At 38.0% G+C, this 72089-nt stretch overlaps 3 protein-coding genes across 4 annotated transcripts; 2 read left to right on the top strand and 1 right to left on the bottom strand.

Annotated features, from left to right (window-relative positions):
- The first annotated feature begins 15410 nt into the window (after positions 1-15410).
- LOC107816008 (protein EARLY RESPONSIVE TO DEHYDRATION 15) lies at positions 15411-17459 on the top strand. 2 transcript variants are annotated; one of them, XM_016641670.2, is made up of 3 exons: positions 15411-15576; positions 16554-16930; positions 17052-17459. In XM_016641670.2, exons 2-3 carry the CDS (start codon positions 16579-16581, stop codon positions 17189-17191), a joined length of 492 nt encoding a protein of 163 aa, XP_016497156.1. In that variant the 5' UTR covers positions 15411-15576; positions 16554-16578; the 3' UTR covers positions 17192-17459. The 2 variants fall into 2 exon arrangements, with proteins under 2 accessions (XP_016497156.1, XP_075104083.1); XM_075247982.1 differs by lacking the exon at positions 15411-15576 and adding an exon at positions 15598-15678.
- Positions 17460-47432: 29973 nt separating this feature from the next.
- LOC142178398 (uncharacterized) lies at positions 47433-47795 on the bottom strand. Its single transcript, XM_075247738.1, has one exon. The coding sequence runs from the start codon at positions 47793-47795 to the stop codon at positions 47433-47435; it is 363 nt and encodes a 120-aa protein (XP_075103839.1).
- A 14892-nt stretch (positions 47796-62687) lies between these two features.
- Positions 62688-63209, top strand: LOC142178397 (uncharacterized). The gene has a single exon (XM_075247737.1). The coding sequence runs from the start codon at positions 62688-62690 to the stop codon at positions 63207-63209; it is 522 nt and encodes a 173-aa protein (XP_075103838.1).
- The last annotated feature ends 8880 nt before the right edge of the window (positions 63210-72089 follow it).

Here is a 72089-nt window from a genome sequence, read left to right as displayed (position 1 = left end):
ACATCCCGCCCTGCAGGGACCAAATCGATGCGATCGGGAATGTTGAATTTTGCCCCGAGCTCTGCTAGATCAGCCTCTTTCATCGCCGACTCAGAGGCCTCGGGCTCGTCTTCAGGTGCTTTGAGAAGTGAGACCAAAATTTCTCACCACGAGGAATTATTTCTTCCATCATAGGAAAGTTCTCATCTTCAATGGCAACAGAGACGCCATCAGCTTGAGGAGGCATAATCACCGCCAATGGGACAACGTTATTTCCCTCATCGGAACTAGAGTACACATTAGCCATAGTTCAGACAAAAGAAAGGATATCCAAGTGAAGAAGGGTTACAAGCAAAAGGAGTCACTGGAAACAGGAAAGAAGAAACACAACAATGGAGTAAGGAGAAGGAAGCACAAGGATTCGATGTGAAAAACGCGTAAAGAACGAATGAATGCCCTCACATCCCTATTTATAAGAATTTGGGCGTCAAAACCTAGAAATTATACCATCATTACTCAGCACAGGAATCGAAACGGCAGTCCCAATGGACAGACACACGGGAAACAATGCAAAGCATCGGGAAAATGTGCCATGATAACGTAACCCTAAAAGTTGCGGCTAACGAAAGGCCACATCACCAGCTCGTCTCAAACATAGCTACCTGACCCACTCGTCCAGTCTTCTCGACCACAACAAACAGAATACGCTCATCAAGGTCATCTGAGGCCGACCCCAATAAGCGGAGGGACTAACTGTATAGGTCAAAATCTACCCCAGAATATTTAGGGCAAGGTAATATTGAGAAAAGAGTCAGTCGAGGTCGACCAGGAAACAACGAGACTCGTGGTCGAGGTGTCAACAATGGTCGAAGTCGAGCACCACAGAAAGAGCTGCAACAACTAGTTTTTAGAAGAGAATATCAAAGAGAATATTCTAGTAGATATTCTCTGCACTTGTACTATTAGGGTTTGTTAGGGATATATCCCATATAAATAGGAAAAAAGACAATGAATGAGGATATGGGACATCCATTTGATAAGAGGAGACTTTTGATATAAGATTCTCTCTCTTGTAAAGATATAAACATCACCTTTTCATCAAGATTCTTGTTCATATTATTTCATACTTTTTCATCAGATTCGAGAATAACTCGAACATTCTAGGATTTATCTGTCACTCATTATTGTCAGGAGGAACAATCATCTAGTTCATCCTTTATTTGATGAATTACTTCTCCTATTTAAATGTCATTTATTGTTATTTATTGCTAGTTATTTCTCCATTATTGCTCTTATTCTTAGGAATATTTAGTGCATGTTATCAATCCACCACCAGATCTATTTAATGTCAACCACATTTTCGGAACTCACATCTAGAGATATTATTATTAACTAAGTTTAACCCATCATTATATAAATATAATTGTTTAGCCGAAAGTTACGTTTTTGGTCAAACAAAGACAACAACCATTCCCTTAGCGACAGGGGCGGCTCTAAGGCTTTGGGCAGTGAGGTCGTTGCCTTAGGCCCCCAAAATTTGAAGGCCCCAAATTATTTATCATTATTATTATTATTATTATTATTATTATTATTATTATTATTATTATTATTATTATTATTATTATTATTATTATATACTACTACAATTTATACGAACAATTAGTATAAAGAAATTTTTTACAGTATATTTGTTTGTTACTTGATTGAGTTTAATTTATACAATAAAATTTATAAATTATGATAATTTTCTTCCCTCATTAATTAGTATATTTGCTTCACTCTCCAATTTTAATTTTATTCTTTTTATATACAAAATTAAGTTATAAATATCGATAACATAATGAGTTTCTTTTACAATGTTCTCTGAAACTGTATGAACACAAATGCATTCATGCACCGATTTTCTTTTAGTATAATTCAACATATTTTATTAGGTTATTTATAATTTATTTTAGATATTCACCAATAAGTTCTACTTAATAGAATGAACTACAATTATCGCTTAAATTGATCAGAAGGAGTAAATATTTTTCACATCGTCAATGCTCAAAACTTAAGCTATTACGTTATGTACGTTTTTTTTTCTTCTTCTTGTTTCTAATGATAGCCAAATCAAAATTTTCATTTTAAGTTCTGTACCTCAACATCTGATAGTCCACCACTTTATTTTTTGTGCTCTTCTTCCTTTTTTGTTAAATTCATTTTTTTTGTCTTAAATAATTAATTTGTTATTTAAAAATAAATTTTGTTGTCAGTGTAAATATTTTATAAAATAAATTTAAGAGTATCTCGATATGGTTTCGTCTTAGGCCATGAGATCCATTGAGCTGCTCCTGTTTAGCGATGAGAGACACTTCAGCCTGAAAGAGAATAAGAGAACATGATTTGGGTAAACTTACAAGTTGGTCAAATTAGCTTATAAATACTTTCTTTTTTTAATTGACTTATCTATGACATGTTTGGTACCAGCGAAAAGATATGCGTTGGTCACCTGCACGTATGACTTTTCGGCTTATTAACATTTTTAGTTTGATAAATTATCTTACTATTTTATTCCTAATATCTTTTCAAAGTTTCAAAATACTCTTCTCAAAATGTAAGTCCTAACTTCCTTCCTATTCCGTTTTTATCTTTCATTCTTTTCCTTTTACATCATTTTATAATTTTTTTTGTGTAATTTTAAGGAGATACCAATCATTTTAATAGAGAAATTGCTTACATTACTTTTAACAAATTAAATTGCTTACATTACTTTTAACAAATTCATTAACCGTTTAATATCAGTTTTAGTACTCACCCAGAAACATAAGTGTTTATTTATAAAGTTAATTTCAGCACCAAATAGTGATTTTCAGCACTTTGCTTATCAGCTACTACCAAATTCCAACCAGCTAACCCAAACGCGCAATCCTCAATGCCCATCCAAATGTCTTTTCTTGCCTTTAATTCTAGAAATTTTTACCTTCCTATACTAGGTATAAAACTTTATTACCCTCCCTAATCAAGTTTTAACTTAATTACATAGCCATATACAATTTACTAATTATATACAAATTAGTTTTAAATGAGTATCCCTTTATATTAGGAATTGAATAAGGAATTTGTTATTTCCCATCCATGTTCTCTCCCTCTCATGCGCTCTCTCTGTCTTTGTCGCTCTCTGTCTCTCTATCTCACATTCTCTGTTCTTTCCCTAATTTTTCTTCCTCTAATGTTCTCTACTTTTTATCCTTTCATGTTGTATATATTTTTAATGGAGTTTATCAATGGATTTCAATTGTTTTACTATAGAGTTTTAATTTAGCAATTTTCTTTCATGTTGCACAATTGGTGTTCAAATTGAAATTGTCAATCAATAAATTTGAAGATGTTTGACTCTCCACCATTGACAGCCATTAAAAAGCTTTGAATTTGAATTTGAATTTGAATTTTCAAAAACCATTATTTGTTTGAATTGGGTGTTGTTGCAAATAATTGAAAATATTGTTTGAAATTTATATCTCAATTTTCAAGGTGTTTGGTGAAGATTAAACTTGATTTTGGCCGAATTTTATATTGAAGAAGAAGAAGAAGAAGGAGCAGGAGAATATGTTAAAGTTATATATATTTTTATTTGAATGTTGTATGAAAGTTGAAAAATAATTGTATAATGTATAAATCGTTGTAAGGAATTTATATTTAAGTTATAAGTACTATCTATTTACATAAAGTTGTTGATATGTATCAAAATTGTATTAAGAGAGAAAGTTTTGATTGAAATTTCAGAAAGTTAGAAGAACACACCACATACAAAATATATACAAATCATATACAAAAGACATATTGTATAAAATTTGTATGAAAATTGTATTTAAGTTGTATGATATTGTAGTTGTATTTAACTGGATAAAAATAATGTATGAAAGTTGTAAATAAATTATAAATAATAGTGGAATATATATAAATTATAGGCAATACTTATTTAGGGCGGGTTATATATAAAATTATGACAATTATGGTAAATAAGTTTCAAATATTGTATAGGAAGGAAAAAATTCCTTAATTCTACATAACAAGACTGTTTCTTGAGCTAAGCCTACTGGCCCAACTGATTCTTTGGACTTGGGTTTTTGGCCCATTTGCTAACTTGCGGATTGGTCCAGGATATTCTAATTTCTAATGGTTGAACAAACTATAGTCTTTTAGGTACAAGAGGACTTTTCTCCCCTTCAGAATCCAGAACTTAAATTCTTTTTTCCTTCACTTACCTAGAAAATATTGGGTTATACCAGTGCATTATATATTCTTAATATAACATGATTGTTTACCCAAAAAACGGATAGAGTTAAATTTATACGTAGTTCTAAGGATACGTAGTATGATTTGATATAAGGCGAGAAAATTAGATTAACGTAGAAATGAGCAATAAAACGATAGATACAACCTTCGCAAATTGAGCAAACCTTGAGCCTTATGAGATTGATTTCTCTTTAGCCAATAATAATGAAATTTGGAGAGACAAAGAGAAATAAATGAAAGCCAACAGTATATTGCTTATGAGTGTATTTCCCTCCCTATCAATAACTTAGTCTCTTCTATTTATAGGAGGAAATCTCCCATTTTTGGCATTATTCTATAGAAAAGCATGGGCCTTTTTTATTGTTGGCCACCTTCTCCATTAATACCGTGATTTATGCTATAATAATCAGCTAGTGGCAAAAGTTATGGATCCTTGTCGGCCGAGCTGGCGGAGCTTTCTCCGAAGCCATTAAGAACAAGACTGGCTATGCCTTCGACAAACTCGAAGGCAGGTCTGATGGTCTTGATGACTGGCTTCGATAGCACTTTTGATTCCGATCTCGGCCGATCATGTCGGATCTCTGAACTTCGATATCGGGATCGGTTTCACTCGTGACTTCGATTCTCATTCAATCGTTATTCCAGAAGCTTGGTCAAGCCTCGAGCTCGGTCGAGCATCGAGCTCGGTTTTACCTGTATACAGATAGTCCCCTCATTTTTTGGAGAGTAAATAACAAGAAATGATATGAGACCTCGATCTTTACTTTCAAATCTACTTTACTCTTATCTTCCAATCCCTCATCTTCTTCAAAGCTTGTATTTCCTGTTTCTTCGCCTAAGAGCTTGAGTGAATCTCAAAGTGAAGAAGACCCCGAGGGCAGAGATGCTACTCCCGAAGATGAAGGTGATCAGGCCCTTGGGATTTTAAACAAGTTTGTATTTCTGTTGGGGCCGTTTCGGCCATTGTAAAGAACTGTCATCGGGTCGTGCAGCTCTTGTAAAAAGCTTTTGATGAATATATATATAATTTTTTCCCTTCCATGGCTTCTGAATCTGTTGTCTTTTTGTTGATTTATACAAAGGTCAAAGCGCCTTAGCATAAAATTATGAAGTTTCATTCGAAGGTCCAAGGTTGAGATGGTAAGGATTGATAGTAAGTACTGCCTTCGACCACTTCTGATCGGTAATCCTTGAGTGAATGTTCGAACTCGAATTAAGGTAGCCCTTATGCTTAATATGTAGTCCTAGATTCAGGGTAATAATTTGATCTTGAATCGAGGCGGCCCTTGGGATTGATAGATAGTCTCCGGGTGAGAATGGTTGCTCGAACTCGAGTCAGGGTAGCCCTTAGGCTTTATAGTCGAGTGAGAATTTGCTCGAACTCGAAATAATAGTAGCCCTTAGGCTTAATGGTCGAGTGAGGACTTGCTCGAACTCGAAATAAGGTAGACCTTAGGCTAAATGGTCGAGTGAGGACTTGCTCGAACTCGAAATAAGGTAGCCATTAGGCTTTAAGGTCGAGTGAGGACTTGCACTAACTCGAGATAAGGTAGCCCATGGGCTTTGTAGTCGAGTGAGAATGAATTCTCGAGCTCGAAGTAATGGTAGCCCTTAGGCACGATAGATAGCCCCCGAGTGAGAATGGTTGCTCGAACTCGAGTCAGGGTAGCCCTTAGGCTTTATAGTCGAGTGAGAATTTGCTCGAACTCGAAATAAGAGTAGCCCTTGGGCTTAATGGTCGAGTGAGGACTTGCTCGAACTCGAAATAAGGTAGCCCTTAAGCTTAATGATCAAGTGAAGACTTGCTCGAACTCGAGATAAGGCAGCCCTTCAGCTTTACGGTCGAGTGAGGACTTGCTCGAACTCGAAATAAGGTAGCCCTTAGGCTTTAAGGTCGAGTGAGGATTTGCTCGAACTCGAAATAAGGTAGCTCTTAGGCTTAATGGTCGAGTGAGGATTTGCTCGAACTCGAAATAAGAGTAGCCCTTAAGCTTAATGGTCGAGTGAGGACTTGCTCGAACTCGAAATAAGGTAGCCCTTAGGCTTTAAGGTCGAGTGAGGACTTGCTCGAACTCGAGATAAAGGTAGCCCTTGGGCTTTGTAGTCGAGTGAGGACTTGCTCGAACTCGAGATAAGGTAGCCCTTGGGCTTTGTAGTCGAGTGAGAATGATTTCTCAAACTCGAAGTAATGGTAGCCCTTGGGCTTGATAGATAGTCCCCGAGTGAGAATAGTTGCTCGAACTCGAGTCAGGGTAGTCCTTAGGATTTATGGTCGAGTGAGGACTTGCTCGAACTCGAAATAAGGTAGCCCTTAGGATTTAAGGTCGAGTGAGGATTTGCTCGAACTTGGAGTAATGTAGCCCTTAGGCTTAATGGTCGAGTGAGTGTTTGCTCGAACTCGAGGTAATGTATCCTTTAGGCTTAATTGTCGAGTGAGTGTTTGCTCGAACTCAAAGTAATGTAGCCCTTAGGCTTAATGGTCAAGTGAGTGTTTTCTCGAACTCGAAGTAATGTAGTCCTTAGGCTTAATATATCCATAGAAATCAGATGCAATAAATTCTTGGAGGGACCTCTTTTCATTCTTGTGTGAAATAATCTTACATGTGTACATGTTTTATGCTTAAGGCTTGATCAATCTACGCGGGCACAGTTCATTTGACTGTTTGGCCCATACAATAATATTGTCTTCTCAAGGACCTTTTAACGTAAATCTTTTTCTTTGTTGCATGCGTGATATCCGAGGGCGACGCCCCCCAGTATTCGAGGTTGGCCAGATAGAGAAGCCTCGGTTACTGATGATGTAACATTTAATACCGAACCGCTATTCTAAGTTACCTACAATTGTTAGTTTTGAAGTATCAAAAAGAGAAACGAATGGGGATTGTACCTCAACAGTAGTATCACTTTTTAGGTGAGTTACGTTCCAAGTCTCGGTGCTTCTTTAGGCCTGATGGGCCTGTCGAAGTCATTTTTGGTCATGACCCCTGATTATTTTGACCTTGATCATTTCTTCTTTCGTTTCTCACATGGTTCCGACCGGGTTCGCTGCTCCTCCGATCTTCATTATATGGCCGATATCGATCCCTGCTTGACCCTGGCCTGCGATCGGTGTCTCTCTTGGTTCTTTTGAGGTTCCTGGATGGATAAATAGACTCCGAAGGGACTCCGAATTGACCATCTTCGCCTCTGATTTTCGATTGATACCGATTGTGCACATCGGCCCATATAGTAGCAGGGTATTTTATTAAGTTTTGCTTCAATTGTTGTGAAGCCATCAAGCTTCATTTGTTCAGTCCTTGAGTGAAAGCTTGTATAGCCCAATCGTCCGTGACCGGTGGTAGATCCATTTGTTCGTTTTGGAAACGAGATACGAACTCTCTTAGCATCTCGTTATCTTTTTGCCTTACCTTGAAAAGGTCCGACTTCCTGGTCTAGACCTTCATGGCTCCGGCATGTGCTTTTACGAAAAAATTTGCAAGTATAGGGAAAGAATCGATAGAGTTAGGCGGTAAGTTATGATACCATATCATTGCTCCCTTTGACAGGGTTTCACCAAATTTTTTCAATAATACAGATTCGATCTCGTCATCTTCTAGATCGTTCCCTTTGATGGCACATGAGTAAGAGGTGACGTGTTCGTTGGGGTCGGTCGTTCCGTTGTATTTAGGAATTTCGGGCATGCGGAACTTCTTGGGGATCAATTTTGGAGCCACGCTCGGGGAGAAAGACTTATGCATGAACTTTTTGGAATCCACGCCCTTCAATATCGGCGGTGCCCCCGGGATCTGATCAACCCTAGAGTTATAAGTTTTCACATTTTGGTCATTTGCTTCGATCTTCCTTTCTCCTGATTCTTTTCGTTTTCTCAGTTCCTCGAGCATCTTAATAATTTCGGGATTAGTCCCCGATTCTTGTTCATTCGATATCACTATAGCTGGCCCCGTTTTGTGGGTGACTTCTTGGGGTGGACTGGGCTCGAGCCTGGTCGGTGCGTGGGTTTGGCTTTACAATTGGGCTATTGCTGCTTGTTGAGCTTGCAACATTTCGAAAATCATACGCAAGCTTATTCTGTTTTCCTCAGCATTTTGGGTATTTTGAGCTGCAGATCGAGTTCCACCTTGAATGTTATTTTCAGGGTCGGAACGTTGGTTTGCCTCAATGGTCATATGTGAATTAACGTCTATTGGCTCTTCGACCCGAGCTCCAACGAGATTGACAAGTGGTCTTTCGCCCCCGGGCGTTAAGTTATTATTTTTATCTTGAAGGCCAGTTTCGTTGTCGATAGGTAGGGCCATTAATTGAGAATTCGTCATTTTTCAGCCTGAAATCAAAGACATTTCCAAGAGTAAGTGTAAAATAGTGTGTTTCATAGAGATTCGTACCAAATAACCACTATTATCCTTAGCCCCACGGTGGGCGCCAAACTGTTTACCAAAAAACGAATAGAGTTAAATTTATACGTAGTTCTAAAGATACGTATTATGATTTGATACAAAGGTGAAAAAATTAGATTAACGTAAAAATGAGCAATAAAAAGATAGATACAACCTTCGCAAATTGAGCAAACCTTGAGCCTTATGAGATTGATTTCTCTTTAGCCAATAATAATGAAATTTGGAGAGACAAAGAGAAATGAATGAAAGCTAACAATATATTGCTTATGAGTGTATTGTCCTCCCTATCAATAACTTAGTCTCTTCTATTTATAGGGGGAAATCTCCCATTTTTGGCATTATTCTATAGAAAAGCATGGGCCTTTCTGACCGTTGGCCACCTTCTCCACTAATACCGTGATTTATGCTATAATAATCAGCTAGTGGCAAAAGTTATGGACCCTTGTCGGCCGAGCTGGCGGAGCTTTCTCCGAGGCCATTAAGAACGGGACTTGTTTCGCCTTCGACAAACTCGAAGGCAGGTTTGATGGTCTTGATGACCGGCTTCGATAGCACTTTTGATTCCGATCTTAGCTGATCATGTCGGATCTCTGAACTTCGATATCGGGATCGGTTTCACTCGTGACTTCGATTCTCATTCAATCGTCGTTCCAGTAGCTTGGTCAAGCCTCGAGCTCGATTTTACCCGTATATAGTGATATTATCTGTTTTGGATAAACTCGCACAGATCATATAAATGAGAAGCAAATGTTCCTTCTTTATTTTATTTTAATTTTTTTTTTGTGCTGTCATCGTTGAAGCTAAAATGAGATCTTTTGCTCATTGCTTTTTCCAAAAAAAAAAAAAAAACTGTCCATGTTTCTGATCGGAATAACACATCGGTTGTGTTGATAGAATAATAGGATTTGAATAAGTAGTATTATGAATGTATGATCTTGACAATATGTACTATCAAGACAATATACTTTTTATTTCTGGTCCGATATTCCGTACTCGTTTTGAACCACGATTAATTTAAATTATTTTGAGTTGCATAACCACTAAAGAAGAAGTGTTTCCTAAGATAATTTTTTTTGTTGCTTTCCTAAGATAAGACATTTAATTAAGGATAAATGGAATCTTGTGCCATCACTACATTTAAGGCACTATTCTTGCTCAAGATTCCTAACATGTGATCATACTAAGCCTTTAGTTTCTTGATCTTTTTTCAATACAACAATTTCTTTGTAGGCGTTTGGACATAAGAATTGTAAAATTCGAAAAAATGATGAAAACAATTTTCACGTGAAAATGATATTTGAAATTTAAAATTGTGTTTGGATATAAATTTTGGTTTGAGTTGCTTTTTAAGTTTTGTGAGTGATTTGAGTGAAAAAATTTTGAAAAATAATTTTTTACAGTTTTTCAAATTTTCGAAAATTTTCAAAATATATTTTCAAGTGAAAATTAGAAACTTTATGAACAAACGTTGATTTCGAAAAAAAGCAAAATCTTTTTGGAAAAATCTTCAACCAAATTTTATGTCCACACGGGCCCTTAATTGTGCTATTTTTTAAAAGATAAAAAGATAGCATGTACGGCCTCATGCTTTTCTTTATAATTTTCAATAATGGAACAACCTATATTATAATTATAATTATAAATGGAACCAACAAACTAGTCATTCCTTTTGGAATTCCTGTGAATGGATTTGGCTGGTATTTTATGCCGACCTACTCAGCCATGTGCACGACGCGAATTATAAGGGATTGAGTTGAGCAGTGGGTCCCATTGAACCATTCATTTGAATACATCATCATAACTACTCCAACCACTTTCCAGCGTTTGATCAAAACAATCTCATCTATCAGCCGTTGATCATAAAACAATATGGCTACACAATTATGAAAAAGCTCAATCACATTAACATGTCCAAGAAAATGGTCCCCACAAGCGGTTCATTATCAAGTCAATTATGAACACCTGTACACGCTTTTTTATCACTTTACCGGCTGCTTTTTTGTCTGCTGCCTCTAGCCGGTATATACACCGTCACCGGCATATGAAAAAACCGGGTCCAATTGTGAACCGGTGCTTGTCATGAAATGCGGTATGGTATTCCAAATTGTAACGTGACAGGTCTAATTGGAGCGTGATACGTTGTTTAGTTAGTGATCGTTGTAGTATCATTAAGGGACGAATTTGAGATATGTTGGCTAAACTACTCGTTTAGAAATAAATTCTATGATATTCCCGTAAGTTTTAAGTATGGTTGACTCAAGTTCCTTATTCTCATGTTCCGAGTTGTTCCCAATAAATTTGATTGTTTCGCCCAGATAAACTAAAAATAGCCGGTGAATGTATAATATATGCATAATTTATGTATTACATGAGTATAATTGTATATAATCAATATATAATCTGTGTATATGGCTAGAAAAAGTAAACAATTAATATGACCGGCTATTTGTGTAAAAATCCCAATAAAAAATTCACTGATCTGAACTAAGAGCCTGTTTGGATTGGATTAAATAAAGTGGCTTTTCAGCAGAAATAACTTTTAAGTCAAAAACCAATAAATTGGGGTTGCTCAACTTATTGCTTTTGACTCATTTAAAACAGTTTTAAACTTATTTTAAATACTTTTAACTTTGACAAATACTGAAAAAAAAATCTAAAAAGAGCTTAAAAACTAATTTGACTAGCTTGCCAATCCAAACACCCTCTAATTTGGGATAGAGGTTTAATTATTCAAACTCAAGATATTACAATTTAAATCAGGATGTTTTTAACTGAATAAGTTTTTTTAAAATAAGTTATTTGATTATTTTATTGGAGTAATATTCTGATAAAATAAGGCGTGCTTAAGAATATTTATAATGTACTACTACATTACCAATAAGGACATGCAACAAATGCTTAAGACGAGAATCCTTACCTTAAATAAATTGACATGAGGTTTTCTTGCTCTTTAATCTTTATTTTTATTTGTTCCCTTGTCATGTTGGAGATCTTATGTTAATCTTCTTTGTCTTCTTCTGTTACAGTCTAATAAATTTTTATTTAGATAAACCCCTATCAATTATGCTGAATTAAGCATTTTCATCAGTTTCTTGATATATTTTGAGATAAATACCAAATCTTTTCAGTTTATTTGATAGTCTTGATTTGAGATTAGTAAACAAATAACGTCAAACAATTTATCATTACTATACCACTAGTTATACACAAAATTTGTCACGATATATAAAAATATGACTCTTCTAGTAAAAGAAATTTAAAATATGTAACAAGAAAATGTTGAGATGTGCACAATTTCAAGAGTCTAAGATTATATTGGGCTTATTCTTCCTTCTAAACTGTCCATTATTCTCATTGTGAAGTTTAATGAATGATATTTTCGTAAATTGAATAAATTAGTATCATTTTCTTCACAATTTTTCTCGATTTTATTTCGATGAATTAATCTTTTATGTATAAGGAAAGAGTTCCTAAATATTTTTATAATTTGAGATTTTAGCTTTCTTAGATAGATATTTCGTTGTTACACTGTTTAATTAATATCAGCCTAAAAATTATTTGGGTAGGAGATAAGGCGCGGCATATGGACAAGTTCAAACTATGGTATTCTATGAGGGTAGGGGCAGGAACGAGATAGATATCTTGGTTGATAAAGACCTCCGTGAACTAGTGGTGGAGGTTAGGAGGGTGAATGACAAGTTGATATCTATTAAACTAGTTGCTGGAGGTTTTACTTTGAACATAATCAGTGCGTACGCACCCAAGCAGACTTGGATGAGGAAGTCAAGAGGAGTTTTTGGGAGGATTTGGATTAGATGGTGCGTGGTATCCCGCATACCGACAAGCTTTTCATAGGAGGAGATTTCAACGGCCACATTGGAGCGACGTCTAGGGGGTATGATGATGTGCATGGTGGCTTTGGTTTTAGAGATAGAAACGGAGGAGGAACGTCTCTGTTGGACTTTGCTAGAGCATTTGATTTGGTGATAGCAAACTCGAGTTTCCCAAAGAAGAGAGAGCACTTGGTCACCTTCCGGAGTTCGGTGGCCGAGACTCAAATTGATTATTTACTCTGCAGGAAGTTCGATAAAGGTCTTTGCACGGATTGTAAGGTCATCCCCACTGAGTACCTCTTGGCCCTTCATAAGCTCCTGGTCATGGACCTTGAGATTACGAGGAAGAGCGCGACGTATAACTAACATAGGATCAAGTGAGGAGCCTTGACAGAATCTAAAGTGTAGGAGTTCAGGGTCAAGCTGTTGACTATGGGGGCTTGGAGGAGTAGTGGGGATGCAAGCTCTATGTGGACTACGATAGCACAGTGCATTAGGAAAGCAGCGAGAGAGGTATTAGAGGTCTCAAAGAGTTATTCTGGTGGTCACAAGGGAGACTGGTAGTGGAATAGAGAGGTGCAAGGAAACGTAAAAACCAAGAAAGCAACGTATCTGAAGCTAGTGGAAAGTGTAGATGAGGAAGAGAAGATGGCGAATAGGGAGAATTATAAGTTGGCTAAGAAAGAGGCAAAACTAGCAGTTACGACGGACAAGACTGCAGCTTTTAGTCATTTGTATGAGGAACTCGAGGGCCAAGGTGGGGATAAAATATTTTTCAGGTTAGCCAAGGCACGAGAAAGAAAGGCGCGTGACTTGAACCAAGTAAAATGCATCAAGGACGAAGAAGGTAGAGTTTTGTTGGATGAGGGACTTATTCGTCGGAGATGGTAGACCTACTTCCATAGTCTCTTGAACGAGGAGGGGTACATGAGCATTGTACTCGGTGATTTGGAACTCTCTGGGAGTTGTTGTGACTTTGGGTATTATAAGCGGATTAGAGTTGATGAAGTTGATGGGGGCTATGCATAAGATGAGCAGGAGCAAAGCGACCGGGCCTGATGAAATTCCGGTGGAGTTTTGGAAGAGTGCGTGCAAGGCAGGAGGCTTGGAGTGGCTCATTAGGTTATTTAATGTCATTTTTAGAAAGAAGAAGATGCCCGAAGAGTGGAGGTGGAGCACGATGGTTCATGTATACATGAACAAGGGTGATATCCAAAATTGCAATAACTATCAGGGTATCAAGCTGCTTAGCCATACTATGAAAGTTTGGGAGAGAGTGGTAGAGCTGAGGGTGAAGAGGAGTGTGTCTATCGCCGAGACCAATTTGGGTATGCCGGGGCGTTCGACTACATAAACCATCCACCTTGTTAGGAGATTGATGGAGCAGTATAGGGAGAGAAAGAAGGACTTGCATATGGTGTTCATCGACTAAGAAAAAACATATGATAAATTTTCGAGGGAGGTTTTGTGGAGATGTTTGGAGGCCAGAGGTGTACATGTTGCCTACGTTAGGTTGATTAAGGACATGTATGATGGAGTAAAGACTTGAGTGAGGACTATGGGTAGTGACTCAGATCATTTTCCAATTATGATGGGGTTATATCAGAGGTCGGTACTCAACCCTTTATTATTTGCTCTGGTGATGGACGTACTGACGCACCACATCTAAGGGGAAGTTCCGCGGTGCATGCTATTTGTAGATAATATTTTATTGATTGACGAGACGCGAGATGATGTGAATGCGCAATTAGAGGTATGGAGGCAGACCATGGAACCTAAAGGTTTCAAGTTGAGCAGGACCAAGACAGAATACTTGGAGTGTATGTTCAGTGGCGAGACTCAAGGAGGGGAAAGTGAGGTGAGGCTAGACTCACAGGTCATCCCTAGGAGAGGAAGTTTAAAGTACCTTGGGTCTATTATTCAGGGGCATGAGGAGATTGATGAAGATGTCACACATTGTATTGGGGTGGGATAGATGAAATAGAGACTCGCTTCCGGTGTTTTGTGTGATAAGAAGGTGCCACCGAAACTTAAGGGTAACTTCTACAGAGTGATGGTCAGACCTACGATATTGTATGGGGCTGAGTGTTAGCCAGTCAAGATCGCTCATGTCCAGAAGATGAAGATAGCAGAGATAATGATGTTGAGACGGATGTGCGGGCATACCAGATTAGACAGGATCAGAAATGAGGTTATTCGCGACAAGGTGGGTGTGGCCCCTATTGAAGACAAGGTGCGGGAAGCGCGGCTTAGGTGGTTTGGTTATGTGAGGAGGATGAGCACAGACGCCCCGGTGAGGAGGTGTGAGAGGTTAACATTTGAGGGCTTACGGAGAGGTAGAGGTAGGCCAAATAAGAGGTGGGGAGAGGTGATTAGGCAAGATATGGCGCTGCTTCAGCTGACCGATGACATGACCCTAGATAGAAAGGTATGGAGGTCGAGGATTATGGTAGTAGAGTAGGTAGTGTAGAGTGTTCATAACAGTAGTATTAGCACGCAATCTCGTTTTCTATTGGTAGTAGATTTTTATGACTATCTGTTGTCTTCTTTCATTGTTGATCACCTTACTATCTTGTTGTTTTTATTCTGCTTTTATATGACTTTTTGGTACTGTCCCTTCTTGTTTTTATTTTCATTAATGTGGTGCTTATACTTTCTTGAGCCGAAGGTCTATTGGAAACAATCTCTCTATCCTCACAAGACAGGGGTAACGTTTACGTACACACTACCCTCCCCAGACTTCACGGTGTAGAATAATATTGGGTATGTTGACGTCGTAAATATAAAAAATTTAATAGTCGACTCGGTTTATTGTGCATTGACCGGTTTATGGGAATAATTGACCGGAGGTGCCCGGTTGGTTACTAAAAGAATATCTGGAATATTTTAATTGGTATATTATCAGTCTTCTCGAAGGTCAATCAGTGGGCTGCCTCGGTCTTATCCAAACCTTACGTTTGGTTCCAAACCTGCTAGGCTTGGTACTTCTGCCTATAAATCTGCCTATAAAGACCTCAGGTCTTCCGCTGAAGATAAGAATTCTTACGTGTACGAAATCCTTTCTGTAGCTCAACGAACACATATATTTGAAGGTACTGTAAAATCGCCATTGAATCTTGTAATGTAATTTCTAGCGTTCAATTTTCGACTTTTCTGGCTTTTGATCTGTCGATCTGTTCAATCTGAAAATTTTGGTACTTTTTCTATAAAATGATTTATTGGATTGATGTAATATGTTTTTTGCTTTTGCTTTGAATAATTATATATGCTGGTAGATGAATATATCTGATATTTACGAACAATTGTGATATGTGCCTGCTTATTTAGTTGTTTTAGATGCATTTTATTTAGTCAATTTGAGTCAATAGCGTGTTCATTTTGGTAAACGTCGTCCCTATTTGATGCCTAAATGATGTGAAGGGATATTCTTCCCAAAAACAAGGACTTTTAGGGAATTTATTATAAAAGGCCAAAATTATTGTTTGAGTAGATCTAAAAGGATTGTAGATGTTTTCTTTGTAATATGTTGAAGAAGATAAAATGATCGTATATAGGATTGTATCAGCAATTTTGTGATGTATTAGTTGCTACTTATTGTCCAGGTGACTTCAATTAAGTTATGGTCTATAACCAATTTTGTGTTAGTTACTCCTCTGTGGCATTGGGTGCAAACCTTGTGCAAAAATGTATTTTCCCTCAAAAAATGATTGCGATTAGGGTTCAGGCTAACAAAACCTTGCATCAACCCATGTCTGTGACTACTATTGCTTTGGCTGTGTAGTAACCTGTGGTAAATAGTATTGTTGCTTAGAGATTATACTGGATGTTAATAAATTTTCTTTGAAATTTATCCGTTTGGGAATCCTATGTTGCTCAAGGACATCAGTTTTCTGTTTGTATCTTGTTAAATTTGATAAATTTGCTCATGAGCTTGATTTATGTATTAGAACCTGATTGTTGAGGTTAGATGTTATTAGGTCAGGAAGAAATTCTATTTCCGTTCTGTTGATGATTTGAATGTTTGTATTCGGAGTCGTACCCTAATTTGTTTACTTTGTTTGTACTTCAGGTAGCAATTTTGGAAAAAAAGCATTATGGCATTAGTTTCTGGAGGAAGATCATCGTTGAATCCAAATGCGCCCCTCTTTGTTCCTTCGTTTGTGCGCCAAGTGGAGGACTTTTCACCAGAATGGTGGAATTTGGTGACAACTTCAACATGGTTCCATGACTATTGGATGAGCCAGAACCAGGGAGAGGAATATGGTAATGATCAATATGGAGCTGGTAACGATATTGCTGATTTGCTTCCGGAGAATATTGATCTTAATGTGGATGAGGATATCTTGAACATGGAAGCTCAGTTTGAGGAATTTCTCCAATCATCCCGAAGTGGGCAACAAGGAATTAAGTCACCTCTCTATGGTGTCAATGGAATTCCGCAATATGGTATGCACTGTCTCTCTCATTCTTTCAATTACTTGTCATAACTTCCAGTTTAGTCAATGGTGTTGTTACTATTATTCTCATATGATTGTTCCTTCATAAAAATTTACCCCCTTGACAACAGGTTTACCCAATGTTTCTGATGCACTGATAAGAACTATGCGTTCACCAAGATCCCCCGTTGCGCCTCCAATGTACTATGAGAAGCCAGCCAAGATTGTGAGCTCAAGGAACAGCTTCCGCAGCATCCAGCAGCCTCGCTGAATGTGATTAGCTTAGCAAAAGCTCTTGGTTTGCATTCAGAAAGTCGGTTCTTAGTTTGCAGCCAGTAGTTAAGAAAGTCTCGAGTTTTAGTTTTCATGTAACCTTTTGTATAGAGCAAGGTAGGCAGCACTCTTGTATCTAGCCTTGTTCATAGTCTGATATCCTTTCTTTAGCTTAACTTGTAAACAACAGAACTATAAAAAGGGGAACAAATTGTGAAATTTGTTGACAAAAAGTGGAAAAAAGAGCAGCTTTCTAGTTTGGTTTCTCCTCTTAGCAATGATGGCACATTATGATATCATTTAATTTGCTTCTTCCCTTCCTTTGTGGTTTTCTGCCATAACAGAAACTAAGACCTAAAAAGTACACTCTTAGTGGCTTTGTGAAGCAAAGCACAACTGTGCCATTGGCTTAGGATATTGTTGGGATATACTATTAGCCATGCGGTTTAGAGTGTTTTTATTTTTTATAGAATAATTATTTATTTAATTTATTCAATTCAATAAAGTACTATTTGAAATAGATTATTTGTTACATGCGTGTCATTTAGTTATGTAGTAGACAATTTAATGTATGGAGTCTCATGCAAAGAAGATGTCGGTTCTCATAATTAATAAACTATCTTCATAATAGAAATATTATTGGGCAAAATATCTTGATGATTGTAGTACAAGATTGTGGTATAATTTATCTTGATTATGAGAGTGGTTTTACTCTGACTTCTTGTGCTAGTATATTTGGTGTATATTGAACGGACCAAGTTGAGAAAAGATGTTTTTGTACTGAATATATAAAAGATATTTTCTCTAATTCATTAAATGAGCTTATACTCCTAATTTTGATATAATTATTATAATCAATGTGATTTGTTTATTGTTTTGATTTATCAAAAGGTACAATTCTATTCATAGTTAATGTATGCCTAATAGATTGGACAATAACGAATAACATTTGTGAAATAATAATTAGTTGATAGAATCCATGACTCGGTTTTGAGTTTGATGATACCTCTTTATGTAAGTTTATAAGTTTTCATGTGAAAACCCAGCCGGTGGATTTGGAATAAATTGCAATTAATTATAGTAAGAATTAGTTCATCCAAATTTTTGAATTAATACTATAATTAGTAGCCTCTTATTATTTCTGTGGTCCCTGCTATGCCTAGTAAAAACCTAGACTGACTTGGGATAAAAAGTGACTTTGGGGAAAAGTCATCTTGTAGAGTTAGAGTAAGATTCTACTTGCACAAGCAGAATCTTACGCGTTTTCGGTGCCCTTTTTGGCTGAAAAACGAGTCTAAATAAGGAAGACGTTTTTCACCAAATAACGACTTTTTCGAGTTGTATTGTTCTTGCTCACTCAAAGCAATTTCGTCCAAGGTTTTACTAGGATCATAGTAGAAGATTGCAGCCATGGATTATTGCTCTGAGGAGGACTTGTGCAACGTTTTCAAGAGGTGTTTTCAAGAGGTTAGTGGTTCTTAATCTCGTAATTATATCATTGTCTAATTTACATGTATTTAATACCTGAATCGTATGCTTGCTTCCGTTACGTATGTTCTAACAGACATATCCCAAGTTGCCTGCTGTAGTGATGCATCCCTTACTCTCCTTACAATCTCTAGCATATGACTGAGATATAGAGGCAAGTCCAAAATTTAGCTTAGTAGCTTCAGATTAATATATAACATGATCTTATTAAATGTATTCATTCTAACTTTATCGAAGCCGAAAGCAATTGATTCAATTGCTCAACAAAAGATCTGAGAACTCCTACATCAAACGGCTAAAATGGGTGGAGATTTATGCCTTATCTATATTTCCATCCAAAAGATGTATTACTTTCAACATCGTAAAAGTAGAAAAGATAAGCTCGACACAAGTGTATGTTTGCAACGGTCAATTACATTCCTTATCCTAATGAAATAAAAAGAATATTCGTATAAAAACCTTTTTCAATCAAACCCTTGTAAGCTGATTTTTGTCGATGGTGGATAGCGATGGTAATGTCCGACTTCCCCATATCATTGAGAAGTCTATTATCATATAAGGAGATTTTTTTATAAAGCATTACAGTTTTTCTAGCTGGGGTTAGACGCACTTGTGTGTTGTAACTCACAAAGCTAACAATTCAAGTTCTATGTATGAAAGTTTCCTTTGGTAATTCTCTTATGTTCTAACGTTCCTTTAGCGATATTTAGCGTAGTAAGGCTAACTTGGCATAACAAAATCGTGAGCGAGTTGCGCAAGATCGTGAACAAGTTGTCAAGTGCCACACGTGTACTTAGTTAACTACTAGACCCAATAAAGTATTAATGGATATTTGCATTTGGGTATGAATTCTGTGTACTAAAGCAGGAAATGAAAGTGATCCCCCCACATGTTACCTTGAATTTGATTTTTCGAATTTGCATACTAGTACTTAGAAGTTCTTTTTAAGAAAATTACACCTCAAAAGAGTATTAAGAAATTACAAAGGAGGTAAGTTTAAAGCATAAATTGGCCTTTTCCCAATATTTTAATATCGCATGGCGGAACGTGGAGCAACACAAGAAGATAGTGAATTATATTGAAGTGTAGAAAGCCAGAAGCCCGGAGAATTTCCGATCAAAATTATTCGGTAACTCGGCACCGGTAAGTGCTAAAAATTTATCGATTATTACTTTTTCTCTCCTGAGCAAATTTTATATTATTCTCAAATGATTTGGATCTCTGAAATCTTTGAACTTTCAAGAAATAAATGGACAAACTTGTTGGGAATAAACCCTAGAGAAAAAATATTTACGGTAATAACCACGGAATAACACATAAATACGTTAATCAACAAGAATAAAAGAGTGACAACGACAAGATCCTACTAAATAAGGGAAAAAACCATGACCCCGCGAGGAGCAACTAATATCACTATAGCAAGAAATTTTACGCTTTATAGGCTCGAGTAAAATACTCCAAAGACCACTACAACAATCAAAAGAAATAACCCTCATTTGTTATTCCCACCTCACTACAATATCGCTCGCACTCTCTATTTTTTTCACATATTATTTTCTTATACCATGTATCTGATGCCTCACTCATTCTTCCTCTCTTTTGTTGGTGTGTCTTAAGAAGTGAAAGAGCTCCCCCCCCCCCCCCTATATAGGAGAGCAAAACTTAGCCTTCAAGAATACTATAGGAGAATTATTAATTCTCCTCCACAAATTTAGCCTTTGTCTCCAAGGCTCTCTGCGGAGGCTATCCATAGGCACATGCCAATTTCACTTCTTCTTTCTTTATTCTAATAATGGGTTGGACTTCACAAATCTCCCTCTCCAGACCCATTCACCAGAAGGAGATAACACCTGGGTTGCTAGTTTAAGTGCATGCCGACAAGTTCTTTGCATAGCTCGAACTTATCTCTTGGTACCACCTTGGTCAGCATATTTGAAGGATTCTTACTTGTAGGAATTTTTTTGACCTGCATAGATCTATTCTCTATCTTTTCCCGAATCCAATGATATCGCAAGTCGATTTGCTTTGTTCTTGCATGATACATGATATTTTTGCTCAAATCTATTACACTTTGATTTGCTTTGTTCTTGCATGATACATGATATTTTTGCTCAAATCTATTACACTTTGACTGTCATAATAGACTATATATTCCTTCTGGTGCAATCCAAGTTCTTGGAGAAACCATTTTAGCCATACCATCTCCTTTCCACCTTCAGTAGTGGCAATATACTCTGCTTCAGTTGTACAAAGTGCGACATATTTCTGCAACTTCGACTGCCATGATATAGCTCCCCCTGAAAATGTAAACATGTACCTAGTAGTGGATTTTTTATTATCGAGATCACCTGCCATATCAACATCTGTATAGCCTTTTAAGATTGGATTAGATCCTCCAAAACACAAACAGACTTCATAGGTACCTCTCAGGTACCTGAGTATCCACTTGACTGCTTTCTAGTGTTTTTTTCCAAGATTTTCAAAGATCCTGCTAACAGCACCAACTGCATGGGCAATATCTGGTCTGGTGCATACCATTGCATACATCAAGCTTCTAACTGCTGAAGAATAATGAACTCTAGCCATGTTCCTTTTCTCCTCCATTATTGTAGGAGGTGTGCTGACTGGCTTAACACTCTTCATGTTGAAGTGTTCCAGTACACGTTCAATATATTTCTCCTAAGATAGTCACAACTTTCTACTTGTTCGCTCTTTAACTATTTTCAACCCCAGAATTTATTGTGCTAGGCCCAAGTTCTTTGTATCAAATGACTTGGACAAATCTCTCTTCAACTTTGCAATCAACTCCTTCTCTTGTGCTACAATCAATATGTCATCCACATATAACAACAATATAATAAAGTTGTTATCAAAAAACCTTTTGAAGTATACATATGGATCATAATAAGTCTTTGTGTAGGTTTGACTTTTCATGAATGAGTCAAACTTCATGTACCACTGCCTTGGTGCTGCTACAACCCATAAAGACTCTTATTCAATTTGCACATCATCTGTTTCTTTCCAGCTACTTCAATTCCTTCTGTATACTCCATATAAATCTTCTCTTCCAAATCTTCGTGAAAAAATACAGTTTTCACATCCAACTACTCCACTTCAAGATCTAGGCTAGCTTATGTCACGACCCCAAATTCCCTCAGTAGGATGTCGTGATGGCACCTAGTTTCTAAGACTAGGTAAGCCTATCAATGCGGAATAATAATAAATATCTAAAATAAATAAACTACAATTCAAACAATTTCAACTCCCAAAACCCGGTAGAAATAAGTCACAAACTTCTAAGAATTTATTCTCAATGTCTCTATATGTCAAGGTCTAAATAAAATATAAGGAAGCAACATAAAATGATAGAAGGGGACTCCGAAATCTGTGGACGCTGGCAGATATACCTCGAAGTCTCCGTGCGCAGGTAACTCACTGACGTCTAGGCTAGTAAAAATATACCTGAATCTGCACAAAAAGATGTGCAAAAGCGTAGTATGAGTACACCACAGCGGTACCCAGTAAGTGCCAAGCCTAACCTCGGTAGAGTAGTGACGAGGTCAGGTGAGGCCCTATTGGAATATAATAATGGCATGGTAAAATGTTTATCAATGTAGTAAAATAAAATGACATTGGAAATGAATCAAATAGTATGTCACATTTAATGACACCAAATAATTGCAATTAATATCTCGTGGAATCAAAACAGAATTTCCTTCAACTTTATAAAAATCACAACAATTAATCGAAAGCAACTATGGCCATAAATCAATATCAACAAGGGCACTACCGAGGTACCGCCTCGTAGTCCCAAGTTATAAATAATTTCACAATATCTCATTTTCTTATATCACCGCGGGAGCCTTCACAATTTATTTAAAGAAAACATTTTTTTCCGAAATAGCATCTCGCGTTTTAGCCACCCTTATCACACCGCATGACTTCTAGTAGTCACCCCTACTAGCCACGCGTATCAAGCCACCCTTATCTCACCGCATGCGTTTCAACACCCAGACCTTATACCACCGAATGCGTATCAATATCACAATATATCACAGTTTGCACCTCAAGTGCTCAAATAATTTAACTTGCCAAAATAATTCAACAACAGTATTTTTTCACAATAAAGAGCTCACGGCTCATGCCAAAATAAATCATCAATAATATATTTCTACAATAAAGAGCTCACGGCTCATGTCAAAATAATTCAACAATAATATTTTTCCACAATAAAGAGCTCACGGCTCATGTCAAAATAATTCAACAATAATATTTTTCCACAATAAAGAGCTCACTGCTCCATCACAATGAGTACGAAAATCTTACAAAAATATTCAGGAGTAAATAATTTAGGAAAATAATATTTCAAAATCTTTAATATGTTGCTTCAATATCAAGTTTTAAAATGTCAAATACTTCATATTAATAATATTTAATTTAAAGAAAATCAACCTTCAAATAATGCACAGAATAAAAGAAACCAAGTTCCAACTAAACAAAAAAAATAATTAGCCAGAAAAGGTAAAACAAATTTAAAATATAAACATTAAATCAATAATGAAGAATATAACAAAATAAAATAATTTAATTAATGCATAACAGTGATCTACATAATTTAAAATATAATCATTCACATTTAGCACGTGTACACACTCGTCACCTCGTGTACACGACTTTTCACACATTACAATTATCAATCCTAGGGGGAATTTTTCCCACACAAGGTTAGACAAGTCACTTACCTCGACTTGCTCCAATTTAACCAAGTATTATGCTTTTTCCTCGATTTTCCGACTCCGATCGACTCGTATCTAGTCATAATTAATTTGATACAGTCAACATAAATTATAGTAATCAATTTCATAAGAAAATATTACATTTTCAATAAAATCCGAAATTAGTTCAAAATTTGCCCGTGGGGCCCACATCTCGGAATCCGGCGATACTTATAAAATCCGACAACCCATTCAATTACGAGTCCACCCATACCAATTTTATCAAAATCCGATAACAACTCGACCTCCAAATCTTAAATTTTTATTTTTGGAAGATTTTGCAAAAATCTTGATTTTTCTTCCATAAATTCACGGATTCATGATGTAAATAAGTATGGAATCATGAAATATAATCAATATAGGATAAGGAACACTTACCCCAATGTTTTTCCGTGAAAATCGCCCAAGAACCGTGCTCCAAAAATCCAAAACGAAATGAATGAAATGACCATTTTTGGTCTTAAGTTTCTGCCAATCTGTCACTAAAAGTCCATTTTCCGTCACTAAAAGTCCATTTTTCGTCACTAAAAGTCCACCAGAAACTGCTCTACCAGCCTTCCTTCAATCGATCATAACTTTATGAACAAATGTCCAACTGATGAATGGTATAACCTTCTGGAAACTAGAATCAAACGACTACAACTTTCATGTTTTGAAAATTTTCAGATTCCTTATGAATATCGAGATATAAGCTTCCAAAGTCGGCTCCGCACATCAGCGAAATTTCTGGCAAAACTGCTCTACCAGCCTTCATTCAATCAATCATAACTTTTTGTAACAATGTCCAAATGATGAATGGTTTAACTTTCTGGAAACTAGAATTAAAGGGCTACAACTCTTATGTTTTGATAATTATCTAATTCCTTATAGATTGCGCGATATAAGCTTCTATATTTGGCTCCACGCATCAGAAATTTCTGGCGAAATTTCTGCAACAGAAATTTCCAGCAGCCTTCTTTGTCCGAAATCCATTCCGTTTACCTTCCGAAATCCACTCGAGACCCTCGGGACTTTAACCAATTATACCAACATGTCCCAAAATATAATACAAACTTAGTCGAGGCTTCAAACCACATCAAACAACATCAAAACGACGAATCGCACCTCTAATCAAAATCTATGAACTTTGAACTTTCAAATTCTATATCTTGTGCCGAAATACATCAAATCAATTCGGAATGACTTCAAATTTTGCATACAAGTCATAAATGACATAACAGACCTATTCCAATTTCCAGAATTAGATTCCGACCTCGATATCAAAAAGTCAACCCCCGGTCAAACTTCCCAAAAATTTAACTTTTGGCATTTCAAGCCTAATTCCACTACGAACTTCCAAATAAAATTCTGATCATGCTCCTAAGTCCAAAATTACCATACGGAGCTGTTGGAATCATCCAAATTCTATTACGGGATCGTTTGCACATAATTTGACATCCGGTCACTATTTGAACTTAAAATTTTAATTTTTCATCAAAATTCCATATCTCGGGCTAGGGACCTCAGAATTTGATTCCAGGCATACGCCTAAGTCCCAAATCACGATACAGACCTATCAAAACTATCAAAATACTGATCCGAGTCCGTTTGCTCAAAATGTTGACCAAAGTCAACTTAGTTGAGTTTTAAAGCTCTAATTCACATTTTAATTCATTTTTTACCAAAAACTTTCCAGAAAATTTTACGGATTGCGCACACAAGTCGAGGAATGATAAATAGTACTTTTCGAGGTCTTAGAATACAAAATTAATTATTAAATTTAAAGATGACATTTTGGGTCATCACATTCTCCACCTCTAAAACAAACGTTCGTCCTCGAACGGAGTTAGAAAAAGTACCTAAGCTGGTGAATAAGTGTGGATAACAGCTGCGCATATCATGCTCGGTTTCCCAAGTCGCCTCCTCGACCGGATGACCCCTCCACTAAACCTTCACGGAAGCAATATTCTTTGACCTCAGCTTTCGAACATGCCTATCCAAAATAGCCATTGGTTCCTCAACATAAGATAGATTCTTGTCCAACTGAACCGAACTGAAGTCTAACACATGAGACGGATCGCCGTGATATTTTTGAAGCATGGAAACATAGAATACCGGATGACCGGCAAAGAGACTAGGTGGTAGTGCAAGTTTGTAAGCCACTTCTCCAACTCTCTCAAGAATAGCAAAAGGCCTAATATACCTAGGGCTCAAATTGCTCACCAACCATGAATGCAATATCACGAATCTTCCGATTTGCATAAATCTTTTGTCTAGATTGGGCTATACGAAGTCAATCCTGAATCAACTTAACCTTTTCCAAGGCATCCTAAACCAAGTCTATATCCAATAGCCTAGCCTCGCCCGGTTCGTACCAACCCACTGGGGACTGGCACCACCTACCATACAAGACCTCATACGGAGCCATCTGAATGCTTGACTGACAACTGTTGTTGTAAGCAAACTACGCAAGTGGTAAGAACTGATCCCAAGCACCCCCAAAATCTATCACACACGCACGAAGCATATCCTCCAGTATCTAAATAGTGCGTTCGGACTGCTCGTCCGTCTGAGGGTGAAATGTTGTACTCAACTCTACCCGAGTACCCAACTCACGTTGTACTGCCCTCTAGAACCGTAATGTAAACTGCGTATCCCGGTCAGAGATGATAGATACTGGTATGCCGTGAAATGTGACAATCTCGCGAATATAGATTAAAGCCAACTGCTCGGAAGAGTAGGTAGTCATCATAGGATTGCAATGAGCTGACTTGGTCAATCTATCCACAATCACCCAAGCTGCATGGAACTTCCTCTGAGTCCGTGAGAGCCCAACAACGAAATCCATAGTGATCCTCTCCCATTTCCATTCTGGAATCACTAACTTCTGAAGCAATCCACTCGGTTGTTGATGCTCATATTTCACTTGTTGACAATTTAGACACCGAGCTACATACTCCACTATGTCTTTCTTCATCTTCCTCCACCAATAATGTTGCCTCAAGTCCTGCTACATCTTCGCAGCACCCGGATATATGGAGTACCGTGAACTGTGAGCCTCATGGAGAATCAATTCACGAAAACCATCTACATTAGGCACACATAGCCTGCCCTGCATCCGTAATACATCGTCATCTCCAATTGCGACTTCTTTGGCATCACCGTACTGAACTGTATCCTTAAGGACAAGCAAATGGGGGTCATCATACTAACGCTCCCTGATACGATCATAAAGAGAAGACTGAGAAACCACACAAGCCAAAATTCGACTCGGTTCGGAAATATCCAATCTGACAAACGGGTTGGCCAAGGCCTGAATATCCAAGGCCAAAGGCCTCTCTGCTACCGGTAAATATGCTAAGCTGTCCAAACTCTCCGCCTTACGACTCAAGGCATCGGCCACTACATTGGCCTTCCCAAGATGATAGAGAATGGTGATATCATAATCCTTAAGCAACTCCAACCATTTCCGCTGCCGCAAATTAAGATCCTTCTGTTTAAACAGATGTTGTAGACTTCGGTGATTGATGTAGACCTCACAATGGACACCGTACAAATAATGCCGCCAAATTCTTCAAGGCACGAACAATAGCTGCTAACTCAAGGCCGTGGACCAATTTTTTTTTCCTCATGTACCTTTAAATGTCTGGACGCGTAGGCAATCACCCTACCATCTTGCATCAACATCGCGCCGAGACTAATATGCGATGCGTCATAATACACAGTATAAGACCTTGAATATGTAAGTAATACCAACGCTTGTGTCGGAGTCAAAGTGATCTTGAGCTTCTGAAAGCTTAACTCACACTCGTCTGACCCTGTAAATGGGGCACCCTCTTGGATCAATTTGGTCTTAATAGTTGTTCATAATCAATTACAGAATCGTCATTTAACTTCATGTTAACAAAAATCTCGTTGTAAACCTTCACAATACTGATAACTAGATACGAGGCATGAAGACTTCATAATTATTTACCCGAATTAACGAATCACATTTAACGTCACCTAGGCGGGCACCTACCTCGTAGGTTAAAAATTAATAATTACAACACAAATTTGACAACTATGCACAGAGAATTTCATATAAGAATTTTCAAATAAGCCTAACAGGCATGACTCCCTATTAGTACTATAGTACAAATTTAATTTCACAAGGGAGACTTAAACACAAGAATTTTTCTCACAAGGATCTCGTCCTTATATAACTTCCACCGCAGCTCGTAGCCCGGTTTAAACATATCAATTTACATAAAAATGTGAGGATCTCGTCCTCAGTTCTGAATCACAAGTAATATGCACATCGTGCCAATTGAAAATTTCCATTTTCTCCTTTTAAATAATTTCGGTTACACCAAATCACAACACATAATGAACCCCACACCGGTAGGGCATATAATTCATAATTTGCAATTAATTATTCGGAATTTACATCAAAATTTATCGAAATGAGTAACAAAAAGCCACATTTAGCCTTGCAGCTCTTATTAGTGACCAACACAAAATGATAGGTGTAGTTATCTCCATAAAATCTCCCAACAAGGGTAAACACATAAGTAGATTATAGAATTATGAAGCTCACTCATAAGTGGAGCACAATAGGAAGACTCGTTTCGATATTGAGAACCGAATCAACTTAAGGAAATTATTCCTTTATATTAAATTGAGGTCGTACCTGTAACGACACCATCTGATGTAGCGACCTCCGCCATACCGTAAAACAAATATATCAACGACTGGGTCTCTACCTCTAGGACACTTTTTACCTGTCTGTCCTCCACCCCTAACTGGTCGTGTGAGTGGTGTAGTAACTGCAATGGGGCACGTAGCCTGAGTGCTTTGATGAAATAAGTCTCTCCCAAGTTTTTGACAATTTTTCTCATGATGTGCCTAGTATCACCGTATTCATAACAACCTTTTTGCGGGTTAGGCTGCTCATATTGAGTCTGTGCTAGATAACTGGAATTACCATTGTAGGAACTCATGTTGGTGGTGCATTAAAAGAACTTACTGGAGCACCCCGAGTAATCCGATGTACGGACTGGGCTGGCCGACTGCCCGAGCCCCCTCCATAATGATTTATACTTGCAGAGTAGAATCCACTGAATCCCCCAGAACCTTGAGACGTCTTGGTCTCCTTAGTTTCCTTTTGTTTTCACCCCAAACACATTCTAATATCTTGGCAATTTGTACAACTAGCAGAAATGAAGTATCAGCTTGTAGCTCCCGAGTCGTACAAAATTTTACGATCATAATTGAGTCCTTTAATGAGTCTATGGACTCGCCCTCTGGCTGTAGGAAGCAAAGTAGGAGTATGACGGGCTAACTTATTGAACTTGATGTCATATTCTGACATCGTCAATGCGCAACTGTTCAAACCCTATGCGCCACGCATTACGGAGAGTCCAGAAAATAAACTCTTTCAAAAGCATTTCCGAGAACTGAGCCAAGTGGGCGGTGTTGCATTGGCTGGTCTGCTCTCTTCATAGGCTTGCCACGAACACCGGTGGAGAATTATCTCTCCCAAGGCGAATTTCTTCTTTTGTTATACTGACTCTACACTGTTGAGCTGACCAATTTCTTAACATACTCTTCGACTCTTCTTTGGGGTAACCCTTACCCCTATTTATACACAACGATTACAAAAGTAGAGCTCCATACAGACAAATCTTGTCACGATCCACATAGTCCAGACTCTCGTCAACAAGTGTACTTACTCCGAAGCACCCCAAAATCCACAACAGTGACGTCCACGCTGAGTAGACCTTCTACAAATTTAGAGTTGTTTCTATAACTCCTTTGGTATTGAAGTATAGGATTATTAAGGAGGCGGACATACCGCAAGTCCCAACCTTATCCTCTACAAAATCTCAGGTCTTAAACATGTATAAATTTTAGGGAACCTTTCAGTACCACATATATACATTTCAGGCCAAAACTGATATAATACATGACCCCCCAATCCACCCATTGGTAGTGGACTCCCCCTACTCGGCGCGAAGTCATAGGTCACAACGTCCGATGATCCACAATAATAATCTTCACAGCTTGTATAAATCAACTAGAGGCCAACGTTCGTTGCACCCCCACATGATTCACTAGGTGATCTCTCAATACGCCCGTATCTTCAGTCAGAACCACACGTTAAGGCAATGTTTGAGCATCTCTGGCTCCCTCATAGTCCATCTACGGTATCACGAACCGTCGACGCACAACTGATACCGAGTGCGCAATGTCATACACGAGTGGATACAAAGGAATATAAGATATATGTTTCAAGCTAAATCAATGCCGCACGATAAGGAGTCAAAGAAGTGAATATTTCCTAATAGTTCCATAGCCTCTCGAAGATAAGTACAGATGTCTCCGTACCGATCTGTAAGACTCTACTAAACCTACTTGTGACTCATGACACTTATGAACCTAGTGCTCTGATACCAACTTGTCACGACCCCAAATTCCCTCCGTAGGATGTTGTGATGGCACCTAGTCTCTAAGACTAGGTAAGCCTATCAATGCGGAATAATAATAAATATCTGAAATAAATAAACTACAATTCAAACAATTTTAACTCCCAAAACCCGATAGAAATAAGTCACAAGCTTCTAAGAATTTATTCTCAATGTCTCTATATGTCAAGGTCTAAATAAAATATAAGGAAGCAACATAAAATGATAGAAGGGGACTCCGGAGTCTGCGGACGCTGGCAAATATACCTCGAAATCTCCGTGCGCAGGTAACTCACTGACGTCTAGGCTGGTAAAAATGTACCTGGATCTGCACAAAAAGATGTGCAAAAGCGTAGTATGAGTACACCACAGCGGTACCCAGTAAGTGCCAAGCCTAACCTCGGTAGAGTAGTGACGAGGTCAGGTGAGGCCCTATTGGAATATAATAATGGCATGGTAAAATGTTTATCAATGTAGTAAAATAAAATGACATTGGAAATGAATCAAATAGTATGTCACATTTAATGACACCAAATAATTGCAAATAATATCTCGTGGAATCAAAATAGAATTTCCTTCAACTTTATGAAAAATCACAATAATTAATCGAAAGCAACTATGACCATAAATCAATATCAACAAGGGCACTACCGAGGTACGGCCTCGTAGTCCCAAGTTATAAATAATTTCACAATATCTCATTTTCTTATATCACCGCGGGAGCCTTCACAATTTATTTAAAGAAAATATTTTTTTCCCGAAATAGCATCCCGCGTTTTAGCCACCCTTATCACACCGCATGACTTCTAGTAGTCACCCCTACTAGCCACGCGTATCAAGCCACCCTTATCTCACCGCATGCGTTTCAACACCCAGACCTTATACCACCGCATGCGTATCAATATCACAATATATCACAATTTGCACCTCAAGTGCTCAAATAGCTCCAATTTAACCAAGTATTATGCATTTTTCTCGATTTTCAGACTTCGATCGACTCGTATCTAGTCATAATTAATTTGATACAGTCAACATAAATTATAGTAATCAATTTCATAAGAAAATATTACATTTTCAATAAAATTCGAAATTAGTTCAAAATTTGTCCGTGGGGCTCACATCTCTGAATCCGGCGAAACTTATAAAATCCGAAAACCCATTCAATTACGAGTCCACCCATATCAATTTTACCAAAATTCGATAACAACTCGACCTCCAAATCTTAAATTTTTGTTTTTTGAAGATTTTGCAAAAATCTTGATTTTTCTTCCATAAATTCATGGATTCATGATGTAAATGAGCATGGAATCATGAAATATAATCAATATAGGATAAGGAACACTTACCCCAATGTTTTCCCGTGAAAATCGCACAAGAACCGTGCTCCAAAAATCCAAAACAAAATGAATGAAATGACCATTTTTGGTCTTAAGTTTTTGCCAATCCGTCACTAAAAGTCCACTTTTCGTCATTAAAAGTCCACCAGAAACTGCTCTACCAGCCTTCCTTCAATCAATCATAACTTTATGTACAAATGATGAATGGTATAACCTTCTGGAAACTAGAATCAAATGACTACAACTTTCATGTTTTGAAACTTTTCAGATTCCTTATGAATTTCGAGATATAAGCTTCCAAAGTCGGCTCCACACATCAGAAATTTCTGGCGAAATTTCTGGCAAAACTGCTCTACCAGCCTTCATTCAATCCATCATAACTTTCTGTAAAAATGTCCAAATGATGAATGGTTTAACATTATGGAAACTAGAATCAAAGGGCTACAACTCTTATGTTTTGATAATTATCTGATTCCTTATAGATTGCGCGATATAAGCTTCCATATTTGGCTCCACGCATAACAGAAATTTCCAGCAGCCTTCTTTATCCGAAATCCATTCCGTTTACCTTCCGAAATCCACCCGAGACCCTCAGGACCTTAACCAATTATACCAACATATCCCAAAATACAATACAAACTTAGTCGAGGCTTCAAACCACATCAAACAACATCAAAACGACGAATCGCACCTCAAATCAAAATCTATGAATTTTGAACTTTCAAATTCTATATCTTGTGCCGAAACACATCAAATCAATTCGGAATGACTTCAAATTTTGCACACAAGTCATAAATGACATAACAGACCTATTCCAATTTCCAGAATCGGATTTCGACCTCGATATCAAAAAGTCAACCCCCCGGTCAAACTTCTCAAAAATTCAACTTTTGGCATTTCAAACCTAATTCCACTACGGACTTTCAAATAAAATTTCGATCATATTCCTAAGTCCAAAATCACCATACGGAGCTGTTGGAATTATCAAAATTCTATTCCGGGGTCGTTTGCACATAATTTGACATCCGATCACTATTTGAACTTAAACTTTTAATTTTTCATCAAAATTCTATATCTCGGGCTAGGGACCTCAGAATTTAATTCCGGGCATACGCCAAAGTCCCAAATCACGATACGAACCTAGCAAAACTATTAAAACAGTGATCCGAGTCCGTTTGCTCAAAATGTTGACCAAAGTCAACTTAGTTGAGTTTTAAAGATCTAATTCACATTTTAATTCATTTTTTACGTGAAAACTTTCTGAAAAATTTTACGGATTGCGCACGCAAGTCGAGGAATGATAAATAGTACTTTTTGAGGTCTTAGAATACAAAATTAATTATTAAATTTAAAGATGACATTTTGGGTCATCATAGCTTATAAGCTCAGGATTATTCGAATAGAAGTCATTTTGACAACAAGTTAGAAAATTTCGTCAAAAACAATACCTTTCTTCTGTTCGAAGCCTTTAACTACCAATCGAGCTTTGTATCTGACCAACTTGCCATTTTTATTTTTCTTGAGATTAAAGACCTATTTATATTTGAGTGATCTTTTACCCTTTGGAAGTTCAACCAACTTGTACGTGTCATTTTTCTATAGAGATTTCATCTCCTCTTGCATGACTTTTATCCACTGGTTCTTTTCTAGATGGGACAATACCTCCTTAAGACTTTCTGGTTCCCCCTCATCACTGTTGAGGACATACTCTGTGGTAGGGTACCTGCATAACTCTACCGTTGGTATTTTTGATTTCCTTAGAGGTTGAGGTTGTTCTTTTTCATGAGTAGGGTACTCCACTTTCTCGGCGTCATCATCAAGTTTCCCCTTGCTCAATAACCTCATTAGGTTGCTCCCCCTGCTCGACAACCTCGTTTGTCGTACTTTCTGCACTTGTGGGATAGTTAGAAGTAGAAAGAATGGTAACAAGGTTAATGGCTATACCATTCTTTTTCTTGACCGTCTCTGACATATCATCAACAATTCCAACTTCACTTTCTCGGAAGTCTACATCTCTGCTTCTGACGACCTTATTCTTTACAGGATCCTACAATCTGTACCCGAACTCTTCATCTCCATATTCGATGAATATGCAGGGAATAGATTTATCATCCAGTCTTTGTTCTCTGCTCCTTTGGTACATATGCAAAAGCTCTACAACCAAACACCTTCAGATGCGAGTAGGACACCTTCTTGTTGGTTCAAACTCTCTATGGGATGTCAAACGCCAATGGAACTGATGGACTCCTATGGATTAGGTAACATGTTGTCTAAACTGCTTCACCCTAGAATGATTTAGGCAGTTTAGCCATTTTGAGCATGCTTCTCACCTTCTCAATAATGGTGCAATTCATCCTTTCGGCTACGCCATTATACTGTGGGGTTCCAGAAACTGTATTTTCATGTTTGATCCCGTGAATTGAACAATACTATTCAAATTTCCTTGAAGTGTACTCACCTCCATTGTCACTTCGGAGACGCTTTAGCTTTTGGCATGTCTCCCTTTCCACTAGAGCATGAAATTTATGGATAACTTAAAACACTTGATCTTTGGTTTTCAAGATATAAACCCACAATTTTCGTAAAGCATCATCAATAAAAGTAACAAAAATAATTGTTACCTCCCATCGATTATATCTCCACTGGACCACAAATATAAAAATATACCAAATCAAGTATATTCAATTTTCTTTCAGACGATGTCTGAAATATGACTCTATGTTGTTTACCAAATAAACAGTAGTCACAAGGTTTTACCGTCGTACCTTTAGCAAAAGAGATGGGTGATTTCCTGGCAAGAATCTGCAATCCCTTCTCACTCAGATAACCCATTCTTTTGTGCCATAATTTGCAGAATCTCATCTTGTGCCTCGTTTAATTCACCTCGGCATATTTCTGCATATGTCCTGTATAACGTGCCACGAGCAACTCTCTTTGCAATCACCAGTGATCCCTTGGTGAGTCTCCACTTTTGATTTGCAAAATAGTTCTCGTACCCATCTCGGTCCAAAGCAATTCTCGAGATCAAGTTCATTCGCAAACCAGGTACACGTCGCACGTCTTTTAGAATCAATGTGCATCCGATATTTGATTTGATGCAAATGTCACCAATTCCCGTAATCTTTGAGTAACTCGCGTTACCCATTCTTATAGTGCCGAAATCACCTGCTACATATATGCAAAAAAGAACTCTTACCGGTATGGCATGGTAAGATGTTGTTGTGTCAACCACCCATTCCGATTCTGGACCTGCCATGTGCATGCATTCCTCATTTATGAAGAGAATAACATTATCATTATTTTGCACCGTGGTAGTTGTGTTGTCGTCATTCTTTTGGCTACTGCTTTCACCTTTGCCCTTGCTTAGATTTGGGCAGTCTCTTTTGAAGTGACCTGGTTGATTGCAGTTGTAGCAATTTTTTGGCTTTTGATTTGGATCGGTTCATAGACTTTCCACGAGCTCCTGATCTACCATAGTTGCTCAAACCCCTTTGGTGACTCCTGCCCCTACTTTCTGTTATGAGAGCATGTCCTTGATTTTCAAACTTCTTTCTCATCTTCTTATTGAGTAAAATAGCTGATGTGACTGTCATGTCCCAAACTACCCCATAGACATGACTGGCACCCAGCTAAGATAACTCGCCAGACAAACCAATTCCTGTACTCTTAACCTTTTATATAAGCTTCGAGAGAAATGCGTACAAGTCCAAAGGAATTAAAAATTATTAAACACGAAATAATTATCCAACTAAAATCATAATTTATTAAAAAAATCTAATGAGTACTCAAATAATAAATCTCTAACCCAAATTCCATACTAAGACCACGGAGCATCTAATAGAGTAATAGGAGTTTAACTGACGGGCAGGTAAACCCCAAAAGAAATAGTAGAAATAAGATAGGTAGAGCTGAAACAACGGCCTCCACGAAGAATGCGGCGGCTCACCTCAGCAATAGAATCCACTTAACAAACTCATTAGCCACTAGCCTCGTCCTCAGCAACAGTATCTGCATGGACATGCAGGTAAGGAGTGAGTTATATGTAAATATAACCCAGTAAGATCCTTGACCCGCCACTCTGAATACCTCTGGAATATGTGGTAGAAAATACAAACACACAACGAGCACATAAATAATATGCACATAAATTCTTTCACCATATAATTACTCTATAAGGTCCAGACAATTATTCAACTACAACACTATATATCTTGGCACAATCTACACTAAGAACTTGTCATAAACGGCAGTGCATTAAATTAACCAAACACCCAACGAGTTCACGGCCACATACACAATGCCCTAAATCTATCACGGCAGCATACACAATGCCCCAAATATATTACGGCAACGAAGAAAAAATTTCTAATGCCCCAACGCCATAGTACGAGGCTACGGTACATCACATCACACCACAAATCACTTATTAAATAGTTTCAGCTTTTTACAAATTAATATATATTTACGGGTGGTCAAAGACCACCGATTTTACCAAGTGCACGCTCGTCCCAACATATCGACCAGACAGACAAAACATACTTTCAAAACGGGTTTTGAAAAAGCGAGCATCAATTTCAGAACACCAATCAAACGGCCTCCAATGGTCTCAATCTATTCAAAATATTGAATAACACATCCTAATTAGTCTAGGTAAGTAATTTTTTACAATTTCAGAACGAGTCAAAATTAAAGTTAACCCCGAGTCCAATAAATAAAATCTATACACTATTAAGTATTAAACAAAGCACTTTAACTGTGCAAAATAAATCGGCACAACAGTGACTTCAGAAGCATCACATTAGCTTATACTCTAATTCTTCAAAATATTAATAATACTATTTTCTTATGAATGCTTCCTATCACGGCATAATGAGTTGTATCTCCTAATTAAAAATAGCAAAAGTAACTGAACGAGAGTTTTCAAACAAACTCCTAAATTCCATCCTAATATAAATATTACTAAATTATTTATGTCATCATTGACATAATCATTACCCCAATCATTATTAACTACTACTTTCACTATGCAAAGAAAATTAATTCTAGGTTTCAATGTAATTATTTGACTTCTCATATTACTTTGTTTAACTCCATTACTATTCAATCACCATCAAATTATATTGTCTCCCCTAATCATTGGCTTGCTCATGAATATTATCACTTTTTGCTTCCAATCAGTACTATGATTATTATTCCTACATAAATAATATCAATAAATAGCAAATTGAACTACAGTAGCATAGCTATGATACCTGATTCTGAAATTATTTTCTCCAATACTATAGCCGCCGCCTGTTGTCCCTTCTCGTTAGGGAAATTGCTTCGTTATATATATGTATGTATATATTAAGCTAAACCTAAATTACCTCTTTTTCTACTAAACTAAGGATATCAATTATAACCTCTAACCAGCTAGTAAGTGGTGGGCTTGACCCACTTATTAACCTTTTAAATACTAACTAAAATCACTTACTTCTATCTTTAAATTGTAATATGTAAAGAGTGTTTAGTTAAAGCTTATAAGCTGGTCAAACTGGCTTACAAATATTTTTTGGTTTATCTATCCGTTTGGTAAATACCCAAAATGCTTATAAGCCAAGTGTTTATAAGCTAAAATCAGTCATAAGTCATAAGTTGGCCATCCCCAACTTATAGTTTTTTAGTTTATAAGCACTTTTAATTTGACCAAGATTTTTACTAGTTTATCCTTAATAATATTTTCTAATTCACAAAATATTTTTCCCAAAATAAATTTTCTAACTTTCTTTTCATTTCATATTCATTGTTCATCTTTTTCTTTACAAAGAAACTTTTAAATTTATAAACTTTTGTAAAGTTTTAAAGGATATTTTAGTCATTTTAATAAAAAAAATAACTTATCAGCACTTTTCTACCAAACACATCAACTGCTTATTATCAGTTTCAGCGCGTCTATCCAAACACGTAAATGCTTATTTAAAAAATCAATTTCAGCACTTAAAAATGCTTTTCAGCACTTCAAACTTATCAGCTATTTACAATCAGCTAATCCAAACGGGCTCGTAATTGGCTCACTAGCCACTTATCAAATACACTTACTTATATATTATAGTAAATCACCTTCCCGTAGATTAGCATTTTTCCAATAGCTACAAGATAAATAAATTCTCTAATCTCATAATTAATAAGTATAAAAACAATATTGGGTTATTACAGTGACATCTTTCAACTTAATAGTAGTCTTACCGTGTAGGATGGTTGTTGCCAAATTATCGTACGAAGATGGCAACGAGCTCAAGAGCAAGATGGCTTTATCTTCTTCCTCGATCTTTACTCCGAGGTTGGTGAGCTATGTGATTAGTCTGTTAAACACATTTAAATATGACAAAAAAATCGTACATTCACCCATGTATAGGGCGTATAACTGCTTCTTCAGGTACAATTTATTTGTCAGCATTTTGGGCATATAAGGCTTTCCAACCTTGTCCAAATACCACATACAGTGTCTTCATCAATGATGTTATTTACCACATCATGTGATAAGTGCAGCCTGATTGCACTAGCATCCTTTTCATCCAAGTTAGTCCAATCCTCAGCTTTTATGGTATTAGATTTTTTGGCATGAGCATATAGTACCTTATGTAATCCCTATTGGATGGGCATATCTCTCATCCTTCTTTGCCATGTTGAGAAACCGCAATTACCGTTGAATTTTGCTACCTCGTATTTTACTCCGGATATTTTTTTTCATGGAGTATAGTACTACCGACAGTGAATAGTATTTTATTAACGAGCGGAACTTGTGCTCTGATATCAGTTGTTGAGAATAAACCCCCCACAGATAAAATATTCACGATAATAACATAGGGATAATAACGTAGCACAGATATATGTTAATCAACAAGAATAAAAGAGTGACAAAGACACCAAGATTTTTACGTGAAAAACCTTTCGAAATAAAGGAAAAAATCATGACCCCGAGAGGAGCAACTCATATCACTATAGCAAGAAATTTTACACTTTGTAGTCTCGAATAAAATATTCAAAGACTACTACAACAATCAAAAGAAATAACCCTCTTTTGATATTCCCACATCGCTACAATATCGTTCACACTCTCTATTTTTATCATAGACTATTTTTTTATATCCTGTTTGTGATGCCTCACTTTTTCTTTTCTCTTTTGTTGGTGTGTCTTAAGAAGTGAAAGAACTCCCCCTTTAATAGGAGAGCAAAACTTAGCCTCCAAGAATGCTACTGGAGAATTGTTAATTCTCCTCCACAAATTTAGCCTTTGGCTCCAAGGCTCTATGCGGAGGCTATCCATAGGCACATGCCTATTTCACTTCTTCTTCCTTTATTCTAATAATGGGTTGTGTAATATGGCCAAATTTTCATGACATTTGCCATGACATAATATCCATTATAACAAAATTTGTGGATCATGACATTTGCCATGACATAATATCCACTATTAGGCCAAGGATTTCTTGCTATAAATAGAGGAGCTTCTCCTCATTTGCAAATACACTAATTCAAGAGTTTTTCACTCTTGTCTTTCTTTCTCATCCTTTATTTCATTATAGAGTATTTTGTAAGAGAGTGAGTGTTGAGAAACACTTGTGTGAACTTTTCTTTACAGTGATCTTGTGATGTTATTCTCTTGGGGTATTTGGAACTAATTAGAGTATTTACTCTAATTTATACTCTCTTTTGTTCTCTTGTTGGTATAGTAAAATTGCTCCTCTCCGCTTGTGGACGTAGGTCACTTTGACCGAACCACTTTAAATTTGTGTCTTCTTTATATTCTTTAATTGTCGTTATTATCAACTTCCATTGTCTTTGTTATTGTCATTATACCGTTGTTTTCAGAGCCAGATCTAACCGGGTTAGTTTAAATAGCCAAAATGACTCTAACAAAGTCTTATGTTGAGAAATTTGACCGAAGTGCAAACTTCGGAATGTGGCAATTAAAGATGGAAGCTATCCTAATTTAGGATGTCTTAGATTTGGTACTGCAAGGAAAGGAGAAGATGCCGGATAAAATGACGGACGTAGAGTTTGCCGTCATAGACAAAAAGGCAAAACCAAGTATTATTTTAAATCTTTCAAATGAGGTTTTGCGTGAAGTTGCAGGAGAAAGCTCAGTCAAAGGTATATGGGAAAAGCTTAAAACCCTATATATGAAAAGAACAGTAGAAAACAGGATTTACCTAAAGCAAAAACTCTACACTTTTCGTATGGCTAAAGGTACCTCTATACTTACACATCTTGATACTTTTGATTCTCTTCTTATGGATTTAAGTAACATAGATGCTGAAATTAAATATGAGGATCAAACTATGTTATTGCTTGTTTCTTTACCCAGTCGTTTAAATATATTAGAGATACTATGCTTTATGGAAAGGATAATATCTCTTATAAAGATATCAAATCTATTTTAAAATCAAAAGAACAAATAGATAGAGATATTATTGGAGAAACTAGTGGGAACCAATGGGAAGGCTTATTCATAAGAGGTAGATCCAATAAGAAAGATTCAAGTAGTGAGAAACCTAAATTAAGGTCAAAATCCAGATACAGAAATGTCATGTGCAAATATTGTCATAAGAAATGTCACATTATTTCTTAATGCTTTAAATTGAAAAACAAAGAAAAGCATACAGAAAAGAAAAATGAGCACAAAAATACTGACACTGCCAAAGCAAGTGTAGCTGCTGATGAGACCGAGGGGACTATTTTTTTAGCAACTAATAATAGTTTCAAATCTAACGATGAGTGGATTTTAGATTCGGGTTGTTCTTATCATATGTGTCCCAATTGGGATTTATTTACCACATATGAATCTATTGGAGGTGGAGTTGTCTTGATGGGCAACAATGCTGCCTGCAAAATTATTGGAAAAGGTACAGTCCGAATCAAAATACACGATGGTGTGGTGAGAACTCTCATCGATGTTAGACATGTTCCTGTCTTGAAGAAAAATCTCATCTCTTTGGGTACTCTAGAATCTCTTGGGTGCAAGTACACAGGTGAAGGTAGAGTTCTGAAAATTTCTCATGGTGCTCTTGTGATCATGAAAGCACGCAGATCTGGTATGTTGTATACTCTTTTGGGATCTACTGTTACAGGTGCTGCTGCAGTTTCAATATCAGATAAATCAGATTCTGACATCACCAAATTGTGGCATATGCGATTGGGTTATATGAGTGAAAAAGATCTTTCCATCCTCAGCAAAAGAGGTCTCTTATGTGGTCAAAGTACCGAAAATATGGAGTTTTGTGAATATTGTATGTTCGGGAAGCAGAAAAAAGTCAGCTTCAAATCTCCAGTGATTCATAGAACAAAAGGTACTTTGGATTACATTCATTCAGATCTTTGGAGTCCTTCACGTAACCCATCAAAAGGTGGTGCCAGGTATATGTTAACTTTCATTGATTATTCAAGGAAAGTTTGGATTTATTTCCTGAAAAATAAAAGTGATATTTTCTTAAATTTCAAACAATGGAAAGTTTTGATTGAGAAGCAAACAGGAAAACATGTTAAGCGGCTTAGAACAGATAATGGCTTGGAATTTTGTAATGATGAATTCAACGAATTTTACAAGAATGAAGGAATTACTCGACATCATACTGTGAGAATGACACCTCAGCAAAATGGTGTGGCAGAAATGATGAATAGTACTCTTTTGGAAAGGGCTCGTTGCATGATTTCAAATGCTGGGTTGACAAACGCCTTTTGGGCAGAAGCTATCTCTACAACTTGTTATATTGTCAACCGAGCCCCTTCTGCACCTTTGAACTTTAAGACTCCAGAGAAAATGTGGTCAGGCACTCCTGCTAATTATTCTGATTTAAAGATATTTGGTTTTCCCGCATACATGCATGTAAATGATGGAAAATTACAACTAAGGGCTAAAAAGTGCATTTTCCTTGGGTATGCATATGGGGTGAAAGGATACCGACTATGGTATCCTGATCCCACGACACCAAAATTTATAATTAGAAGAGATGTAACCTTTGATGAATCCTCTATGTTATATTCTATAAAAGAGTCTTCTAGTTCTTGTAATACAGATAAAGGAAAGAGTACACAAAACCAGGTAGAGATTGAGATTGGAATTCCTTCTGAGCCAAGCTCATCAACTTTGGAGCAAAATACAGTTGAAATTCCTGAAGTTGAGACAGAAGCTGCAATTCCTGAAGTTGAGACTCCTGAAGTTGAACCAGAAGAAGAGGAGTATTCTATAGCCAAACATAGACTAAGAAGAGAAGGTAAAAAACCATTAAGGTTTGGAGATTATGTTGCATTTGCTTTTTCAGTTGCACAGGAAACTGAAGAAATTGGAGATCCATCAAAATATTCAGAAGCAATTTCTGGTGCTGACTCAGCCAAGTGGCTGATTGCAATGAATGAAGAAATTGAGTCTCTCCACAAGAATGGTACTTGGTCTCTTGTGAAGCCGCTATCAGGAAAAAGAATTATTGGTTGCAAATAGGTTTTCAAGAAAAAGGATGGCATTCCAAGGGTTGAAGATGCGAGGTATAAGGCACGATTAGTTGCAAAGGGCTATAGTCAGGTACAGGGAGTCGATTTTAATGATATTTTATCACCTGCTGTTAAACATAGCTCTATTCGTGTCTTGCTTGCCTTCGTTGCCATGTATGATTTGGAATTAGAACACCTTGATGTTAAGACAGCTTTCTTACATGGCGAACTTGAGGAACAAATATACATGCATCAACCCGAAGGATTTGAAATTGAAGGAAAAGAAGATCATGTTTGCTTGTTGAAGAAATCCTTGTACGGATTAAAGCAATCTCCAAGACAATGGTATAAAAAGTTTGATTCCTTTATGTTGGGTCATGGTTATTCGAGGAGCATGTATGATAGTTGTGTTTACTTTCGGAAGTTAAATGATGGTTCATTTGTGTACCTATTATTATATGCTGATGACATGCTCATTGCTGCTAAAGATTTAACAGAAATTCACAACTTGAAAAGTCAGCTGAAAAGTGAATTTGAGATGAAAGATTTGGGAGCAACTAAGAAAATCCTTGGCATGGAGATCAAAAGAGATCGAAAATCCAACAGGCTATTTCTGACCCAGAAGAAGTACTTGGAGAAAGTCTTGGAGAGGTTTTGCATGAAAGATGCTAAACCAGTTAGTACCTTTCTTGCTGCTCATTTTAAGTTATCAGCTGCTCAGTTCCCGCAGTCAGAGGAAGAAGAGAGGTACATGGCACAGGTTCCTTATTCCAGTACAGTCGACAGTATTATGTATGCAATAGTTTGTACATGTCCAGACATTTCACAAGCAGTGAGTATGGTAAGCCGGTATATGTCTTGCCCTAGTAAAGCATATTGGCATGCTGTGAAATGGATTCTCAGAAACTTGCGAGGTACTTCAAACACATGTTTGGAGTTTGGGAGAAATATTAACACTTTGGTTGGTTTTATAGACTCAGATTATGCAGGTGATCTTAACAAAAGAAGATCACTGACAGGCTATGTATTTTGCATCGGTGGTTGCGCTATTAGTTGGAAAGCTACATTACAACATGTAGTAGCTTTATCTACTGACCGAAGCAGAATATATGGCAGTTACCGAGGCGATCAAAAAAGCTTTATGGTTGAAGGGTCTATTTGTGAAACTCAGTTTACACCAAGGTGGTATTACCATTTTCTATGATAGTCAAAGTACCATTCACTTGACTAAAGATCAAATGTATTATGAGAGGACGAAACACATTGATATAAAGTATCATTTCATCTGAGAAACCATTGCTGAAGGAAAAGTCTCTGTTCAGAAGATCAACACTAGAGACAATCCTGCTGACATATTCACAAAACATCTTCCAGTGTCCAAGTTCAAGCTTTGCCTAAACTTGATTGGCATTTATGAAGAATGATTTTGCCCATTGGGGTTTTTGCGGAGAAGGTGGAGCAAATTTACTATATATAAGCCGAAATTAGGCCAAGGTGGAGATTTGTAATATGGTCAAATTTTCATGACATTTGTCATGACATAATATCCATTATAACAAAATTTGTGGATCATGACATTTTTCATGACATAATATCCACTATTAGGCCAAGGATTTCTTGCTATAAATAGAGTAGTTTCTCCTCATTTGCAAACACACCAATTCAAGAGCTTTTCAGTCTTGTCTTTCTTTCTCCTCCTTTATTTCATTATAGAGTATTTTGTAAGAGAGTGAGTGTTGGGAAACACTTGTGTGAACCCTTTCTTTGGAGTGATCTTGTGAGGTTATTCTCTTGGAGTATTTGGGACTAATTAGAGTATTTACTCTAATTATGTACTCTCTTTTGTACTTTTGTTGGTATAGTAAAATTTTTCATCCGCTTGTGGACGTAGGTCACTTTGACCGAACTATGTTAAATTTGTATCTTCTTTAATTGCCGTTATTATCAACTTGCATTGTCTTTATTATTGTCATTATAACGTTGTTTGACTAAATTCCGCACTACCCGGTAACCCGATCCTAACAGGTTGGACCCCTCAAAACTGGTTTCAATTGATTTTGATATATAAGCATGTACAGGTAGAAAAACCTTTATTACTGAATGAGAATTCAATGTAGAACACCAAAAGGAATATGTCAGATTGGTTAAAATTTAAGGACCATACAAATGTTTTTGTTTATCTGAATGTAACTGCTAGAGATCATTAGTATCTGACGAGGCCCCAAACTATTGCAAGATTGCATCTATAATATAACTTCACTGCTCTCTATCCTTCACTTTGATAGGGGAAAAATAAATTCAAATATAATGTTTGCATAAGCTGCCTTTGAAAAGAATAAAAGTAAGGCATTTGATGCACTAAACTTCCGCTATGTGCTGAACTATGTTGGGTCTGTTCTTTTTAGTGATTACTTTAGAAAATAAAACACCAGAAATGTGGTGCCAAGTCAAAGCAATAACCAAATTCAGTGATAAATTTCATGGATATCATGGAGTGAAGCAAGAAGAAAGGGAGTTAGGTCAGAAGTTTCCGGTGGATGTCGATGCTTGGATGGATCTTCGAGCTGCTGCTAAATCTGACTGCTTGTTAGATACTCTAAGTTACACTGATATATATGAGTGAGTTATCATTTCGAGTTTGTTCTTTTGGAAGAACATAAAGAACTTGACTTCATAGCTTAATAGATGAAATTTTGTGAAACATTTTGAACTTGACCCGTTGCTTTCCCTTTACTGTATTTCTTTTACTCTGTTGTGACCATGCTTTTCCTGAGCCGAGGGTTTATCGAAACACGCTCTCTACCTTCACATCACAAGATAGGTATAAGGTCTATGTAAATACTACCCTCCTCAAACCCCACTTGTGAGATTAAACTGGATTTGTTATTGTTGTCGTAGTATTTTGGACGTTTGAGTAACACAGTTATATTGCTCATGAGGTCAGCTTAAATAATACAAAAAGATACGAGGATTGAGCAGTTTCACCAAAGCTAAACTGAAAGAGTTGAATAGAACAGAACAGAACAGATGAAAACTCAAAATTGGGTTATGACCATTTGTAAAAGGTTTAATCATTTAATGATTTCTCATATTAAGAACTCTACTCATTTGAAACATCTCCGCTGCACACTGCAGCAAATTCTTCTTATTATGTAATTTTTTGAATGTTCCGTCAATTGGATTTTAAAGTCATTGCAATAGGCGACCTTGATCCTTTACTTTCTTGAGGCCATTGTTGTTGTTGTTGTTGTTGTTTATCTTAGAAGACTTCATTTAACAACAACAACAATAAACCTAATGTAATTCCACAAGTGGGGTCTAGGGAATGTAGAGTATACGTAAATCTTATCCCTACCTTGTAAGAGTAAAGAGGATATTTCCGATAGACCTTCATCTCAAGTAAAAATAAAAAATAAGCAATAGCAATAACAACATAAGGTAAACAACATCACAATAATAGAATAACCGAAGCGAAACAAATAAGAATATGAATAAGAATGAGAGACAGAAAGAAAACTAATCATAAGGAAATACAAGAGTATTATCAATACTATTGGTATTTGAAAGAAATACGCTCCACAACCTACTATTCTTCTGCCCTAATCTTCGACCTCCATATCTCATGTCAAGGGTCAAGTCCTCGGTAAGCTGAAGTTGTGTCATGTCCTGCCTAATCACCTCCTCTCAATATCTCTTTGGTCTACCTCTACCTTTCCTCATACTCTTTAGGCTAACCTCTCACACCTCCTTGCTAGTGCAATTGTGTCCCTCCTCTTCATATGCCCGAACCTCCTTAATCTCACTTCACACATCCTTCACGGGGGCCACTCCTACCTTGTCCCTAATAACTTCATTCCTGACCTTATCTCTCCTGGTGTGCCTACACATCTATCTCAGCAAATTATCATTTCTGCCACTTTTATCTTCTGGATATGAAATTTCTTGGCTGCCCAATACTCTGTCTGATACAACATAGTCGGTCTAACTACCACTTTGAATAACTTACCTTTAAGTCTTGGTGGTACATTCTTGTCACACAAAACACCAGATGCGAGCCTTTATTTTATCGATCTCGCTCCAATACAATGAGTGACATCATCATTAATCTCTCTGTTATCTTGGATTACTAACCCAAGGTATTTGAAACTTGCTCTCTTAGGGATGACTTGCTAGTCAAGCCTCACGTCCACATCCACTTCATGAGTCACACTGCTGAACTTGCACTCCAAGTATTCCATTTTGATCCTGCTCAACTTGAATTATTTTGACTCTAGGGTTTGTCTCCAAACCTCTAGACTCGCGTTAATACCACTTCATGTCTCGTTAATCAGTACAATGTTATCAGCAAATAACATGCACCACGACACATCCCTTCGAATGTAACGTGTCAAAACGTCCATTACCAAGGCAAATAGAAATGGTCTAAGCACTGATCCTTGATGCAACCCCATAACAAATGGGAAGTATTCTGAGTCCCCTTCCACTGTCTTAACCCTAGTCTTAGTTTCATCATACATGTCCTTAATCGCCCTAGCATATGCTATAGGAACACCACTAGCCTCCTAATACCTCCAAAGGACCTCCTTCGAGATTTTGTCATATGCCTTTTTATAGTCAATGAACACCATATGCAGGTCCTACTTATTCTCTTTATAACGCTCCACCAATGTCCTTACAAGGTGAATGGCTTCCATAGTTGAACGCGCCGACATAAATCCAAATTGGTTCTCGAAATTAGACACACTTCTCCTCACCCTCGTTTCTATCACCCTCTCTAAAACTTTTATAATATGACTTAGCAGCTTGATACCCCCATAGTTGTTATAGTTTCAGATATCACCCTTGTTCTTGTACAATAGAATTATCGTACTCTGCTTTCACTATTCAGACATCTTCTTAGTGCTAAAGATGACGTTAAATAATCTTGTGAGCCACTCTAAGCCTTCCCTGCTCGCGTACTTCGAAAACTCCACCGGAATTTTGTTTGGCCGGGTCGCTCTACCCCTGCTCATCCTACACATAGCCCCCTCAACCTCATCAGTCTTAATATGCCTACAATAACCAAAATCACGTCAACTCTTGGAGTGCTCCAACTCGCCTAGCATAATGTTCTTATCCCCCATTTGTTCAAGGGTTTAAGAAAGTATGTCTACCATCTTCATCTAATAAGTGCCTATTCTACCAATACTTTATCTTCCTCGTCTTCGATGCACTTCATTTGGTCCAGGTCGCGGGCCTTTCTCTCTCTCACCTTGGCAAGCATATACAACTTCATATCCTCTATTGACCCTAGTTCTTCATACAGACGACCAAACGATGTAGTATTTGCCGCCATAACCGCTAACTTCGCCTCTTTCTTCGACTTCTTATATCCTTTCTTACTAGTTTGTTTCTCCTCCTCGTCTTTTCTCTCCGTCATCTTCACGTACGCTGCTTTCTTGGTTTCCACTTTACCTTAGATCTCTCCACTCCACCACCAGTCCCCTTTGTAGCTTCCATCATAATCCTTCGAGACCACTAACACCTCTCTAGCAGCTTCCCGAATGCAGCTTCCCCAACTCCTGAGATTTGTCGGTAGTCAAGGTTCTTCAATTGATCTTAGGTGACCATACACCGCTCTCTTCTTTATCTTCCCCTTGAACTCTAAGTCCATAACTAAGAGCATGTGTTAGGTCAAGATACTCTCATTCGGGATAACCTTGCAATCTGTGCATAGACCTCTATCAGACTTCCTGAAGAGTAGGTAATCAATTTGATTCTTCGCCACCATGCTCTGAAGGTATCAAGTTCTCCTCCTTCTTCTGAAAACTCGAGTTTGCTATCACCATATCAAAAGCTTTAGCAAAATCTAACAGCCAAGTTCCTCCTTCGTTTCTATCCCCAAAAACAAAGTCTCCATCCATATCATCATATCCTCTAGCTGCCGTCTCGGTGTGGCCATTGAAATCTCCTCCTATCAACATCTTCTTGATGTGCAGAATACCACATACAACCTCATCCAAATCCTCCCAGAAGTGCCTCTTGACCTCTTTGTCCAAGCCCGTTTGAGGTGCGTAAGCACTAACAACATTAACAGTAAACCCTCCAACAACTAGTTTAATAGCAATCATTCTGTCGTTCACCCTCCTAACCTCTATCACTTGCTCCCTGAGATCTCTATAAACCAAAATACCTACTCATTTCTTGTTCCTCACGCCTCCTGAGTACCATAGTTTAAACCCATCAACATCTCATGCCTTAGATCCTACCCATCTAGTCTCCTGTACACAAGCTATATTAATATTCATCTTATGGAGAATCTTCACTAACTCTATAGATTTTTCCGTCAAAGTACCTATATTCCAGGACCGTACCCCTAGCCTAGAGGCCCCCTTACCACCGTTTCTCCCACCCCTCGCCCCGCCCGAGGACAAGACCTTACTCTACCCGTACTTCCCATGACCACTATAATCCAAGGACTACTAAGCTAGCAGTAGCACAATACAAGCAGAGAATAGCAATGAACTAGAATAGACTAAATCTCAATTATAAATTACTCATAGGCACAAATAAAGAACAGGTAAGAAAGTGATGCCCTATAACTAGAGATCAAGCAGGCAAATCAGCTAGACAAAAGCAAAGGCAATACAAGCACAGAGTAGAATAAACTAGAATAGACTAAGACTCAAGGATAGACTAAAACTCAAAGGATAGACAAAAGCAAAGGCAAGATACAAATAAGGGAGTGCTATGCTACAACTACAACTAATATAAAGTTTAAGGCAAAGGCAGGCAAATCGGACAAACTACAAGAAATGATTCAGGTAAGCAAGTATGAAAAAACGAAGACTTCATTATACAATTAGTTTAAATGTTAAACTTTTAAGATAGGTAATAAAAGTATCAACAATGAGTAGCAAAAATGTTAGCATTCCATGGGGTGTATTGTATTTGCCTAGCATCATGTTTATCAACTAAAGTAAGGAGAAATTATTAACAAAATGCAGTGATTTGGTAGGACGTAGTATTGTCTCTTATAGTAATCTACAAGTGACCTCTTCTAGTCAATTGTAGGATTGTCCTGATTTTTACTTGATTTCAATCTTTTACTTTGTTGAATGTAAATAATGTAAGAAGAAAGTGACATTAATTTCTATGTTGAGAACTAAGGAAAAGATTAGGATCTTTATCATTCTAATGACTTGGAAAGTTTCTTGACTTACTTGGGCACAAGTTATAGAACTACATTTCAAGTAGGCCTTGTGAACTGTTAAGGGTCACGTATTTTCTTTATTAGATGCCAAGACGGCTATATGAAGTACCTTGCAGATTCTACCACTAGTTCGAGTTTTTGCATGTTTACTTCTACATTCCTGCTTGTTTTTCTATTGGAGCTCCGCACACATGGACAATAGGTTCTTCTCATACATATCTGTTTGATTGGATAGAAATTTGAGAAGGGGAATTGTCTAGAATAAGGCAAAGAAGAATTAGCCTTCCCATGGTCTCATTTTCATGGGTAAATTCGATTATAATTACATATGGCAATGGAATAACACCTGCAGAAGATCCATTAAAAAATAAAGTGACCCTAAATTGAACCAAAAATATCAGTTAGACTTCCTTATTCCAGTTATCTAGCTTTACCAGCAAAATTGGAACCTTCCTTATCCTTAGCTAAATTAGGCTGTTGTTAAGGGAAGAGACATGGACTTGGAAGCAACCACCAGAGCAATTAGCAATATGAACTACCAAAACTATCAAATTCCAATGGTGATTAGTATTACTGATTTAAGGTAAGTTGCCTATCCGTATAACTTATACATTGCCTTAGACATGGACTTCTATGTTGCAGTTGCTTTTCATGTCTTAGAACTCTTTAAGAATATTAAGTATTTTGCGGATCAATTTCTTATGCTTGTTTTGGCATGATCTGTCCTTGATACCATTTTTGTCTGTGGAACGACAGAATAGTGAAAGAGGTGATGGAAGGGCCCTCTGTAAATCTTCTAGAATTTGTGGCTCAACTCATTGCATCTACAACCCTCACCAGGTATTCCCAGATATCTTCTGTTCGCGTTAGAGTTGGAAAGTCTCATGTGGCTGTCCAAGGGTCTGTTGACTACTTGAGTGTCGAGATTATTAGATACTGTTGATGTTCAGAACTAAGACTTATTATTTGTATTATTTGCAAGTTTAAATTTCTTCTGTTTCACAAATCTTTTTTAAGCCAGTTCAATTTGTGATACGAATAATAGTGGCTAAGGGTGGGACTATTTGAATGTTAGTTGAGTTGGAGTTGGCGGAAAAAGTAGTTATCAGCTTTTATTTCAAATTCTATCATTTCTTTTGTTGCATTTTAATTCTCAACAATTATAAATAGAGCATTATAATTGTAAGTCACACAATTATCATAATATAAGAAATCTGAGTTTATCTCTCTCTCTCTCTCTCTCTCTCTCTCTCTCTCTCTCTCTCTCTCTCTCTCTCTCTCTCTCTCTCTATTCTCTTTGTTCCCCTCTCTCCCTATTTTCTACTCTTCTTTTCTCTTCTTCTCGTCTACATATAGCTATTGTTCCATTTCTTAGCAGTTGATACTCGACATGTGAATATCAATTGGTATCATAGCTCCGTGAATTATGAGACCTTGAAGGGCAGTTGATGTGCTAACTGGTAGTCAACCACTGGATCTTCACGAACAATACGAAGATCTCACAGCTCAGCAAGTAGATCTGATCACTAAATTGACTCAGAAATACCAAGAGCTAAGGGAGGATTTGGATCGGCGACATGCTGAGCTACTTCAGCAGGTGAATTCTCTTAAAAACTCATTTTATGGAATACACCTCAGTCAGCAATCGAAGGACAATGCCTCTACTTCGACTGCAACTAGGGATAAAGGGCCACAATCAGGTCAGGGCATTTGAGGACCTAATCCTTATTGTGCAAATCCTAATCGTGGGCATAACTTGTTGTTTTCACGATTTAATGGAGAAAATCTAAAAACCTTGTTATATAGGATTGATCAGTACTTTGTTGAGGATAAAACTCCTCTCAATCAGAGAGTGAGGTTAGTTGCTATGAACTTGGATGATGATGCCTTAGTTTGGCATCAATCCTATTTAAAATGTAGACATTTACCTATCTTACCTGCTTGGGATGAATATATATCGGAACTAATTGAAAATTTTGGTGAGGAATTTGCTGATTCTATGTTAGAACTTAAGCAATTGAGACAAACTGGTACTGTGAGGGAATTTCAGTTTGCATTTGACAGGTTAATCGCACAGTGTAGTCTAACTGTTGAGCAAGCCATTTTTTGTTTCCTGGGAGGCTTGAAGGAAGAGCTGGTGCACCCTATTAAGATGCATGAACCTAAATCATTTTCCAAAACTTACAGGCTAGCTAGGGTAGTTGAAGAAACCTTAGATGTTAATGCTAGAGCCGTAAAACAGGCTTCATCTGGGCGATACTCAGTAGCTAGGAAGGATATGTATGAAAGTCAAGTACCACCAGCTTACTCCTCCTCCCAGATTAACTTCACCTGCTAGCTCTACATCTATGGCCCCTAAAACAAGAAGAACTATCTTTCATGCAGAAATGCAGAGTAGAAAAGCTCAAGGTCTTTGTTATTTCGGTGATAAAAAGTTCTCTCCTCGACACTAATGTACTCTTCCAAAGCAAATGTTTTTCTTGGAATTGGAGGTTCATGAGGGTGAATTTGTTAAAGGCGAAAACAATAGTAGTGAAACTAACTCACCTAGTGAAGAATGGTCAATTCCTGGAGGTGAGCAACCTTTCATTTCTCTGTGTGCTATAACAGAAATCCAAGGTGCTCAAACCATCCATATTACTGTCTATAGTGATAAGAGGCCTATTCAGATTTTGTTGGATGGAGGCAGCACCAATAATTTCATTGACTCGGATTCAGCCAAGAGATTAGGTTATCGGGTGGTTCCAACTAAGGTGGGGTATGTCAGCTTAGGCATAACACCATGGAAGCCACTTCTGGTATAGTTAGAAATTTCCAATGGATGTTGGAAGGTACAACATATTAATCAGACCTAATTGTCTTCCTAGTTGGAAAATATGATCTGGTCCTTGGGGCCTTATGGATGAGAACTCTAGGCCCAGTAACCATGGACTATTCTGCACTTACCATGACCTATAATTATTTGGGCAAACAACATGTCTTGAAAGGTGTTTCTGATGACTGCAGGTTGTCAAGTCCAAATACTGTTAATAAGTCCAATGGAGAAGATGTACAGCTCTTCATACTTCATGTCATGGTTGTACCTCCACAATCTGGTCAGCTGAATGCACTCCATCTTTCTACAGATGAGGCAATACCACCGCCCTTTCATGATCTCCTCACCACCTACATAGCAGTATTTTTTGAGACAACTACGTTGCCCCCTCAAAGAGGTATTTTAGATCATAGGATACCATTTCAACCTGGGTCTAAATAAGTTAACATTAGACCTTATAGGTACTCTTCTATGAAGAAGGACATTATAGGGAAGTTAGTAAAGGAAATACTACAGCACGGGGTGATCCAATATAGTAACATCCCATTTTTTTTATCCTGTGGTGGTGGTGGAAAAGAAGAATGGAACATGAAGACTGTCTGTAGACTATAGAGAACTAAACCAATGCACAATTAAGGACAAATTTCCTATTCCAATCATAGATGATTTGCTTGATGAACTAACATGTGTCACCATCTTCTCTAAAATTGATCTTAGATCTGGGTATCACCAGATTAGAATGGTGCATAGAGATGTTCCTAGGACTTCTTTCAAGACTCATGTGGGCCACTATGAATACCTGGTCATGCCATTTGGTTTGACAAATGCACCCTCTATATTTCAGTGTTTGATGAATCGCATGTTCCAACCTTTCCTGAGGAGATTTGTTCTTGTCTTTTTTAATGACAATTTGGTCTACAATTTGAATTTAGTAGATCATGTTCAACATCTTCAATAGGTGTTCGAGGTTATGGTGTAACACAAGTTATTAGCTAAAAGGTCTAAGTGTATGTATGGAGTAACTAGTGTTGAATACTTGAGGCATTTTATTTCTGCACAAGGTGTATTCACTAATCCAAAAAAGATAGTTGCAGTACTACAATGGCCTACTCCAACTACTGTCAAACAACAGAGAGGCTTCCTGGGGTTAGCTGACTATTACAGGAAATTTATCAAAGGCTGTGGACTCATCAGCAGACCTCTGACATAATTATTGAAGAAGGACAACTTCCATTGGACTATTTCTATTGATCAAGCATTTTTCGAGCTCAAGCTGGCACTTAATTCTGCACTAGTGTTAGTCTTGCCTAACTACTCCTTTTCCTTTGTAGTTGAAACCGATGCAAGTGGTACTGGTATTGGTATTGTCTTAATGCAATCTGATCATCCTATAGCATTCATTAGTAAGGGTTTTGTACCTAAACATGTTACCCTTTTCTATGTATGAAAAAGAGCTTTTGGCCTTAAAGTATTTGTTGTTACTAAGTGGTCTCATTACCTACTAAGTCAGCATTTCATTATGAGAACTAATCGGAAGGCTCTAAAGTATCTTTTAGAGCAGAACTTCACACTGATTCTCAGATTAGATGGTTGGCTAAACTCCTTCCCTTTTACTTTGAGGTCCAGTACAAAAAGGGGAAGGAGAACATTGCTGCTAATTCCTTGTCTAGAGTTCAAGGTGTTGAATTCATGTCATTACTCATTAGCTTAGTGCAGGCTGATCTGTGGAAGAATATTCAGAATAATTGGCATACAGATGCTGAGCTGGCTAATCTTATTGCTTCTCTCTAATACACTCCACGGAAACACTTCAGATGGCTTAATCAACAGCTTCAAAGGAAAGGCAAACTCTTGGTAGGAAATGATGCTGACTTGAGGTCTAAAATCCTCACACTTTGGCACTCTTCTCCTACTGGTGGGCACTCAGGAATTGATATTACTACAAGGAAAATCCTCTCTTATTTCTACTGGAAGGGAATTAGAATTGACATTGTGGATTTCATTCACAAATGCAATGTCTGTCAGAGAAACAAGTATGGCACTGCTGCTTCTCCTAGTCTTTTGCAACCCCTTCCCATCCTTGTTCTTCCTTGGACTGACATTACTATAGTTTTCATTGAGGGACTACCAAAGTTTAGAGGCAAGTCAATCATTTGGGTAGTAATCGACAGATTGACCAAACATGCCCACTTTATTACATTATCTCACCCATATACAACTCAATCCTTAGTCCCTATCTTCTAGGATAACATCTTCAAACTTCATAGCTTCCTAGCATCAATCACCAGTGACAGGGATCCCATCTTTATCAGCAGCTTTTAGAAGGAGTTTCTCACTTCTCAGGGTATTACCTTACAAACATCCACTGCTTATCATCCACAAACAGATGGTTACTCAGAGATCCTTAATCGATGTTTGGGGACATACCTACGCTGCTTATGCACTGATTCTCCTACAGACTTGTCTCTTTTCCTTTCTTTAGCTGAGTGGTGGTACAACACTAGCCCTCATTCTGCCATTCAAACTTCTCCCTTTGAACTCTTATATGGGTACCCTCTCCTCCACTACACCTTCCTTACTTGTCAGTTGATTCTGACTCTGCTTCTATTGAAGAAATTGCTTTGCTACGCGAGTTCAAACTGCAAATGGCCAAGTTTCATCTTACACGAGCTCAACAAAGAATGCAATCCCATGCTAATGCCCATAGGTTTTATAAGCAGTTCAAAGTGGGAGACTGGGTCTTTATCAAGCTCTGACCTTATAGACAGTCCATTATTTCTCCTTTTCCTTTTCACAAGCTCACTTTTAGATATTTTGGACCTTATCCTATTGTTGAAAAGATAGGTGCACTACAACAAAAAAGTCTTTAGCAGCAATGAAAAAAGGATTTAGCGGCAATAGAAATAGCCGCTAAAGAATTTACCGGCTATTGATATTTGACCGATGTACATGGCGTCGGCAAAGCCTTTAGCGGCCATTTCAGGATTTGCCGGTAAAGTTATTTATTTATTGCCGGTAAAACGTATATATTGTAACGAAGATTGCTTAACGGAAATAATTATGGCCGCTAAATCCTTCCGAAAAATGGCCTAGCTAGCCCTTTGGCATCCATTGTTATTGCCCGTAAATCAAATTTAAGTGTCGCTGAAAATAACAGAATTTAATGACAATAACTTAGCGACAATTATAATAGCAGCTAAACCCATCTAAAAAATGACTCAATTTGGGAAGAAATTCAAAAATAGCTAGATTTACAAATGGTAATTGAAAAATAGCCACAGTTTCAAAAGTAATCGAAATTTAGCCACTTTTCACGTAAAGATAAATCTGAATGAAAAAACTGTTCAAAATTTAGAAAATATTCCAGCATAATATACTGGAGATCTAGTATAATATACCGGTCCAGCATAATATGCTGAAAGTTCATACACAGGTGATCCAATATCCAATATATTATGCTAAAACTTTCCGCGTATTGGACTTCCAACATAATATGTTGGAAGTTCATACACAAGTGCACCAATCTCCAGTATATTATACTGGACCGGTCCGTGTTGCGACAAAATAGTGACTATTTTTCAATGACTTTGCAAACGATGGCTATTTTTGAATTACCAGTGCGAAAACTGGCTAGCCCGTGCTATTTTTACCTCAATTTGCGTTGTTGGCCTCTGTTTTTATTGTCGGTAAAGTTAATCAAATTGCCGCAGAAAGTCATAAGCTTTAACTGCTATATTTTAGCTTCAATAACAATAGCTGTTAAATCCATACCTAGTTTGGACTTTAAACATCTAGTTTCATTGCCGATAATTCTAGTTAAATTGGCAAACAAAAGCCATTTAATGCAATATCAAAGGTACAAATTAGTTCCAATAGGCTATCTTCGAATTGGCAAATTCTAATAAACACACTACTTTCAATTCATAGAAACATAATATATCTCATTAAATATAGATTAAGAAAAGCAAGTGTTGATCCATAATCTAATGTAGTTGCGACAAAAAAGAAGACTAAAATTACATTGTTCGAACAAATTAGTTACTGTCCACATAATAACAAAATAGTAGATGCATAACCCTTAATCATATTGCCATCTTCCCATGCTATTTTTTTAACATCATAATATATGGCCTGACATAATAAAATAAGTGAATGTTAAAAGATGAAATTGTATGTAAAAAGTTTGTAAGTATTGAAAAATACTCCAAAACTTGACCTACAAAAGTTTAATTCCGCTATTTTAAACAGAAAAAAAAAAAGAGATTGTCACATAGTTCACCAAAATAATATCAAGGCAAAATACAGAAAGACCCCATTAAACTTGTCCAAAAAATAGGTTTGAACACTTTAACTAAACGGGTGTTCTTTTATCCCTTCCCCCCCCCCCCCCTCCCCCCCAACACATTGCAAGTGAATTTTGTTCCACCCTCCATGACCCCAGACCCAGCGCGTGAAAATATTTGATTTGTGAGCGCGTTTTACACTAAAATTAATGGATAAAATGAATTAAAAAAATAAAGAAAAATTATTATAAAATAAGGAGACCCAACGGTAAAATCTCCAATTATCCGATCCAATTCTTCTTCTCTTCTTCAAGAACCATAAATCTCCTCTCCTTCAAAAACTCACGAATTTTGGCTAAGACCTACAATTTTGAATCCTTTTATCTGAATCAAAGCCTTATTCTTCTCTATAATTTTTTGATTCATATGATTTTAGGGCTTATTGAGTGTCTCAAATTTCTTCTTATTTGAGGGATTCATCTGATTTTAGGGCTTAGTCGACAATTCGGTCAACTAACTTGGCTAGGCTTTGCATGGAAGATAATGATCCTGGGTTAAATAAATAAGTACGCTGAAACAATGGTTATGTGCTGCCGATAATAACTGCTTGGACCCCTCGGAACCCCGGTAGAAGATATTGGATGTGTCCACACTATGGGGTAAGTTTAATTTTTGTAAATTAGTTGAATCTTTCACTGATTGACTTTTAATTAATTCCTTGTGTTTCATCATTGTAGGGTCCAAGATCTTGTGATTTTTGGCGTTAGAGAGATGCAGAAATTGATCCAAGATCGAAATTTGTTATTCCTAAACTGGTGGAGAAAATTGGTGAACTTGAAAGTGCAATGAAAGTGTATGAAAGTGTTGAGAAGCCTAGGAAAAAAAACAAGTGAAAAGGAAGATAGAGATGCAATTAGAGAAGTTGGAGAGAGAGATTGAGAAGATGAAAGGAAGGGTGAAGTGGAGGATCAACTTGGTTAACACAATATTCTTGGTTTTCCTTGCAACAGTCCTTCCAATATACACTTCTAACTCCTTTTGAACTAACTCCTGAAACTTAAAGATTCTAATATTTGGTTCATAAATTATTTTGTCCTTGTATCTTTTGTCTAAGTACTTTGAGTTGCATAGTTTGTTCTTGGTAGTACTATTGCACTTGTGAAGTGGATTATAGTCTTCATCACAAAATCTTTTGTCCTAGAATTATAACTAGCAAACAAGAGTCATGGACATCTAGCACAACACTTTACCCTCACCCTTGTTAGTTCATTAACATACTTATCTAACTCTACATGTTCATTGACTGCATACTTAGTAAGTGCTTCTCTAAACTGTCTAACACTTTCAAAAGAAAGTCCAGTTTCCCAAATAATTAACTTACAACTAGGATAAAAGATAACCCTATTTTGCTGCTTTCTTCTTGCTCTTACTGGCGGTTGGACTTCATCTTCACCTTCATCATAAGCAGTTTTATCAGGATCTGTTTTAAAACTAGCAGCTTCATCTGAGGGATAGTATGGCTCATCTCCAGCAATCTTACCCTCTAAAGATGTCTTCTTCCTAGCTGCATACTCATCATATCCTACATCTGGACCCTTTTTACCTAACTTGGCATGTCTAGTTTGAACCTCTTTCTCTTTTCTCTTCCTTATGTGCACTTTTTTCCTCTCTTCTCTTAAATTCCTATACTCCTCATCAACATCACTACTATATTTTTCTTTCCCTTCCTCAAACATCTCTTCAATTTCTGAATCTGTACTATGGTCACTGCTTTCTACATCAATTTCAACTAATAGAGTATCATCAAGATTAGAAAGACCACCCTCATCCCCACCAGGCACATTATTAGCAGCAGGGACGCTATTTTATGGTTATTCAAACCCTACACCTTCACTGCCCCCAACACTTTGATTTATCCCTTTATCAAAAGACACACTAGATTCCTCACACACATGGCTTATATATTCAATAGCTGGAGGGACCACTAATGCTTCATCAACAGAGTGGGACACATACACTTCAAATATAATCCTATTTTTTAATAGAGGCACAATACCCATAATATCCCTATCAGTTAAAATTTTTACCAAAGTGCTAGAATTAGGTGGTCTCACATAAATGTCACATATTTCACAATTATACCCATTTTCTTTCACATAATCTACAAACTCAAAATACAAAAATCTATCAACATCAATATCAAAGTACTCTGTCATAATACCTCATTCGTAGTTGATAGTATAGTGTTGTAACTGACCTCCATGGAACATTCTCAGTGTAACGAGCTCAAAAGATATTTATTCGAACTGAAATTAATAAACAAATAAATATCCGTAAATATTTTTTTGAACTTCAAAATCGACAAGAGATTGAAGAAAACAAGAAGAACCTACAAGAGAAGACAACGATCTTCAGTATCTACACTTTAATCGACGAGATTTGAGGGAAAATCTACACTTGATTTTGACTTCATCAGCACTTTTATCGTTTTGTTTAGAGAGAAATGAGGTTGGGTAATTCAACCTAGGGTAAAAAATAAAAGATAGCGGGTCGGATATTTTAATCGGGTGGGTTTTTAAGTAATGGACCAGATCATTAAAAGGTTTGAGTTCATTTATGATGTGGCATCACCAGAAAGGGAGTGGCTCACACTTGTTAGTCTTTAACTGGTCTGGGGTCATGGATGGTGGAACAAAATTCACTTGCAATGTGTTTAGGGGGGTAAAAGAACACAAGTTTAGTTAAAGTATTCAAAACTACTTTTGAACAAGTTTAATGGGTCTTTATGTATTTTGCCTAATATCAATTAAAAGCTACAACAACATCCAAGATTATAGCTCAACCTTTCACTCATTATATCGTGATCAACTAAGGTACCAAACAAATGAAAACTTAACAAAGTTCACTAATCTTCATAATACTACCACTCACGCCAAAAAAGACATTGGTTCAAGTTAGTCCGGAGATAGATCGGGTAAGCACAAGTTTAATTATGTAAAACAGCTTATCACTAGAAGCAATTAGAAAATGCTAGCACAACAATAGCAAATAAGCACCTCATAAAGAAAAAAGACTACTAATTTTAAAACAGTTATAGCCTACTTATGATAATAATATACAACTTCCAGTAGTGCTATGTTAACTTATTATAATACAAGAGTAGTATCATGAGAGGATGGAGCATTTTCAGAAGCAGTAGGCATCCGCCGTGCTTGTGGTACTAGTTGATGACCACCGTTAGCATCAGGGACCTGAGAAATATTAACAAGTTAGATAACATTATTTTATAAGATTAAAATTTCAGGAAAAAAATGTCTAAAACTATTAAAATTGAGTTACCTGTTCAGTTGACATTCCATTGACATTATGAGGCATAAATAACTAACATCCTTACCAGTAAATTCCTTCCTAAAAAGCATGCAATCATTAGGACAAGCATAAATCTTTTTATATTTTAAGCCCAAACCTTCAACTATTTTATTGGTCTCATAGAAAGAAGAAGGTAATTTTTTCCCCTCAGGTAGTGCATCATTCAATAGTCCAAGTAAAGCATTAAAAGATTTATTTGACCATTTGAACAATAATTTTATACGATAGAGATGTAGCAAAAATGACAGTTTATTAAACTTCTTGCATCCAGGATATAGTTCTTCATTTGAATCTTTCATGAGACGTTCAAACTTATCTACCTCCGGATGATATTGATTTCTAGATGGATGATCTATATTTTCTTCTAAGTTTGGATCCATCTCACTTCTTTCACTAGTGTCACCATCCATAAACTGTGTTAGGCCTCCAAAAGCATCCTCTATCATTTCTCTCGTATCATCGGCCTCCAAAAGCATCCTCTATCATTCCTCTCGTATCATCGCCCCTTAAAGTAGATTGTCTACAATTATCTACTTGGGTACTAGTTGATTCATTCAGAGACTCTTCATGATAAAACCATGTATCATATGATTGTATAATACCATGGCACACAAGATGATCATATATTGTTGCCAGATTTACATCATAGTGTAGTGCGCATTCTGTACATGGGCATGGAATTGAGTTTTCATTATCTTTTTCATGAAAGGCGTAATTTAGAAAAGTCTCCACTCCATCCAAATATTCTTGAGTACCCCAGCAAGACATCCAACTTCTATTTCTAGAATTATCCATCACAATTCAAGAGAATATTGTCTCTTCTGCAATCACAACAGATATTCAAATGATTTCACAATAAATGTGAAAAGACAATTATTTAACTCAATATAGAAGTAAACAAACTTTTGAACTCAATGAAACAGAATTTGAACACCAATCAGGATAGTTTTCTCTTTAAGCTAATAAGAAATAACAATCTCAAGAACAACTTAACACTTACAAGAGCAAAACGTTTGCCGGGTCAATTTAAATGAAGAAGTAAACAACATAGGCAACACAAAAATCTTCATATTATTATACTACTAGTGTTTCATAATTTTAATTAACCTCTAGTATACCTGGTTGTTGTAGCAAGTTGTCGTGATTCATTAGGACTTAATGCAAGAATCAAGAAAAAAGAAAATAAAAGGAATATAATCTGGAAAAAATTGATTCATTTACGGTATTTTGGTCTTTTCTATCTTGTATTTTAGTATTTTTGCTTAACAACTACATTTTACATGTGCATGTTCAGTTAGCAGTTAGTAGAAGTATCAACTTTCAAAGAAAACATATGTAATGAGGAGTCAAATATCGGACATATCTTCTTCTGCTTAATTTCCTCTGTGCTTGAATACTTGAGGTACAAAACTGATACCCAGCTAATAAAGCTAAAATTATATGTCAGCAATCTTCTTAACAGTTAATTAAGTAATCTCCAGAGCAAAATACTTACCTAACCAAACACTAAATAAATCGTCTTCTCAAAAGACAAAATTATGCTAACAAATTTCCTATATAAATAATCTTCTTCATGCATAAATCTATAGCAAAAAATGAAAGCAATATCAATCAGAAAGTACCCCATCCCACTTCTCAAATATAAAATTACATCAACATTACTTTTGAACCAAAGAATAATGAATACCAAAGAAGATTATGAGAGTATAACTCAATTAGAAGAATGAATGTTGCAAATTAAACAAGAAAATTTAAATAGAGTTGGCACATAGACATGTGTTGATCTAGTGATGCCATGTAAACCTTCAAAACCCTTATTCTCAAATTGAGTGAACTGTGTATGAGAGGATCTACTGCAGCACATACTTTAATACTAAGGTTCTAGTATATTTTCAACACTTAATCTAAATAATAAGAAACCCCCCAAAAAGTAAAGATCTTGCTACAGTATTTCACTCAATTCTAAAGCAGGTTAAATTCTCATTATCTCCTTTTCCCTTTCCCTAATCCCCCAATACAGTAGAAAAAATTAGAGAAAAGTTAAAAGGGGGAAATTTTATCATTACACTAAATAGTACGATGTTTTCTGTGTTTTAGGGAGATGAAAGATAAACCATCAAAAATTCAAAAAGACGATAAATGCGAAGTACAGTGCACGACATAATAGATATTTGCTAATAATACTAAGGATGGTAATATACAACAAGCATTAGAATGGCAATACGCATCAGCCTATATTAATAAAGAATAGAAAGCTAGACAATAAACATCTTTACTTGTATATACTTCAATCTTGTATGTATCCGTGTTATGTTTTGATGATCTAACAAACTTATTGATAAGAACCAGATAAGGAACTTGTTACACATCCTCAAGTACTTAAAGAACAACAAGTCTCAGTTCGGGGTCGTGGTTCAACTCTTCAGAGTCAAAGGAACAACAGAGGGAACAGATGGCCACCGGTTTCCGTGGTGACTGTATAAGTCAACTCCCCACAGCTGTAAAGTTTCTACCTACACACGCAACAGTGCAAAAACAGTGCAGCAGTCAACTTTATGAGGAATGCCCTTTACCTAACTTGCTTACATCATTCAAGTGATGTCACAAATGAGTTATTTACATCAAGCAAAGGTAAAATAAAACACTTGCACATTCAGGAATCGATCAAGCATTTTCTCTCAAGTCTGTGCCAATCTTGCAAGTGATTCTCAAAGGGCATCAAGAACAAAGAACAGCATAACGAAGGACCAGTTTCATGTATTGAGTCATTACATGTCCCTAGTTGTGTTGCACCTTTGTTAAAGTTCTTTACTTGTAATTCTTACTTAGCTTAGTTAGAAGCATTGTGTAGGAAACCTTTGTAAATAATAAACCCTTGTGGTTGTGTCTTGGCTAGAGTTAGTCGAGTTGTAAGTCTTTGTAATAGAGTTATTACAAAGTGACTTGTAATAGAGTTGTTACATGTTAGTGAGGGATTAAGAGGTTAATTCCTAGGTTACAATAGGTTGTAATCTAAAGTTTGCTCAGTAGTGTAGTTGAAATCCTACAAGGGTAGGTCGTGATTTTTAATACCGTGAGCTGGGAGTTTTCCACGTAAAACTTCTTTGTATCATTTACCTACTGCAGTGTGCGTTTATTCTGTGGAAACTAATAGAGAACCTGGTTCTCTATATAGTTTGGTGGACCCTTAGTTTCTATCAATTGGTATCATAGCAGGTTCTTTCTCTCAGGCTAACACCTAGAAAGGATCCTCATGGCTGCTCCATCAAACTTCGAGGAAGGACAATCAACGTACAGACCACCTAGGTTCAACGGCCAATACTATGATTGGTGAAAAATAAGAATGCATGATTTCATCATAGCTGAGGACTCAGAGTTGTGGGATGTAATCTGTGATGGACCTTTTGTTACCATGAAAACTGTTGATGAGGGAACAGCTACAGTCCCAAAAACGAGAAAAGAGTACAATGATGCTGACACAAAGGCTATTGAGAAGAATTTCAGGGCAAAAAAGATTCTTGTCTGTGGCATCGGACCAGATGAATACAATCACATATCAGCTTGTCAGAGTGCTAAGGAGATCTGGGAAGCTCTTCAAACAGCACACGAAGGGACAACTCAAGTCAAGCAGTCGAAGATCGACATGTTGACAACTGAGTTTGAGCTCTTCAGAATGAAGGACGACGAGTCCATTCAGGACATGCACACTCGCTTCACCTCTATCATCAATGAGCTTCACTTACTGGGAGAAATTATTTCCAGGAACAAACTTGTCAGGAAAATACTTAGTGTATTACCTGGTTCCTGGGAAAGCAAAGGTAAATGCCATAACAGAGGCAAAGGATTTGTAGAAGTTGACCATTGATGAACTCATAGGTAATTTGAAAAATTATGAAATGAAGAAGAAGGTCAATGAGAGAAGAGGGCCCAAAAGGAAGAAGAACCTGGTCCTCAAGACAGACAAAAATGACTCAAGTAGTGAGGATGCCGACATGGCTTACCTGACAAAGAGATTTCAGAAAATAGTTCTCAAAATTGGAGGTATTCCAAAAAGGGGCATCTCTAGCAAGCCTAGAGGCTATGACCTATGTCATAAGTGTAGAAAACCAGGACATTTCATCAAGGATTGCCCCATCCTTAAGCAAGATCAGTACAAACACAACACAGACAAAGCAGTCAAAAGGAACCAGGTTCCTGACAAAACGTTCAAGAGAAAAGATGGCGCTGACAATGTTTTGAAACAAGGTCTTGCTGCATGGGGAGACTCCTCCAGCAAATCTGGAGATGATGATGATGATCAAGGTAACAACTCCATGATGGCAGTAGAAAGCGAAGCAGCTGAATATGATTCCGTATTTGCTCTAATGGCTAAATCAGATGAGGATGAGGAAGATGACGATGAGGTAAACTTTCTGGATGTTCAAAGAAATCTGAAATCCTATTCTCAAAAGAAGCTTATATCTTTGGCTAATATTTTAATTGATGCTTATCACAGTCTCATTAATGATAAAAATGCGCTAACCACGGAACTAGGAGAAATATAACACGAGAGAGATGATCTAGTGGTGGTTGCGGTTGATCTAAGAGAGACCATTGAGAGTTTAAAAAGGGAAAATGATATTTTGACTGAGAGAATTACAAACATAGAGCATGAAAGAGATGACCTATTGGTAGTAGTTGTAGACCTAAAGGAAACAATTGAGGAACTAAGAAGGGAAAGTAGGCCTATGAACAGTCAAAAGGGAAAGGAAGTTGCGAGTGAGGCACACCTTAGGCTTGAAAATGAGCTAAAATCAGTGAAATATAGTCTGTGTGCTGAGCTTGAGAAAAACAGACAACTTCAGGAAGATCTAGGCAAAGTGAAGAGTGACTTAGAAAAATCTCTTAAGTGGACCTGGTCCTCTAATGCAATCACTTCTATGTATACGAACAATGGGGAAACATGCAGGGAATCGGGTTCCAAAAAAAAAAGACCTTACAGCCCACACAGCAAGTATATTACTGTTCCTGATAACTGGCCCTGCACTCACTGTGGTAACACTAGACATTTCAAGGAAACATGTAAAGTCAGATTCCAGTCCCAGTAGAAAAACAAAGTTTTTGCTGAAAAAGTAACTATTGCAAAAAAACATGCTCTCTCATATAACAAACATGTATTGCCTGCTTGGACAAAAAGAACCCTGATTCACCTGTTTCCTCATTACAAGGGACTTAAACTTGTTTGGGTTCCTAAGTCTAATCTTTGATTCTCTTGTATAGGTGTCACGACCCAAAACTCTAACCTATCGTGATGGCGCCTATCGATGGTACTATGCAAGCCGACCTTTCAAAAATACTTCAATATTTCATAAAAAGGATAATTCAAAGCTTTTTCATGCTAGAAATGTTTACAAAAACCGGAGTTGAATTCAAAATAAAATGCGGAAAGATAGCCCCAAATATTGGGGTGTTACCAAGTCATGAGCATCTAGATATTCAGTCTAATAAAAATAGTGTCTAAGTATCAATACAGGAAAGAAAGAAATCATAAAAGGAGAGACAAAGTCTGCAGACGCCGGCAGCTACCTCGTAGTCTCCAGTACTTGATCGCGCATGAACTGAACGACCTCCGTGATCAAACACACATGGATCTGCACATGAAGTGCAGGGTGTAGCATGAGTACAACCAACTCAACAAGTAACAAAAATAAATAAGGAACTGAGAAGCAGTGACGAGCTATACAGTTACAGTACATTTTCAATAATTCCAGCAAAGAATAGACATATTTTCGCATCCTGCAGTTTAAGTCCAATCAGTTTTAAACAGTTAAATTCGGGTAATTCAGATATAAAATCTTTCAGGAATTTCACAACAACGACAGATAGAAACTAAGTGTATCATCAAATGAAAAGGCAAGTACAACCTCTCAGGGAAACAGTCACTCAACCCGTCACAACAGCTCAAATCACTCGGCTCTCAGCCCTTAGTACTCATACTCAATAGGTACCTGCGCTCACTGGAGGTGTGCAGACTCCGGATGGCTCCTTTCAGCCCAAGCACTATATTCGCACAGATAACTCACGTGCTGCACGGACAACTCACGTGCTGCACAGACAACTCACGTGCTATAGTATCAATATGTGGAACCGCACGGACAACTCATGTGTTGCACGGACAACTCACGTGTCATAGTATCAATACCTCACAGACAAGCCATCGGCCTCACTCAGTCATCAACCTCTTTAGTCTCTCGGGCCCTCGAAAATCACAAAGGTCGGCCCAAACAAAGATAACATAGTGTATCAACAAGAATCAAGAAGAGGCTGAGATATAATATGTAAGTAAAACCATGACTGAGTACAAGACAGCAATTAACAAGTAATTCAACAAGTGCGCGACCTCTGCAGGTCCCAACAGTACCATCACATAACCTAAGCATGATTTCTAACATAATTTGCAATCAAATTTCTATAATACGGGGAGAGCATATAGCTAGCAACAAGTTATTCAACTTTACAGTTTCACAAAATGGACCAAGTCCCAATTCCTATGGTGCACACCCACACACCCGTCAACTAGCATGTGCGTCACCTCCAAAATACTCACATGATCCAATAATCCGGGGTTTCATACCCTCAGGATTAGATTTAAAACTATTACTTACATCAAACCTCGCAAAATCCTACTCTGAAATGCCTTTGCCCCTCGAATTAATCTCCAATCGCCCTGAATCTAGCCACAAGCAGTACGATATAATTAACATAGGCTAAAATAATCAATTCCACAAGAAAAATACGAAATTATAAGCCAAAATCCAAAATAGGCTCAAATCGGTCCCCGGACCCACGTCTCGAAATCCGACAAAAGTCACAAAATACAAACACCCATCCACACATGAGTCCAACCATACAAGAATTACTCGAATCCAACCTCAAATCACCTTCCAAAACTCGAAATTTTAGCCTATGAAGTTTCTATCATTTCCCCCAAATTTATCACTCGAATCCCTAATTAGATGATGAAAATAGTAATAGATTTATGAAATATAGTCCAATCCGAGTTAGAATCACTTACCCCAACAATCTTCTTGAAGAAACCTCGAAATATCGCCTCACACCGATATCTCAAAGTCCCAAAATCAAAATGGGAATCAAACCCTCGAAATTCCATTTTCTGCCCAGTTATTCCGCATCTGCGGACATACTACCGCACCTGCGACACCGCACCTACAGAATTTCCCTCGCAGGTGCGGAAATCACTTAACGAACTGGGTCGGAATCTGCGAGCAAGAGTTCACACTTGCATGTGCGCACCTTCGGACAAGGGTCCACTTCTGCGATCTTTCCCACTAGCTCACTCTCTGCATATGCGGAGCTTCAAGCGCATTTGCGGGCTCGTAGATGCGAAAATTCCCTCGCACCTGCGACCCCTGGCCATCTCCTCCATGCCCGTTTCTGCGCTCCTTCACCTGCACGTGTGAACACGCACCTGCGGTCTCCCCACCGCAAGTGCGAAACCACCAGATATCAGAAAACTTTAGCCATTTGCCTAAGTCCAAATTCAAACCGTTAAGCATCTGAAATACCCCCGAGGCCCCCGGGACCTCAACAAATATACCAACAAGTCCTAAAACACCATACGAACTTAGTCGAGCCCTCAAAACATGTCAAACAATAATACAAACATAAATCACCCTCCAATCCAAACTTAATGAATTTCGAAATTTCCAAATTTCCAAATTCTACAAACGATGCCAAATCATACCAAACCACGTCCGATTGACCTCAAATTTTGCACACAAGTCATGTACAACCTTAAGGACCTATCCAACTTTCGGAATCATAATCCGACCCTGATATAAAAAATTTAACCCCCTCCCCCTCCCGTCAAACTTCCCAAAATTCAACTTTCGCCATTTCAAGCCTAACTTAGCTACAGACCTCAAATGCACAGTCTGGACATGCTCCTAAGTCCAAAATCACCCAACGAAGCTACCAGAACTGATAGAACTCTATTACGGAGTCGTCTTTACACAATTTCGACTACGGTCAAAATCCTAAGACTTAAGCTTCCGCTTTAGGGACTAAGTGTCCCAACACACTCCGAAACCAAAAACAAGACCTCCCGGCAAGTCACATAAGCATAAATAGATACGGGGAAAGCAGTAAATAGGGGATCGGGACTAATACACTTAAAACGACCGGTCGGGTCGTTACATCCCCCATCTTAAAATAATCGTTCGTCCTCGAACGAGCATAGAGACATACCTGAAATGGTGAAAAGATGAGGATAACGGCTACGCATATCATGTTCGGTCTCCCAAGTCGCATCCTCGATTGGCTGACTCCTCCACTGAACCTTCACAGAAGCAATATTCTTCGACCTCAGCTTTCGAACCTGCCAATCTAAGATCGCCACTGGCTCCTCAACATAAGATAGATCCTTTCCCAACTGGACTGAGCTGAAATCCAACACATGAGACGAATCGCCGTGATACTTCCGGAGCATAGAAACATGGAATACTGGGTGCACTCCCGCTAGGCTGGGAGTTAAAGCAAGCTCATAAGCAACCTCCCCAACTCGCCGCAACACCTCAAAGGGACAAATGAACCTTGGGCTCAGCTTTCCCTTCTTCCCGAACCTTATAACGTCCTTCATAGGCGAAACCCGGAGCAAGACCCGCTCTCCAACCATGAATGCAACATCGCAAACCTTCCGATCTGCATAACTCTTTTGTCTGGACTGGACCATGCGTAGTCTATCCTAAATCACCTTAACCTTCTCCAGAGCATCCTAAACCAAGTCTATACCCAATAATCTAGCCTCGCCTGGCTCGAACCAACCCACCGGAGACCTACACCGCCTACCATACAGAGCCTCATACGGTGCCATCTGGATGCTCGACTAATAACTGTTGTTGTAAGCAAACTCCGCTAGAGGCAAGAACTGATCCCACGAACCTCCAAACTCCATCACACACGCACAGAGCATATCCTCTAATATCTGAATAGTGCACTCGGACTGTCCGTCCGTTTGAGGGTGAAATGCTGTACTCAACTCCACTCGAGTACCCAACTCATGTTGTACAGCTCACCAGAACCGTGATGTAAACTGCGTACCTCGGTCAGAGATAATAGATACCGGTACGCCAAGAAGCCTGACGATCTCGCGGATATACACTCGAGCCAGCTTCTTGGAAGAATAGGTAGTCATCACAGGAATGAAATGAGTTGACTTAGTCAGCCTATCCACAATCATCCAAACTGCATCAAACTTCCGCTGAGTTCGTGGAAGCCCAACAACGAAATCCATAGTGATCGGATCCCATTTCGACTCCAAAATCTCTAACTTTTTAAGCAACCCACCTGGTCGCTGATGATCATACTTCACCTGCTGGCAATTTAGGCACCGAGCTACATACTCCACTATGTCTTTCTTCATTCTCCCCTACCAGTAATGTTGTTTCAAGTCCTGATACATCTTCGCGGCACCCAGATGAATAGAATACCATAAACTGTGAGCCTCCTGGAGAATCAGCTCACGCAAACTATCTACATTGGGCACACATAGCCTGCCATCCATCCTCAATGCACCATCATCCCCAATAATGACCTTCTTAGCATCACCGTGCTAGACCGTGTCCTTAAGGACAAGCAGATGTGGGTCATCACACTGACGCTCCCTGATACGATCAAACATAAAAGACCGAGAGACCACACAAGACAATACTCGACTCGGCTCAGAAACATCCAATCTAACAAACTGGCTAGCTAAGGCCTGAACATCCAATGCCAATAGCCTCTCTACTGCTGGAAGATATGCTAAGCTCCCCAAACTCTCCGCTCGGCAAGTCAAGACATCGGCCACCACATTGGCCTTCCCATGATGGTATAAAATGGTGATATCATAGTCCTTAAGAAGCTCCAACCACCACCACTGACGCAAATTAAGATCCTTCTGTTTTAACAAATGTTGCAAACTCCGATGATCAGTGTAAATCTCACAATGGACCCCGTACAAATAGTGCTGCCAAATATTCAAGGCGTGAACAATAGCTGCTAACTCAAGGTCATGGACAGGATAGTTCTTCTCATGAGGCTTCAACTGGCGGGAAGCATAAGCAATCACTTTACCCTCCTGCATGAGAACACACCCAATACCGATCCGTGAGGCATCACAATACACTATATAAGAACCAGAAGCTGATGGCAGAACTAGAACTGGAGTCGTGGTCAAAGCAGTCTTGAGCTTCTGAAAGCTCTTCTCACACTCCTCCGACCACCTGAAAGGAGCACCCTTTTGGGTCAATTTAGTCAAGGGTTATGCAATAGATGAGAAGCCCTCCACAAAACGGCGGTAATAACCAGCCAAACCAAAACAACTTTGAATTTTCGTGGCTGAGGACGGTCTGGGCTAACTCTACACCGCCTCTATCTTCTTCGGATCCACCTGAATACCCTCCCTAGACACCACGTGCCCCAAGAACGCCACTAAACTGAGCCAAAACTCACACTTGGAGAACTTTGCATAAAGTTTCCCCTCCCTCAATCGCTGTAACACAATCCTCAGATGCTGAGCATGCTCCTCCTAGCTACGAGAGTACACCAGGATATCATCAATGAATACAATAACGAACGAGTCAAGATAAGGCTGAAACATACTGTTCATCAGAAGCATGAAAGCTGCTGGGGCATTGGTCAGCCTAAAAGACATCACAAGGAACTCATAATATCCATATCGGGTCCTGAAAGCTATCTTAAGAATATCTGAGTCCCGAATCTTTAGCTGGTGATACCCTGACCTAAAATCAATCTTGGAGAATACCCTTTCTCCCTGAAGCTGGTCAAACAAATCATCAATACGCGAAAATGGATACTTGTTCTTGATTGTGACCTTGTTCAACTGCCTCTAATCAATACATATTCTCATAGTACCATCCGTCTTCTTTACAAATAGAACTGGTGCACCCCAAGGTGACACGCTAGGCCGAATAAACCCCTTATCAAGGAGTTCTTGAAGCTGCTTCTTCAATTCCTTTAACTCCTCCGGTTTCATACGATATGGTGGAATAAAAATGGGTTGAGCGCCCAACACCAAATCAATATCCCTGTCGGGCGGCATGCCCGACAGATCTACAGGAAACACATCCAGAAAATCTCGCACCACAGGAATAGAATCAATAGCAGGGGCCTCTGCACTAACATCCCTCACAAAATCCAAATAGGATAGACAACCCTTCTCAACTATCCGCTGAGCCTTCAGGTATGAAATCACTCTACTGGGAACATAGTCTATAGAACCTCTCCACTCAACTCTCGGCAACCCCGACATCACTAACGTCACGGTCTTAGCGTGATAATCTAAAACAGCTTGACATGGAGACAACCAATCCATACCCAATATCACATCAAAATCGACCATACTAAGCAGCAAAAGATCTACTCTGGTCTCCAGACTCCCAATAGTCACCACACATGACCAATATACACGATCCACAATGATAGTATCGCTCACCGAAGTAGATACATGAACAGATAAAACTAGAGACTCACATGGCATATCCAGAAAATGAGCGAAATACGAAGACACATATGAATAAGTGGAACCAGTGTCAAATAATACAGAGGCATCTGTGTGGAAAACTGAGACAATACCTGTAATCATAGCATCTGAATCAATGGCATATGGTCTGGCAGGAAGAGCATAGAAACGGACCTGGCCACCCCCTGATCGGCCTCCCCTCTCGGGCGACCCCTAGCTGACTGGGCTCCACCTCGAGCTGGCTGGACGGGTGGTGGAGCTGTTGGTGTTGGTGCCATCGGCTGAGTACTCTGTTATGGAGGCCCACTCAAAACATGTCTAAAAGGACGGCCACCTACCTTGGTGGAACTGCCCCCAGAAGGAACACCGTTGAAGCCACCCTGGCCATGAGGCCTCTTGGTGGAACCCACTCCTGGCTGCAAACCATCTCAATATGATGAGAAAATGTAGACAACCTTGTTGAAAGTAGTACCAGACACTCTCTCTCTAGTCATAAGCATTCGCAACTGAAAAGTGAGGCCATCTATGAACCTCCCGATCCTCTCCCTGTCTATGGGAACCAACTAGATAGCATGACGGGCCAACTCTGAAAATCTCATCTCATATGTGTCATGGACATATCACCCTAACGAAGCTGCTCGAACTGCCTGTGCAGCTTCTCTCTGCGGGACTGAGGCATGAACTTCTCCAGGAATAGACCGGAGAACTGCTGCCAGGTAAGGGGTGTTGCGCCGACCGGCCTACGCCTCTCGTAAGCCTCCCACCAACTAAAGGCAGCCCTAGAGAACTGAAAAGTAGTGAACAAGACCCCACAGGTCCTCTAGAATACTTGCGGTACAGAGTATCCTCTGGCACCTATCCAAGAAGCCATGTGCATCCTCTCTCTCGACACCACTGAAAGATGGAGGCTGGAGCAATCGACGATGCTCATCATCAAGAATGACAGGAACCACATAGTCCTAAGCAGCCGTAACTGGCTGGGCTGGTGGTGCCCCCGGTGTCTGGAATCCCTGTACCACCTGCTCTAGTGTGCGGGCGGCAGGAGTCTGAGCACCTTCCCCGGCCTGAGAAGTGGTTGTTGCGACCGAAGCAGAGACCGCCTGAGCAAGACTAGTACACGCGGTCAGGATCTGAGCTAAGGACTCCTGAAGGCCTAGAATCGCAATAAGCACAGGTGGTGCCTGAGCTGGTCCCATAGGCTCGTCCACAACTGGAGCATGCTCC

The sequence above is a fragment of the Nicotiana tabacum genome, chromosome 24 (assembly GCF_000715075.1).
Source record: "Nicotiana tabacum cultivar K326 chromosome 24, ASM71507v2, whole genome shotgun sequence".
Taxonomy (NCBI): Eukaryota; Viridiplantae; Streptophyta; class Magnoliopsida; order Solanales; family Solanaceae; genus Nicotiana; species Nicotiana tabacum.
This window is presented reverse-complemented; position numbering and strand designations above follow the sequence as displayed.

What these genes read in the sequence shown, in the direction of transcription:
- LOC107816008 (XM_016641670.2), top strand. Translation starts at nt 16,579, where the DNA reads ATGGCATTAGTTTCTGGAGGAAGATCATCGTTGAATCCAAATGCGCCC. An exon ending in CAATGGAATTCCGCAATATG is followed by an intron (nt 16,931 to 17,051) that starts GTATGCACTGTC and finishes CCTTGACAACAG; the next exon opens with GTTTACCCAATGTTTCTGAT.
- LOC142178398 (XM_075247738.1), bottom strand. Translation starts at nt 47,795, where the DNA reads ATGATTGCTATTAAACTAGTTGTTGGAGGGTTTACTGTTAATGTTGTT.
- LOC142178397 (XM_075247737.1), top strand. Translation starts at nt 62,688, where the DNA reads ATGCATGATTTCATCATAGCTGAGGACTCAGAGTTGTGGGATGTAATC.